Consider the following 70928-nt stretch of genomic DNA (forward strand, 5'->3'; position numbering starts at 1 on the left):
GAAACGATGACCAGTGGGAGTGGTTGCTACAACTAATTTATGTCAGGATTCAGACGAGCACAAAAGGGTTGACCCAAACGCACGATTCACAGATAATAAAGTAATTTGGGAAGGCAGGCAAGACAAAACCCCCAAAAAAGACAAATCTTGAGGCTGAGGGTAACTTGGGTAAGGGTATAAAATATACATTCTGGGAAAATCTGTCTACCACAGAGAGGACAGTGTTACCTTCAGAGGGAGGCAGACCTGTGACAAACTCCAGCGTGATGTTGGAAGAGGGACACCAAGAGAATGGCAGAGGATTGAGAGTTCTAGCAGGACGACAAGAAGAGGAATGCATGCAGGGCAGGCTCCAACAGGCTACAATCTCCTTCTCCTTGGTTGGCCACCAGAAACACTGACTAACAATGAACATAGTCCCCTTTAACCCCAGATAAAGGGGAAAAACGGGAGGCATGGTCCCAGTGGATGACCTATGACCAAACAGTGGGAGGCACAAATAACTTGCTTGGTTGTTTAAATAATCTATTGGGTTAATTTGATGAATTATTTGATGAGCATTCCATTTATACAAAACAATGATCATATTCTAATTTCTAACTCACTAAAATTTACAAATATTTAATATGTTAGGATATAACATAACATGTAATATGTTAGGATAGTAGTGTTAGTTTGGAGAGAGAAAGCTGCCTTACTCTAATTCATTTTGTAGATTAACTCAATTGACTGCTCGAACCTTACTATATCCTACGTCAATATATTTTTTTTTCTAAATGTTGACCTTTTTTTTTAATAAAGAGGCAACGCCACACACTGACATGATGCCAGAATACTTGGATATTGTACATGTAGGGAGACACACAATGCTGGTTAAAAACTGGTGACTGGTGAAATGGGTGAAAACTTACAGTGAGCTCAGATAAGTTTTGGTGCACTCCCTGGTGGACCCCAGGTTGGGAACCACTGGAACAGCGTTGCAACTATTTCCTAGAGGTGGGAATGGGCCAACCCAAGATGGGAGAACACCCAAGGAGAAGCACCTGGGAGCAGATCAAAAGAAAAGTCATATACTCTGTGAGGAGGGAGTGAGGTGACATGGGCCTTGTTGAATATTGAGGTCATGATAGCACTGAGTAACCATAGAGAGATCAGAGTAATCAGGATTAGCCTGCACTACTTGCAAATCTGTAACTTCTGTGGTCTAAGAAAAAGGGGAGATGCTGTGGGGCTTTCAGGCAACTCTGCCCCCAATCCAAAATCTCCCCAGTGGACCAGTCAATTTGGGGATTGTGTTGGAATAACCAGAATGAGTTGGTGGAATGGAGAAGTGCAGTCGGACTGTCTCTTATTCCCTGAAGCAATTGTCAATTTTGATAAGACAATGAATGAATCCAGGTCAGCAGGAGGCTTCGAGGACATCAGCTTGTCCTTAAAAGCACTGGACAGGCCATGGTGGACAGCAGTGAGCAGCTAGGAAACGTACCACCCATAGTCAGCTGATGGTGTGAAACTCATTGATGTTGTCAACAACTGAACATTTTCCTTGACACGGATCCACAAGAGGCAGGGCAGCATCAATTCTGGAGTTGAGTGGTCAAAAATCTTGTACAGTGTGGAGGTGGAGAGGTCCAGCTTGTGACCCATGGGAGAGCCCACTTTGCTGTAGCCCATGCCTTTGCTTGTCGTGAGAGATGTGAGATGATATAAGCCACCTTGGAGCATTCACTAGAAAAAGCTGCTACCTGTAGCTCAAAATGTAGTCCACGCTGAACCAAAGATGCTTGACAATTGTTCTTATTCCCAGAAAAGTACTCAGGATGAGATAATGGAAGAGTGGATGAGGGGGTAACAGGCACTGGTAAAGCAGAAGAGCTGCCATTTGGCTGAGAATTGTTTGGTGGAACCTCTGTTGGTGGATTATAGTTATCCAGGAGCATCTGTATCTGACTGGTAAATGTGCTCACTAGGGCAGTAATAGAAGTTTGAAGCTTGCCATAATGGCCGTTGAGCTCCTGGAGTCCTTGGCCAATGGAACTCAGCTGATCCTCATGGTGAGTAAGAGGTTTGCCTTGAGAACCCAGGGAAGCTTCTAGTGTTACCGAGTCAGTTAGTTCCATAGTGGGGCCAGTTCGTACTGTCAGGATTCGGGACAAGCTCACAAGGGTAGACCCAACCGAAGGTATGTTTTTGCATGTTTATAGTCTTCAAGCCTTACCTTACTCTAGACATCATTAAGTTTATATCATTGCTAAGCCACCTTTTTGAAAACATGCAAACAAGGTTTAAATCTCCTTCCAGCTATCTTAATCACACGTCTTTTCCGTTCTTACTTACTCTCACGCTTATATACTACCTCAGTGACTGGTGTCAATAATTTGATGGATTCTATAATGTGCGCAATGGCAGAGAGGCAAGAGGCAAAAACGCAATGCAGCACAGTTTGGTTATCCTAATGTCGAAATGGTGGAACATGTGAGCTTTTTGGTATTTCTATAAACATTTTGTTATTTCTATAAACTCTCCCAGTTCTAGTCAAGGGTTTGCATGAATGAGTTTAGAAAATTTAAAAAATTGTCTTGTTACCAGATTTTGACCTCCAGCACTATAGAGACTCAGTGGCTGGTGTGCCTTGCTTCCTCTCATTCTCAGCTCTACGTTTGACTTTGTGCTAATAAGTATACTGCAATTCTAATAAATCACAAACCAACGTGGAGGACATTAAACAAACATCAGAGTTGCAGTGAAGGCAGATTCAGTCTGCGTTCACTCTTTGCACCACCCACTGATATTTATCTTAAACACTGAGGCTATTTCCACCATGTGTGACTCGCAGAAATCTGCCACACAGGAAGAGATCACTTCTCACTTTACACTTTCAGTCAGTCACCATCAAGACAACATGGAGGGCAGAGCTTTCTTCATCGCACTGTGTGAGTACTGACTCATTTTAGGTTAAAACCTAATGATAAAGACTTTATTCACAATCAAAAATCACATGAACATGAAAATGTGCGTTATTTGGTGAGTGAGCTAAAATATTATTCTTGACCAGCAATGTCACTTCATAGAAATTAAACATTGTCAGCAACTGGTCTATTTTCTTTGTATTTTCAGTGACTGTGATGATTCTGTTGTGTGCACAGGATCAGGAAGTTGGTGAGCAGATTTTTGGGGGGGCAGTGGTCAAAAAAAAAAAAAAATGTCTTGAGATTGATGTGTTTAATCATCACAGAAGTTTCTCTATTTCTTTTCTACTTTTAATAGTTGTAGACATCCATCAGTTCACATGAGTAAATGTCTAAACTGAATTTCTTTGTTTTTTTTTTTTTGTGTCAGATGCAGCTTTTCTTCGTATCTCTCCAAACAGACTGCAGTTCTTTGAATATGAGTCGGTCACTTTGTACTGTGATGGAGTCTTTTACTGTGATGTTGAACATAAAACGACTGGGGGGAAGCCCTCGTGTTGCACCACTGATGACACAACATCAAGAGGACCTACCTGCACCATTAAAAATGTTTATCGAGATGACCCTAGAAAGTACTGGTGTGAGGAAGGAGGAGAGAGAAGTAACATCATCAACATCAATGTTGCTTGTATGTTTGCAGTGAGACAGTGATATTTTGTGATTATCTCAATTTGATTTGAAGATAAATTAAATATGACTGTCTTCTTCAGCTGGTTCTGTGATCCTGGAGAGTCCTGCTCTTCCTGTGATGGAGGGAGAAGTTGTGACTCTGAGCTGCAGAACCAAAATATCTTCCTCCAACATCCAAGCTGATTTCTATAAAGATGGAGTCCACAAGTGGAGAAGCCCAACAGGAAATATGAGCCTCAAAACAGTCTCCATGTCTGAGCAAGGATTCTACAAATGTCAAATCTCTGGAGTTGGAGAATCACCTCAGAGCTGGCTGACTGTTGGGGGTGAGACACGTTTTTTTCTTTTCAAAAATCATTGATATTTTATGTGTTTACATTCTCAAACAATTCCTATCTACTTAAATTTCAGAGTTTTCTACCATCAATAGAAAAGATCAAGAAAACTCTAATCCTGCCTCGTTTTCCTTCGCAAGTATACCATGGATCATCATCGCCGTCTTTTTGATACTTGTCTTGCTGGTTGTGGGACTGTGTTGCTCTTGCAGATTTGCCTGTAGCAGAGGTGAAGAACACAACATGAACTTTACTTAATGGTCTTGCTTTGCTGCATCGTGGTACATCCACTGAAGTCACAGTGGAGGTCCTAAGGGTTCGGTGCTAGGGCCGAAGCTTTTCACATTATAAATGCTTCTGTTGTGTTTTAGGAAACACTGCACAATTTTCCAACTTAAATGAACTTTCTCGTGTTACTTTGGTTTTATCACCATAATGAAGATACTTTTATGTTTTTTACAGATGACCACTCAGAATCACAGGCAGTTCCTGATTCAAGGCCATCAGAGCATCAGACAGGTAGGTTTAATGTTAAGCGAAAATACATTTAGCAGAAAGGATATCAATACATATCTTTCTTGTTTTTTTTTTCCAGTCTCTGTACAGACCAGTGCACCTGCAGCAAACCAACCTATGTATGCTACTGTAACAAAGAAGAGGAAGAAGAATGGTATTTCCTCTAACCATATAGACCACAGTTATCATGATACTGAACATTTACACGGTTTGATATGATGGTGCTGGTGAGAAAAGTCTTGGTGCTGGTGTTAACTTTAGCTTCATCCACAATGAAATCCACATGTTCATCTTGGACAAGTTACACACTTGTACAACTTAAGACTTATATTCAGTTATTTAAGTTTCTGTATCCGTTTATGTTTATTTCTATTTCAAAGTTGCATTTTTGACTTCAAGCACAAGTTATTGACCCAAACTGAAAAAAATACAAAATGTGGAGCAAGCCAAAACTCCAAAGAGCCTTGGTTACACTTTGGCAAATATGGTCATTCTTTATTCAAGCCAAGAATCAGATATTAACTGAAGACTGGTGGTGGTTAGCTTAGCATAAATATCAATGAATGCAAGTTAAAAATGACAAGTTGTGTTTTTGAAAAAATGGTGAGTGTACCGTTTCTCTCTGTCAGGTGAAAATGGAGCGTCGCCCGTTTATTACGCTTTGGGCCAGAGTGGCACTCCACAGCTGGGTCAGAAATTAAAATCTTTCATAACATTGTTCATCCCTGTATATGTACTTGAGGTATTGTTTTAACAAAGAGGACACACATGTAGCAAGGAATATTTCATTTGTCTTCAAAGCAGCAGAGTCCAGTGTTCCCTTAGCGACCCGAGGCCCCATTGACAGTGACGTCTACTATTCTACAATTCAGGATGTAAGTCAGATACAATCTTTTATCTCCTCGTTGTTAAACAGGTGTCTTTCTATGAGCACATTTTCACTGTTCCCTCATAGTTGCTGAAAGAAAACACAGTATTATATATGTGAACCTCTAAGACGGTGTCATTTAAATGGTTGAAGTGCTTTAGTTAGTAAAGTCAATGTGTGCAATGACTTCTACTTCTATAATTATAACTTGCATGATATTTGTCTTCTGTGTCCTGTGTGTTGCAGGTTGCTAAGCGCTGACTGAAAGGAGGAGCTTCATAATCTACATGAAAACCACAAAGTGACAGTTAAAGCCAGTATCGTCGTTGTTATTAGCAAAAAAACAAAAAAAAACTGTTTGCTGTTTCAAATTTAAAATAGTTTATGTGTAAAAACAAATGCATGGAGCTTGAAAGCGTGTGCGCTTTGATCAACATATCAGAGAGGTTTTGGTTTAACCAACTTGTTCCATCAGCTTCATCTGTTCACACAGTTTCTCACCAGATGAGCGCTGCTGTTGCTTCTTAATGCGCCGCGGTTAGCTGCATATCTGAAGGGGTTGTATTGCTTTTTTAGGCTGTGGTCAGCAATAAGACAAGAGTTTCTTGTGAGAGTTCCACCAGTGAGAATAAAAGTCATGTGCTGCACACCTGAACCTCTGTTTGTCTTTGTGCTGTGACATTTCAACGTTTTCTTATGTGTGTCATGATAATCAGAACTACACCAGAACGTTCCTCAGTTTTATGAGTGAAATTCATAAACTTCCTCATGAAATAGCCTGTAGTACAGTCACTTTCACATTGACAATGTTCGTCAGGGTTGTCTTTTGAAAGCTCAGTAAGTTGATCTTCCCACGCTATGACAGGACATTCAGAGAGATCCGCTACTCTTTATTTACTTTAAATTTCTTGGGTCATCAGTAGTTACTCTCTATATATGTAATCCTGTCTTATCCCTTGCCACTCAGTCCAGTTAGTGTGGAAGTACCTCTTGGGCTTTCCTGCTATTCCCGTTTTTCATTTGCTTCTTGTGTTTCTGCTGCAGTTACAATAAGTCCTATTGAACTTTCTCCATAAACCCACGAGAGAAGTTCTTGACTTCTCTGACTTTTCCAACTGGATTTGTCAGTTTTAAAGGTTTTGGATGGCAACCAGACTGGACTGAACTCATTAGTTCCTGCTATGGGCAATAAAGCGGATTATATTTTAGGCACGCTGTGCTTAAGTGAAGCTCATAAAAAGAGATACAAGGCCATACAAAGCTTTTCATAAGCAGTTCATATACAAATATAATGTGATCTGTGAGAGGGCTTGTTTCAATAAAAGAAGTCAAGAGTCGCCTCAGCTGAGGCATTCATCTCTGCGGTTTATGAACTAGCATAGCACTGTCACTATGGCCCTTATTATTATTATTACTAACTTATCTCTGATCATTTCATCGATCAGAGATAAGTTAGTAATTATAATACATTTTATTTATAGAGCGCTTTTAAAAGGTACTCAGACACTTTACATTTACAAAAATCATAGTTAAAAACAGCAGAGACAGTATTAAAAAACAAACAAAAAAAACAGTATAAAACATATAAAAAACACAGAAGAACAGTATAAAACACACAGAAATTATATCTTAAAAGCTAATTTAACAAGGTGTGTTTTTAGCATTGATTTGAATGTTGGGAAGTGTGTGCATGTATGGATGTGTGTGAGTTTGGGTAGTAGTGGAGATAAGGCATTGCAGCTTGTCTGAAAATTTTAAAACAGACAGTGAATCAATGCTGGAAAAAACAGTTCGTAAATAATACATTAAATGGGTGTAGTGTAGAATCCAAATGCAGCACAAAACAGCATGGAATGATTGATAATAAACTTTGAGTCTTTAGCAGGAATAGGGTTGAGTAGAGGACTTGCAGAATTATTAAGCAGGAGCAGGAGGTTAACAGTCTCTGAGGTTCTTGAGATGAGCAGAGGAAAAAAACTTTGCACTAACAGAGTCCAGAGAGTCAATGTTACCAATAGGGGGCAGGTGGTCAGGTCTGTGTATTGTGTACACATTCCCACACAAACTGGTGCTACAGTTGACAGGACCTGCTTGACATCGGGTTTCAATACAAAATACCCATATCGAGCGTCTTTTATCGTGAACACAGCATACCGGTGGAAGCAGCCAGACCCCCAGGCTCCATGTGGATTGATGTCGGGCCTGGCAAGCGATGCAGACAGCGGAGGGAGCGTAAACAGAAGTGAGGCTATAGGGCTGGTCTACTGTGTAAGCTCAGGAAGAACCCCCACAAGCCCTCTCTCCCGAGCCTGCTCCTCACCAATGCCAGATCCATGGTCAACAAAACGGACGATCTGAAACTACTTTTCGCTGGGAACCGCTACATCCACAATTGCTGTGTCTTGGTCATTACAGAAAGCTGGCTTCACCCGCAAATCCCAGACACTGCGTGGCAACAGGGGAACCGCACGCTTCACCGCTGCGAAAGGAACAGGGACTTGGAATCTGTGCTCCCAACTTTGTACCAGCATGTGAAGTGTCCCACCCGAGGTATCAACATCCTGGACCACGTCTACACTAACATCAAGCACGCATACAGAGCCATCCCCCTCCCTCACCTGGGACAGTCAGATCACCTCTCCTTGCTGCTTGCTCCAGCATACACCCCCCTCAGACACAGATCACCACCGGTCACAAAGACTATCACGACCTGGCCTCAGCATGCACTCTCTCAATTACAGGACTGCTTAGATCACACTATGTGGGACGCATTCGAACATGAGGACCTAGCAACATATAGGGAGTCAGTCCTGTCCTACATCAGGTTCTGTATTGAAATTGTCACTGCGGATAAATGCATATGTGTCTTCCCCAATAACAAACCCTGGATGACTGGCCATATGCGTATGCTCCTTCGAGCCCGAGACTCTGCTTTCAGATCAGGGGATAGAGAGCTCTACAGTGCTGCCCGGGCTGACCTGAAGAGAGGAATAAGGGAGGCTAAGGTGGCTCACAAGAAGATCGAGAACCACTTCTCAGACAATAACCCATGGCAGGTGTGGCAGGGCATACAGGTGTAGCATCACCAACTACAGAGGTCATGTAGCAACACCTGGAAGCTCAGACATGTCGCAAGCGGAGGAGCTGAACACCTTCTTTGTTCGATTTGAGGCAACCCAGCACACAACCATTCCTCCATCACCTGCACCAGCACCCACTCCCCCTCTTTTCACCTTCGAACAGCATGAAGTGAGCGCTCAGCATGGGTGCTCAGTGTATTTAACCCCAGAAAAGCTGCCAGCCCTGATGGAGTGCCAGGGAAGGTGCTCAAGGCTTGTGCCTGTGAGCTCTCAAATGTCTTCACCTCCATGTTTAACCTATCCCTGTCACAAGCCGTGGTCCCATTCTGCCTCAAATCATCCACTATCATCCCTGTCCCAAAGAAAACCTCTATGAGAAGCCTCAAGGACTACCGCCCAGTAGCCCTCACACCAGTCATCACAAAATGCCTTGAGAGGCTGGTCCAACAGCACATCAAAGCCCCCCACCCCAGCCTTGACCCACATCAGCACGCCTATAGGGCAAACAGAACCACAGAGGACGCCATAGCCACCGCTCTTCATGCTGCACTAACCCACCTGGAGCAGAAGGGGACATATGTGAGGATGCTCCTTGTGGATTATAGCTCGGCGTTTAACACCATCATTCCTGACATCCTGATCACCAAGCTGTCACACTTAGGCCTCCCCCCACTCACCTGTTCCTGGATAAAAGGCTTCCTGACAAATCGCCCCCAGACAGTGAAACTCGGCTCCTTCCTTTCCTCCTCCCGAACACTCAGCACTGGCTCTCCCCAGGGCTGTGTGCTGAGCCCCCTTCTCTTCTCACACACGACTGCACCCCCACCCACCCAGGTAAGATCATCATTAAATTTGCCGATGACACTACCATGGTGGGTTTGATCTTTGGTGGTGATGAAACAAACTACAGAAAGGTGGTCCTGGATCTGACAGCTTGGTGCTCAACAAACAACCTGGAGCTAAACATTACAAAACCAAAAGAAATAGTCATCGATCACCGGAAGAAAAGAACTGACTTATTGCAATTTCATTTATCTTTTTATATTTTTAACACTGAATAACTGATGTCTGCACTGGTTATTGTTATTGCATATTGTTTGTCTTTTATGTGATGGCACTTTAAGGTTTTAGCTTTAATTTTGTTGTACTGCTGCACAATGACAAATAAATTCTGAGAAACCCAAAAACCCAGAGCTGGGTGTAACAAAGGCAAAGTGGAAAAACAAGAATGAGCAGGCAGGTGCCAGGTCCAAAACAGACGGCGTCGGCAACAGGTGATCAGTCTATAAAAAAGTGGTGGAGAGTCTTGCATAGGAGGCAAAGAGTGAGTGAGGAGCAGGAGCTTAAATACAGAGTTAATTACAGATGGGGAACAGCAGTGACAACAGTTGGAGTGAGCTGGAGGGAGCGGCTGGCAGGTAGACTGAGGTGGAGGTGGGTTGAATGGAAAAGTACTGGGAGAGATCAGCAGATCAGCAGAACTGTGACAGAACCACCACGGTCCCATGCTAGGCAACACTGTGGACTGGGTCCCCGTTGATGAGTCGTGGAGGTGGGGTAGAAGGAGCAGTGGAAGCCAGTGGACTCCCCCAAACCGGTTTGATTTTGGAGATATGGAATGTGGGATGCACCCTCAGACACATCAACATCAAAGCGAAAAACCCTCGGTCGACGGGCATTCCTGTGCACCGAGCTGATTAAATCCCAAGTCGATTGCCGAGTCGGTCATAACTTTAGTCTTTTTTAGAAGGGTCAAATCATTGGCATGCATCAAACAGAGGAAACATCTAAGGAGTTTGAAGAAGGAACCACTGCTATTTGGGTTAAGAATGGTCCAATATAGCATTATTAAATATGTGAAGGATAGTGGGGAACCAACTTCTTCCAGGAAGAAGAAGAAAAAAAATTGATCTAATTGATGGTGATTTGTTATCACTGAAATGTTTGGTCAAATCAAATTGGAGAAAAACATCTATAGAACTCAGTGCTATGTTTAATAGTGGAAGTAAGAGCATTTTCACATGTACACTGTACACGATGGAACTCAAGGGATTGAGACTTAACATCTATGTAGGCTTAACAAAATCGCTAATTAGTGAGACTAACAGAAAAAAGGTATCAAGGTCTACTGGTGCCAGGCACTAGCAGCCCCTGATAGTACTTTAATGCCTGTTTGCGTTCATCTAACCTGACCGCCATATAGGTATTATTATGTGTAGATCATTGCTTGGCCCTTTAAAAGACAGCCAATGCATTTTTAAACTCCTTCAAGCCTTCTTGGTGTGCACTCTTTCAAAGTTGAATGACAGATTCACTCTGCCTTTGCCCTTTGCACCACCCACTGGTCTTGAAGTAAAACACAGCCCCTCTTCATGAACATCATGAGCAGCTGTAGGATATGATAGACCTTCTATTGATTTGTTTATTGTCTTTGCATCTTCAGTGACTGTGATCCTGATGTGTACACAGGAGCAGGAAATTGGTGAGTAGATTCCTTTTGTTGAAAGTTGAATAAAGGATTTTTAGTAGCTGAGATCATGAAGTTGACATTTCATCATGCCTATGCTTTCATTTCATCCAGAATGAAGCCTGCTCCTATAGCTTGTTTCTATACTTCTGGACACAGGGTTTAACGCTGACTGTGTCAGGAAATTATTGTGTTGCTGGGAAACTTGTCTAACGTCTCTGCAAATGTGATTCTCAAACCATTCGCTCTGGCCATAAATAGCCTGACATATGATGTTCAAAATAACGTAAATAACATCTTAGCGCTTCTATCGATTCCGGTTTGTAAAAACGTGTGAGCTCTGACAGTCAGTGCATTTATATGCACGTGAAAAAAATGAATTATTGCCTTAATTGGACTATAACAGGAGAACTTAAGTGCATGTAAACACATTGCTCCGATTAAAATCGGAGTTGTCATTCCGATTGAGACACCCAGATAATGCGATTGGAATCTGAGTTTTCCATCGTGTGCGCATGCTCCACAACAGCTGCTATGGAGTGTGACCCTGAAACAAAAATGTCCAAGAAAGCCGGTCGCAGAAGAAGAGAAACGGAGCGCTAGAAGAACCATCTGAGAGATAGCGTGGATCTTACCTGCACCATAAGTAGCATGAACATTATGTACAAGGTTTTATCCATCTGGTTGTTGTTTGAAATGCCGGTCTGCTGCATGAACGACTCTTGTTTAAATCGGGCCACATTAACGTGGTATTATCCTGCTTAAAAGACACGTATTGCCACCTAGTGTGGAAGAGGAGAACAGTCATTCGATTTTCTCCGCTGCATGTAAACTGGGACAAGGACTGTCGTCAGAAAGTCGAATTTTGAGCATAACTCGATTAAGCTCTGCATGTAAACACACTGAGTGTGTGGTGTCTTCCTCTTTTTTCAGTTTTGTAAAATATAAAGAAAAATAAACTTAGGAATATATTAACACGCTATTTTTGTAATGTGGTGGCATTTATTTTCTTCCCAAATTTCTTTTTTTGCACAGTAGAGAGAGTAACACAGAAAGACAAATGTAAAAAGAATGGATGTAAGAGAAAATTAAAATCATGATAGTCTTGATCAATTTGACACTGTTTGTTAAGGCTGGTGAGTGTGAATCTAGGTGCAAAGAGGAAAGGCAAGGCATAGGTACCAAGTCCAGAATACAAAATCTTTACTCCGAAAGGAAGCAGGTCATACACATAATGGCTAGCAGAGTTAGGTTAATGAACTAGCAAGGAGCAGGCTTAAATACACAATGAAACAAGACTCAGGTGAAACTCTTAAGTTAAGGAACAAAGAGGGGAAGTAAAGCTGACAAATAAAACAGGTAGCACACAAGAAACCCCAACAGGATTGACCACCAAAGAGATGAGAAATGGGCTAATAAACCTGGATGCCAGCTTGTTTCAAGCTTCTGGTTGTATTGCTCTGTCTGACCATTTGAATGGGGATGGAATGCTGAGGAGAGACTAACTGTAGTGCCAAATGAGCCTATAGAATTCCTTCTCTCAGCACAAAGCAAACTAACCACTGACATGAGATCTTATTCTGAGAACAGATGGGGCTGCAATGAAGTCCTGAATGTCATCATTGAGAGTGGACCACCAGAACTGCTATTTTAGGAGGCTAATTAAGTGGGCAGCCCCTGGATGACTTTCCAGAAAGTGCCACCTCCCATACACTGTTCAGCCACACTTTGAATTTTTTCAATCAGTGAGTTACGGTAATTCAAATACAGTAAGCTTCGTTTTATGCGCAGTTCAGGTTTTAAAGCGTTAACAGACAGCAGCTCCCGGTTGCCCACATTCTGATGTGGAAAGTTTCCTAGAAAAGAAAGCACAGGGATGAACCTTGTTGATGAACTTGTGTCACTGACACAAAGATTCACGTAACTGGAGCTAAACCTAAGCTAGTTAGCCTCAGGCAACAGAGAAAACACCAAAACTGGCAAAGTCAATATAGCAGAATTTCTAATTATGTCTCAATATTTACACATATCTGAAAATAACTGGGGCAGTACAGTGGCTTGGTGGTTAGCGCTGATGCAAAAAGGTCCGGGTTTGAGTCCAGCTCAGGCCTTTCTGGTTGGAGTTTGCATGTTTTCTCTGTGTCCGTGTGGGTTTTCTCCATGTACTCTGGCTTTCTCCCACCTCCAAAGACATGCTCGTGAGGCTGATTGGTGCCTCTATATTGACCGTAGGTGTGAGTGTGAGTGCGTATGGTTGTTTGTCTCAGTGTTAGCCCTGCGATAGGCTGGTGACCTGTCCAGGGTGTACCCCACCTCTTTCCCGATGCCAGCAACCATTGCAACCCTACTGAAGATGAGATGGCATGAGATGGTGGCAGAATTTCATGAAATTGTGGGCTAGTGGGCTAATAGTGGTTCTATATATAGTAAACAAAACATAGCCATCTTGCATGCAAAAAGATATTTTCAACAATGTGAAACATCGTTTCAGTAATTTGATGGATTCTAGAACATGCACAATGGCAGAATGATGATGTACAGGGTAAATAAAATGACCAAAGGTTGAATTGTGTGGACATTGCCTCCTGTAGTGAGAACTGTATTTTGTAGCCAGTTTCCCTTTCAAGAGGGCACAGTTTGGGTACCTTTGGTTTTCCAAATGTCCAAACAGATTGTTACGTCCACCTGGTAAAACCAGGTGTCAGACAACACGACAACCAGTAAACAAACAAGTCTTGTGGAAATGAGCAGGCGTGATTTATTGTAACAAAGGAAAACACGCTAAGGTGAGGGAGGATGGGACAAAGAGGTTGTGCCAAATAAAATGAAAGTAATATAACAAAAGACGGCCTAGCTGAGCTACCTCTGGAAAAAGAAAATCAACAAAAATGCCTTACTGGCTTGTCTACCAAGAGACTTTCCCCAAAACAATACAGCGGTGGCACAACCCATAAACCTAGTGGAATAACAATAATCACCTACGTGAGTGCACAAAATGTACAGGGTACCCCGTCTTACCTAGTCCCAAAAACCTCCCACACAAACCTGAACACACAAAAGTCGCTGCAAGAGCACTAAGAGACAAAGACAGCAAAATCATGTGCAGCCAAATCAAGAGGCAGGAGAAAAGAGGCTGAAGGCCTGAGACGTCCTCCATCTTAAGGTTTCTCCTCTGTTGTGATTGGCCAACTGACGAGGTAATCATCCAATAGCCTGTCTACACAGGTGAGCAGCATCTCTGCAGCCATTACCTGAAGAAATAACACAGGAAAGGAGAGGGGAGACACAAACACACAGAGTACCTGGCTGCCTGGCACGTAACACAGATATTGCCCCTGGTTCTATTTTTAAGATATGTGCGATTTGTGATATTTTTATAAACACTCAGTCAACCTAGAAAACATTTAATTTTTTAGGTGAGTTTCACCTATAGCACTCAGTGGTTGGTGTGCATTATTTTATGATGTCTTTCTTCTCAGCCTCAGTTGAACGTTAGACTAGACTAGATTAGACTGATAAGTATACTGCAATGCTAATAAAGCATAAACCAATATGGAAAATATTAAACAAACATTGAACATAGATTCAGTCTGCCTTCACTCTTTGCACCACCCACAGATGTTTAACTAGAACACTGAGGCTATTTCCACCACCTGTGCCTCTCAACAATCGCACAGGAAGATACCACTTCTCACTTTACACTTTCAGTCAGTCAGTGTCAAGACAACATGGAGGTCAGAGCTTTCTGCATCGCACTGTGTGAGTACTGGCTCCCTTTCAGGTTAAAATTAAAGATCTCATGAATCTCATGATATTTGAGCATTATTCACTGAGTGAGCTGAAATATTATTTTTCACCAGCTATGACATTTAATAGAAAATATGCTGAACATCATGATCAGCTATAGAGACAGCAAACCTTTTATTGATTCATCTATTTTCTTTGATATTCAGTGACTGTGACGATCCTGCTGTGTGCACACGATCAGGAAGTTGGTGAGCGGATTGTTTTTGTTGGACAGCAGAATATTTTTTTATTTTGGCTTCTTGGTTCAGATGTCTATGCAATACGTCATGCTTTTGTAAAACTTTGTAGTATGTGGACCCCAGAAAGAGTGGTGGCAGTTAATGGGGATGTGAAAAAAGAATGAGGAATAAAAGAGGCAAAAATGTCTTGAGATTGGAGTGTTTAAGGAGTTCCTCTGTTACTTTTCTACTTTTTAATATTGTAAACGTTGTCCATCAGTTCACAGGAGTAAATGTCTAAACTAAATTTCTCAGTTTTTCTTGGTCTCACATGCAGCTTTTCTTTGTATCTCTCCAAACAGACTACAGTTCTTTGAATATGAGTTGGTCACTTTGTACTGTAATGGAGTCTTTTACTGTGATTTGAACATAAATCAATTAGGGAGACACCTTCTTGTTGCACCACTAATGACGCAACATCAAGACGACCTAACTGCACCACTAAAAACATTTATCAAGATGACTCTGGAAAGTACTGGTGTCAAGAAGGAGGAGAGAGAGGAAGCATCGTCAAAATCAATGTTACTTGTATGTTTGCAGTGAGACAGTGATATTTTGTGATTATCTCAATGTGATTTCATGATAATTACATATGATCATGTTCTTCAGATGGTTCTGTGATCCTGGAGAGTCCTGCTCTTCCTGTGATGGAGGGAGAATATGTGACTCTGAGCTGCAGAACCAAAATACCTTCCTCCAACATCCAAGCAGATTTCTATAAGATGGAGTCCTTAAGTGGAGCAGCTCCACAGGAACTCTGATCTTCAAAACAATCTCTATGTCTGATCAAGGATTGTACAAATGTCACATCTCTGGAGTTGGAGAATCACCACTGAAATGGCTGTCTGTTAGAGATGAGACATGTTTTTTTATGTGTTGTTCTGTCAAAATAAGATTCATAGTGTTCATCTTGTATGTGTTTACACTTTCAAACAATTGACATCTCCTTAAGTTTCAGCGTTTTCTACTGTTGATACAGAAGAACACGAAGAGTCTGAGTCTGTTGGAGGTAAGACATGTCTATTTTAAGATTGAAGTTGAATAAAGTCCATAGGTGTGATGTAAATTCCTGTTATTGTATTTATTTTAATCTTGGTTTGCTGACTTCATCTACACCATATTATCATGATTTCATTGTCAAATCATGGAACAAATAACCTGGGAACCGTCCTGTAGAATACAAGATACTTTGAGAGATGGAATCGATTGCTTCTTTCTTCTTTAACTTCTATTTATTCAGAGCAATTTTATGAACCACCATGTCTCATACTGTATTTACTCTCTGCAGAAACTCTCACAGAACATGGTCCCTCCCCAGATCACAGCTGTCACATTTACTCCATCCTCAGGAATGTGTCCACCATCATCATGGTGGTGCTGTTGCTGCTGCTGCTTGGATGTCTTCACTGTGTATTAGGCAGACCTATAAAACACAACTCGGCTTCAACAGAATAGAGCTTTCTGTTATATTAAGAAAAAATATAGTTTGGATGACAGCCAACAGGTAAAAGCTAGTTAAGTAGCTGAGATCATGAAGTCAACATGTCTATTCTCACATTTCACCCAGAATTAAGCTCACTGCTGTTAAGCTTCTCTTTTTATGCTTCTAGACACAGAGTTAGACGCTATGACTGTATCAGGAAATAATTGCCTTTCTGAGAAACTTGTCTACCTATGTCTGTGTCTGTAAATGTGGTTTTTAAACCATTCGCTCTGCCTGTCACTAGCCTGACATATGTTGTTCAAAATAACCACAACGTCTGAGCACTTCTATTAATTGATGTTGGTTTTTAGAAATGTGTGAGCTCTGGCAGTCTTATTCTGTTTCCAATTTTGTAAAGTCTAAAGAACAATAAACTTAGAGATGTATTACTGACATGCTACTCTTGATTATGGTGTTTTTTTCCCCCCAATTCCCCAAAAGTTTTGAATTTAATGGCAGACAAAGGGAGTACGACAAAAGTGAGGGAAAGGCAGATGTAGATAAAGTGATGTAAGGGAAAAAAAATAAAAATCATGTCATGATCAATATAACCCTTTTACTTCAGAAGAAGCTTTTATAGAAACACCTGGATTGAAGACAGAAGTCTGACGAGTCTGCTGCAGAGACACCCATGAACATACATGTTATTATATCTATGCAAAGTGTTTCAGTCTTTATCCACTCTTGGCAAGAAATCTTGTGATCTATAAACTGCTAGTATGTCAAAAGTATCCAAGACAAGAGGTTGTACATATGGAATTTATTTGCGTATCATATAATGTTCTCGTGTCTCTGCTGTAATTGAAGTTTTTGTACAATCTGCATTTGGATCTTTGACCAGTTGTCAAAGGAAGTACACACATGAAGAGACTAGGAGTGATCTGGGAACTAGAGACCATTAACCAAATTCAATTAGTAGACCTAATCTTAACTTTGTGCAAAACAGTTGAAATGATGACCAGTGGGAGTGGTTGCTACAATTAATTTATGTCAGGATTCAGACCAACACACAAGGGTCGACCCAAACACACGATTCACAGATGATAAAGTTTCTATAAACAGTCCTTTAATCGGAAAGTAGGTCTTTTAGCACATTGTTTACCATTGCCTGAAAGACTGGGGCGTTGGTTAATCTAAAAGGCATCACCAAGTACCTGTATCGTCCACTGAGAGTATTGAAGACAGTCTTCCATTCATCTTCCTTATCCTTACCAAATAATGGGTATTTCTGAGGTCTAGTTTGGTGAATATCTTAGCACCTCACGAGAGTTCAAAAGCTTGTTTTTGATGGTAATCTTATTAAGTCCACAAAAATTGATGCAGGGACAAAGAAACTTGTGCTTTTGGCCATGAAAAAATCCCACTCCACGTAGAGAGAAATGGGGATGAATAATTTTAGCTCTAACATAAAAGATGATGTAAACATCCATGGCATTGCGTTCTGAAGTTGAGAAACAGCAACAACGGAGAAAACCCTCGAGAGGAGAAGCACCTGGGAGCAGATCAATAGAAAAGTCATATACTCTGTGAGGAGGGAATGAGGTGACATGGGCCTTGTTGAATATTGAGGTCATGATAGCACTGAGTAACCATAGAGAGATCAGAGTAATCAGGACTAGCCTGCATTACTTGCAAATCTGTAACTTCTGTGGTCTAAGAAAAAGGGCAGATGCTGTGGGGCTTTCAGGCAACTCTGCCCCCAATCCAAAATCTCCCCAGTGGACCAGTCAATTTGGGGATTGTGTCGGGATAACCAGAATGAGTTGGTGGAATGGAGAAGTGCAGTCGGACTGTCTCTTATTCCCTGAAGCAATTGTCAATTTTGATAGCCAAGACAATGAATGATTCCAGGTCAGCAGGAGGCTCCAAGGACATCAGCTGGTCCTTAAAAGCATTGGACAGGCCATGGTGGACAGCAGTGAGCAGTTAGGAAACATACCACCCATAGTACCACTTAACCAGATGGTGTGAAATTCAGTGGTGTTGTCAACAACTGAACATTTTCCTCGACACGGATCCACAAGAGGCAGGGCAGCATCAGACTCTGGAGTTGAGTGGTCAAAAACCTTGGACAGTGTGGAGGTGGACAGGTCCAGCTTGTGACCCATGGGAGCGCCCACTTTGCTGTAGCCCATGCCTTTGCTTGTTGTGAGAGATGTGAGATGATATAAGTCACCTTGGAGCATTCACTAGGAAAAGCTGCTGCCTGTAGCTCAAAATGTAGTCCACACTGAACCAAAAAAACTTGACAATTGTTCTTATTCCCAGAAAAGTACTCAGGATGAGAAAATGGAAGAGTGTATGAGGGGGGAACAGGCACTGGTAAAGCAGAAGAGCTGCCAGTTGGCTGAGAATTGTTTGGTGGAACCTCTGTTGGTGAATTATAGTGATCCAGGAGCATCTGCATCTGCATTTGCACCACCCACTGATATTTATGTTAGACACTGAGGCTATTACAATAAGAATAACAGTATTACCTTCAGAAAAAGGCAGTCACATAACAAAATCACCACAAAGATGCACCACGGTCGTCAGCGAACAGGCAAGGGGTGGAGAAAACTGGGAGGCCACTGACATGAGGTCTTATTCTGACAACAGATGGGGCTGCAATGAATTCCTGAACCTCGTCATTGAGAGTGGACCACCAGAACTGCTATTTTAGGAGGCTGATTGAGTGGGCGGCCCCTGGATGACTTTCCAGAAAGTGCCGCTTCCCACACACTGTTCAGCTACACTTTAAATTTTGTCCATGAGTGAGTTACAGTAATTCAAATACAGTAAGCTTTGTTTCATGTGCAGTTCAGGTTTTAAAAGGTTAACAGACAGCAGCTCCCGGTTGCCCACATTCTGATGTGGAAAGTTTCCTAGAAACTGACACAACGATTGAGGAGGCTGATTGAGTGGGCTGCTCCTGGATGACAGCTGAGATTGGAAGAGTGCCCCCACTGCTGAACTCTAGAGCAGAGCATGGGCCGAACAAAGAGACAATGTTCTGGGCAGGGTTCCAGGATCTCCATCCCCTACAACGCACATCTGACCTCATTAACAATGCCCCACATCACAACTAAAATGACACAAGAGGCTGGCAAAATAGTAGAAGAGGTCCCAGAGATGTCTTCACCCTCAAACTGGCAGGACAGGGCATAAGGCTTGATGTTTCTGGAACCAGGACGATAGGACAAAATGAATCTCGTAAAAAGCAATGCTCATCTGGCTTGTTGAGAATTCAGTCTTTTGGCTATTCTTGTGATCAGTCCACACCAAAAGTACCAGTACAACCCCCTCCATTCTTCCAATGCAAGTTTAACAGACAGCAGCTCCCGGTTGCCCACTTTCTGATGTGGAAAGTTTCCTAGACAAGAAAGCACAGGGATGAACCTTGTTGATGAACTTGTGCCTCTGTCTAGTAGGATAATGGTGGTAATATATATAGTAAGCAAATCATAGCCATCTTGCACACAATAAAACTTTTTCAACAATGTGAAACATATCCCAGTGACTCGTCTCAATACTTTCATGGATTCTATAATGTTCACAATGGCAGAAATTGACGATGTACAGGGTAAATAAAATGACCAAAGGTTGTATTGTGTGAACATTGCCTCCTGTAGTGAGAATTGTATTTTGTAGCCAGTTTCCCTTTCAAGAGGACACAGTTTGGGTACCTTTGGTTGTCCAAATGTCCAAACAGATATTGCCCCTGGTTCTACTTTTAGGATATGTGTGATTTGTGATATTTCTATGAACACTCAGTCGATTTTTAGGTGAGTTTCACCTTTAGCACATCTAGTGCATTGTTTTATGTCTTTCTTCTCAGCCTCCATTGTATGTTAGAGTAGACTAGATTAGACTAATAAGTATACTGCAATGCTAATAACTCATAAACCAATATGGAAGATATAGATTCTGAACATAGATTCAGTCGGCCTTCACTCTTGGCACCACCCACAGATGTCTAACTAGAACACTGAGGCTATTTCCACCACGTCTGCTTCTCAGCAGTCACACAGGAAGAGACCACTTCTCACTTTACACTTTCAGTCAGTCAGCGTCAAGACAACATGGAGGTCAGAGCTTTCTGCATCGCACTGTGTGAGTACTGGCTCCTTTTCAGGTTAAAACCTGATGATAAAAACTTTACTTAAAATTAAAAATCTCGTGAACGTGAAATGTGTTATTTGAGGATTGTTCACTGAGTGAGCTGAAATATTATTCTTCACCAGCTATGACATTTAATAGAAAATATGCTGATCACCATGTTGAGCAGCCGTAGAGACAGCAAACATTTTATTGATTCATCTATTTTCTTTGCGTGTTCAGTGATTGTGACGATCCTCCTGTGTGCACACGTTGAGGAAGTTGGTGAGCAGATTTTTTTTTTTTTTTGTTGGGCAGTTGTAAAAATTGTTTTGGGTTTTGGCTTCTTGGTTCAGGTGTCTATGTAATATGTCATGCTTTTGTAAAACTTTGTAGTATGTGGACCCCAGAAAGGAGTTCCTCTGTTACTTTTCTACTTTTAAATATTGTAAATGTTGTTCATCAGTTCACATGAGTAAATGTCTAAACTGAATTTCTCTGTTTTTCTTTGTCTCAGATGCAGCTTTTCTTCGTATCTCTCCAAACAGACTGCAGTTCTTTGAATATGAGTTGGTCACTTTTTACTGTGATGGAGTCTTTTACTGTGATGTTGAACATAAATCGATTAAGGAGAAGCCCTCGTGTTGTACCACTACTAACAGACAATCAAGAGGACCTACCTGCACCATTAAAAACATTTATCAAGATGACTCTGGAAAGTACTGGTGTGAAGAAGGAATAGAGAGAAGTAACATCATCAACATCAATGTCACTTGTACGTTTGCAGTGAGGCAGTGATATTTTTTCATTATCTCAACATGATTTCAAGATAATTAAATATGATTGTGTTCTTCAGCTGGTTCTGTGATCCTGGAGAGTCCTGCTCTTCCTGTGATGGAGGGAGAAGATGTGACTCTGAGCTGCAGAATCAAGGAATCTTCATCCAACATCCAAGCTGATTTCTATAAAGATGGAGTCCACAAGTTGAGAAGCAACACAGGAAATCTGAACCTTAAACCAGTTTCTATGTCTGATCAAGGATTCTACAAATGTAACATCTCTGGAGTTGGAGAATCACCACTGAGCGTGCTGGCTGTTAGAGGTGAGACACATTGTCTTTTAAAAATAAGAATCATAAAGTGCTGATCTCGCATGTATTCACACTCTCAAACAATTCACATATACAGAACCTCACAAAGACTCCAATACTGGCTCCTCAAGTACATCATGGATCGTGAGCACCGTCTTGTTGATGCTTGTCTTGTTGGTCGTGGGACTACTTCGATTTGGCAGATTCTCCTTTGTCAGGAATGAGGAACATCGCATGAACTTTGCTCAATTTTGCTTTGCCGCATCACGATTTTTCCACGTATCTAAAAGACATGGTGAGTTCCTCGGGGTTCGGTGCTAGCGCCAAAGCTTTTCACAATATAAATGCTTCTGTTGGGTAATAATTTTACAAAACACTGCACATTTTTCCAAATTACATAAACTGTCTACTTGTATAACTATTATCAGGTATAAAATCACATCACAAGTATACAATCAAATATACAATCACCCCTCTGAGTTCCTTTAGTTTGGTTAAAGTATTCATAATATCTTGTTTGTTTTTTTTTTAACAGATGTTTGTTCACAGTCAATGGCAGTGCCTGATTCAGAGTATCAGACAGGTATGTTTAAGGTTACAAAATAATACATTTAGCAGGAATAATATAAATTATACAGTTTATAAATGTATTGTTTTGTCTTTCCAGTCTCTGTTCAGGCCAGTGCACCTGAAGCAAGCCAACCTATGTATGCTACTGTAACAAAGACCAGGAAGAAGAACGGTATTTCCTCATAACCTCATACACCACAGTTAGCAGTTAGCTACTCAGCATTTACATTGTTTGAGGTGACGGTGCTGGTAAGAAAAGCCTTGTTAATAGTTTAAATTTTAACTTCCTCCACAATGTAATCCACAGGTTCAGCTCAGACAAGTTACACAAGGATATCTGTACGACTTGAGACATGTATTCAGTTGCTTAAGTTTCTGTATCAGTTTATATTTTTTCTATTTGAAACTTTCATTTTTGATCTCAAGCACAAGTTATTGACACAAATTCTGAAAAAAAAAATGAAACGAGTACAAAATAGTGACACTTTGGCAAATATGCTCATTCTTTTATTCAAGCCAATAATCGGATGTTAACTGAAGCCTGGGGGTGCTTAGCTTAGCATAGCATAAATACTGTGGAAATAGGTTTTAAATAATTGCAGAATCAATCCTGTAAAACAAACATTAAGTTGAGCTGACTGTTTCTCTCTATCAGATGAAAATGGAGAGCCGCCCATTTACTATGCTTTGGGCGAGAGTGGCGATCCACAGCTGGGTCAGAACTAAAATCATTGTTCATCCCAATATCCGTACATGAGGTATTGTTCTAACTAAAAAGACATACATGTATCAAGAATATTTCATTTGTCTTCAAACCAGCAGAGTCCAGCGTTCCCTCAGTGACTCCTGTTGACAATGATGCCTACTATTCTACAATTCAGGATGTAAGTCAGATACATTCTTTCATCTTCTCCTTGCTACACAGTTGTCTTTCTATGAGCATGTTCTTGCTGTCCACTCATAGTTGCTGAACAAAACCTCAAAGAGCAGCTCAGAAACCTTGAGCTTGCGAGCTCCTCATCCTCTGTCAGTGCAGCATCTACACATCCTGTCAGAACATCCAACACTCTGATTAGAATCAACCTGTCTCCAAGCACTCATTCTACTATCATATATATGTAGACCTCTAAGATGGTGTCATTTAAGTTGTTGAGGGGTTCTGAATATTTCCTTGTAGAAGGGTATGAGTAGAAATTTTAAGTCACACTTTAGTAAAGTCTGTATGCTGTGTTGCAGGTTGCTAAACACTGACTGAAAGGAGGACCACCGCGATCTACGTAAAAACCAGGAAGTGACACAGTTAAAGTCAGAATTGTTGTTGTACAAGCTAAAAAATGGAGAAAAAAAAACTTTTGACCTCACGTCTGTTCATTATGCTACAAATTTAAAATAATTTCTGTGCAAAAACCAATGCGTGGAGCTTGACAGTGTGTGCACTTTAACCAACGTATCGGAGAGGTTTTGTTTTATTTTCGTCAGGCAGTTTAACCAACTTGTTCCATCAGCTTCGTCTGTTCACACAGTTCTCCCCAGATTAACTCTGCTGCTGCTTCTAAATGCACAACAGTTAGCTGCGTATCTGAATGTGTTGAAAGTATTGCTTTTTTAGGTTGTGGTCACCAAAGAGACGAGTTTCTCATCAGAGAATAAAAGTCATGTGCTAAACGTCAGGGCTTCTGTTTGAGTTTGTTCTGTGGTACAAAATTTTTTCTCACATGTGTCATGATAATTATACCTACAGCAGAATGTTCCTCTGCTTCGTACTGTCACTTTCACACCGACAGTGGTCTTGAGAGTTGTGTCTTTTGAAAACTGAGTGACTTGATCTTCTCACACTCTGACAGGACATTCAGAGACACATATATTACTCTTATTTTTTTTGTTCCTTTGAATTTCTTGTGTCATCAGTAGTTTGAAGATGCTCCAGACTCTAGATTTTATTTCTGCTGGTTCTACTTAACCACCAACACATCTCACCTTTGTCAACTTTTCTTCCTTGTCTGTGGTTCACTTGCTTCTCTGTTATTGGTGTCACTTGTCTGTCATTACTCTATGTATGTATATGTGGCGAATGGAATGGCTAATAATTTGGAAGTGGCTACTTTACTATGAAATCAGTCTACCTGATGCCAGACAATGCCACCTCAGGTATTTCACCCAAGGAAATTTCTATTGCTGAATCTATTACCCTAATACAGCTGTGTTACTCAAAAGCCGGGAGACATGGCCCATAAGGTGGTTCAAAAAACACTTCATTAACACAAATAATATAGGCAAAGAAAAAAACAGCAAACAAAGCTAATCAGGAGCTTCAGCCTACAGCTAGCTGGAGCGAGTGAAAGGAGGAGGAGGGCCCAAACTAAAATAAATTACTCAGACACACATGAAGAAAGCACACTCGTGAAGTAACCACATCCCCGAAAACAGCACAGCACACAGAGGAGGGACACCACCGACCACATGCACAACTACCAGCCTTCATCAACTGCTTGAATAAAAAAAAAAAAAAACACTTAAGTGCCCAATGACAAGACAAAAGCTCTTACCAGTGAGCTCCCCCTCATGGTGAGGAACAGTGTAACATAGACTGGCTGGGCCATTTTTTCACTTTCTGGAACTGATTGTCCTCTGAAGAGTCATATCCCAGCTGTCCAGCCTGGACAGGTCTCCAGTCTATCTCAGGGCTAACGCAGAGAGACAGACAACCATATTTTCTGGGAAAAAAAATTACAGTAACATAACTTTCAAAGAGGATGAAAATGAACCAACAGCACAACAAATGTATACAATCTTAAACATTATTTATGGCTGGTCTAATACATTTCAAATTTGGGACATCCCTGTCAGAGTTACTCCTGAGTTCACAGAGTTGTCATGATTCTGATTTTGTCTGTGTTTTTCCATGGTCTTGTGTTGAGCTTCCTGTTTTATATTGTTAAGTTTCTTGGTTTCCTGTTTTGTATTGCTCCCTGTGTTTTCCTTTGATTGTTTATTGGTTTCACTGTGTGTGCGCTGCCCTAGTTAGCTTCACCTGTGTCTCACCATCCCTCTGCCCATGTGTGTATATATAGCCCTTTCTTTGCCTTTGTTCCCTGTTGGTGTAGTTTTTGTCCCCACATTATGTCACGTTGCCATGTTTTGTCGCCTCCTTAGCAAGGTTTTGCTCCCTGTCTTTTGCCCAGTTTTGTATTTATTACATACTTTTCGTTGTTGTTGATTTTGTGTGTACCGTGGCCTCATGGCTTTTCGTCCTGCATCTGGGTCCACACCTCCACTAAGTCCTGACAGTAGTGAAAGAGGTCATTGACAAGATCAATTCAAAAGAGAAAGGAGAACGGTCCACGAGAATCTTGACTGGACCTATTTCACCCATGAACAATTTCCTCACTGGATGTCCAGAATTTTATCAAGCTACCTGCTATAGTTTAATAAACTCCCCTCTGGAAGGGTTATCAGGACAGGTACGGCGGATACAACTCCAGTCACTTTTATGATTTTATTACATTCACATGTACAACAAGCATCCACACGCTTGGTAGCTGCTGGCCCACGTTAGCCAGCTCGTTAGCGGCGTTAATTAGAAAGTGATATAGTGACGTTGATTAGGTTGTAAACCTGTAATGCAACATAAACACAAAACCCAAAATTAATGAATGAAATATATACTCATTCATATGGTATTTAAACACCAACAATGCTAGTCTGCAGCTACTCACCGGCAAGGCGTACCAGTCCAGACAATTAAGCAAATGATTTGAAACCAAAAAGTGAGACACCTGCTGGCAAGTTCTACACCTCCCACTGTGCCAACTGATTCTAGAATCCAAGTGGGCCACTATAACCAGTTCGAACAGTTAAACTTCTAGTTATGACATTCACCCCATAACTATAAACACAATTTTGCATTCTAGGATATGAATGTATCATGTTACATTATGAATAACTATAACCTCAAAGTGGTTTTAATGTCCATAAATGACACACTTTGTCCTTGATGATGTGACGACATCGCTCACCGAAACACACCACCAGCCTTCAAGATGATGGTGGCGGGGGGGGGGGGTTGAACCTTTACCGAAACACACCATGGTGGGGAAGACTTTTCTTGCTCTTTAACTGGTAGCAGAATCACCAACCTCCTAATGCCCCTGTGGAGGGTGGTGGAGAGACAGTTCTCTGCACCTCGGCTTCTCTTGGCCTGTCCGCCAAAAACTGGAAGGCCTTGGCATGTTCTCACCATCATGTCCTGTACTACGCGGGTTTGGAACTCCAACGCCGTCAGGTTACTTTCCTCACCAACGCTGCTTAACGCTCTCTTGAGTACACGGACAGCTGCCTCAGCTGCCCCATTTCAGTGGGGAGAGTCTGGCAGGTGAAATACCCACGTCCAGTCCATTCCTGCAGTTGCCGCTTTCTTCTGGACCTGATCTTTGTCGATGCTATTTAAGAAGCCATAAAGCTCCTGCAAAACTGGCCTAGCACCCACAAAGTTGGTTCCTTGATCCGACCAGAGCTTCCTCGGGTGACCCCTGAGAGCTATGAAGCACTGGTACAACTTCAGGAATCCTTCTATCGACAGATCCTCGACGATGTCTGCATGCATTGCTCTCGAAGCCATTCAACTGAACACCACACCCCAGACTTTCATCCTTGTTCTTCGTCTCACAGTGTCTTTAACGACGTAGGGACCGAAGAGGTCCAGGGCCGTAAACTCGTGGGGGGGCAGCTGGTTCAGTTCGTTCGAGGGGAAGCTCACTCATCACCTGTTTACACATTTTCGCTCTGGTCTTTCAACAGTGCATTCAAGAGTCAATGACATTTCTGACAATCCTTGGTCCCTGCATCACCCATGCTTTTGACCTCACCTGGAGGAGTGTACCAGCAACACCTTCGTGGTTAGCCTCATGGGCCTCTCGTGTGAGAAGGGTGCTGATCCAAGCGTTGAAGGGGACTAGGGGCACACCGGTCCCTCCCTGGGTAATGGCCTGGACTCTACCATAGCATTGCAGGATTCCTGAAGCTCCATCCCTGCTGACAACGAGCCTATTAAGTGTCGTCACAGGAAACGCAACTCCCTTCTGGGCAGCAAGGCACAGGTCTTGGAATGCAGCTTTGAGTTCCTTTACTGTCAGTACTGCCTCCCACTTTGCTGGCATAGAGGCCCTCCCTACGCAGGCCAACCATTTCTTCACAGCTCTGCGAACATAACCGACTACTCCACAGAGCAAGGCTAGAGAACTGCACCTTTTTGGATCCACTTGGTCTATGAGCGTGGCTCCCCACAGTGACCCTGTCTCCCTGGCTTCGGTTGAGGTCTGTTTTATCTCATTTCCTGAGGACGCCGGAGTCCCACTAACTCCCTCTGTGGCTACTGAGCCTTCCCCACCAGGACTGTCAGGGTTTACCAACTTCTTGGCTCGAGCTCTGGTGAGGACTGCTGAATATGCCTTTCTCTGGAGTTTACCCACCATTTCTCTGGCATCAGCTGCTACTTCAGAAGCGGACTTCATGGGCCAATCCTCAAATGGAACAGACAGGAACTCAGGACCCCTCTGCCACACAGAGTTCTCACCCAGCAGGTCAGGTGAGCACCCCCTCGTGACTAGATCGGCGATGTTGACCTCACCTGGTATCCACCACCAGTCAGCTACGGGCCCAGCCTTCTGTATTTCTCCAACTCGGTTGGCGAAGAATGTCTGGAATCCGTAGCTCTCTCTCTGGATGGCTCCCAGCACCGTCTGGCTGTCAATGAAGTGGAACCACTTCTCCACATCTAATCGCCCATGCTTCAATACGTATCCCTTCAGACGTGTAGCGAAGACAGCCCCGCAGACTTCAGCCTTGACCGCGTCGCCCTTCTGGTCGAGGGGGGTTAACTTGGCCTTTGACTCTACCAGCCGGACAACCACACCATCTGATGTCTCCCATCACAAGTAGAGCACAGCGCCATAGGACTCACAGCTCCCGTCAGAAAACGTGATTCCCCAGGGTTTACCCCTCCAATTGAAGGGCGTGAGGCTCCTGTGGAACTTGACGCTACTCAGACGAACGTACTCCTTAAACAGTGCGATTGCTTGTGCTCTGAGCTCCTCAGACAGGGGTTCATCCCAGGTGTCTTTAGTGAGCTTGCCAGCCTCCTGGAAGGCTTTTCTCACAAGGATCATTCCTTTCTGTTTCAAGGGTGTTGCTAGTCCGATTGGGTCACACAGCCCGGCGATCTGGCTCAGTAGAACACGACGGGTCAGTGGGTTTGGTGTCTTTACTTCCACTTCTTCTTCGATGAGGTCAATCTCAGTCCTTATCTTCTTCCTTCTGGAGAAGTTGATAGAGACCATCACGAAAAGTATGTCCTCTTGCACCAGGTACCCAACCCCCAGGGCTTTGTTGTCTTCCTCCCTTAGTTGGTTAGGCAATATCAGAGTCACTGGCTCGGACTCTGTCCTGTCCCGCCTCCCACTTTGACCGGACCAGACCCAGGAACCGATGTACATGGACCTCTTGTTCCTCCAGCCATACCGAATTATACATCTTGGTGATGTCATGGCTGCGTGTTCTCCTTCCTGGAATCTGAGGAGCACTGCTCTGATGGGATTGAGGACGTCTGGCCCTTTGAGCAAAATGTTCATGCTCACCCCTCTGAACTCCTGGCTGCTATTCCAGACGAGGCGCACCGGCATAGTCACTGAGTGGTGGTTTGGTGCGGTTAGGTGGCTCACCCACCACACGGCGCCATCCCAGCTGTCCATCACATCCTTGGTGAGCTTAACAGCAGCTCCCCTCCTAACCATTTCGTGGACTTGCCTCATGTTAGCTTCTTTCCAGATGGGGTCTTTGATGAGTCGCTTCCCAGCCCTCAGGAACGTTGCCTCCACAGCCTTTCGATTGTTGGGAAGAGAAGCTGGGTTTTCCTTCCAGGGGTACTTCACATCCCAGTGCGGCTGGTCACTCTCCCTGAAGGTCAGACCTGCCCTTATTATCTCCAGGTCTTTCTCATCGGCCAGTGACATCTCCTTTCCTCCCGGTGGGCACTTCCCACAGCGACACCCTCCACAGACAGGATCACAGGCAGCTCTGATGCTATCCCATTTTAGCCAGTCAAGGACCTCTTTATTGCATGCATGCTGCTGTCGTTCAAACCTGCACGCTTGTTCCTTGTTCCGAATGACTTCCCGGCCTTCCCACAAAGTGTTCTTCAACTTTGTTGGCTACCGTCCTCATGGAGTGTGCGAAGTGTGCGAAGTGTGCCATGTGGTTAGCTCCACTTCTTCGAAGATGTCTGGATGCACACCACTCACTATCTTCCCTAGAGGACCATTCCACAACACCAGGTCGCCAACCCTTTGCAGTCTTTGTGGAGCTAATCGGCCTTCGCGAGTACTGATCGGTAGATCGATCTTCTCTGGGCGGGCCAGTTCTCCCGGCTTAACTTCAGGGAAAAACCACTCCAGCCACTCCGATCTCACCACACGATCCACCTCTTTGTATCAACTTTCACCTTCATCGTGCCGACACCATACACGACAAGTGAGATTGGTTCAACGGTCAGTCCAAGTCTTTCCGCAGCTTGGTGCGTAATGTAATTAGTGTCGGAGGCAAGATCGACCAAGGCTCCGAGCCTGTCTCGTCCCTTTGTCGTGACAGGTACGAGCATCACGAGGACTGGATGTTCTTTCAAGCCGCTCTGTTCTATCAGATTCTCGCCGGCACACACTCTCGACAAGCTCTGCGGACAGCTTCCAACTGACGGGGAGTCAGTCCTAACTCGGCGAACACAGCCTCTTGCTCCTCTGTCGGACCACGGGGTCCCCTCTTCTCCTCTGCTTTGGCTTCCCTTTTTGCAGCATCCTTCCTTGTTGGTGGGTGGTGGTCCACCGGAGTATCGCCTTTCTTACACTCCTCCTTACGACAGAGGAACTTTGGAGTTCAGGCACTGTCGACCCCGTGAACATCCAGGCACTTTGTGCATGCTTTTGCCTTTTTCACTTGAGCTTTCTTTTCCGACAGATTGGCCTTCCTGAAAGTTTTGCAGCGAAACAGTTTTCCTCTGTGTTCTTCATCACCACACACAGCACATGGTGTCTGCTGGGTGTCTTCACTTCACTTGCTGTCGTTTTAGTAAACAACTTCTTTTCTCTCCATCTGTCACCTGGCTTCTCCCGGCCGCTTGGTCTCTCAGGAGTGTTAGCAGGCCACGGTTTGCTCAGTAGCAACTGCTCCAACCTCACAAGTAACGACTTTTGGTCTTCCAGGAACAGCAAGAGCCTGTCGAAACAGTTACCTGAGTGGACATTGTTAAGAGGGTTCCTCACATACATGAGCCACTCTCTTTTCATGACATCAGGGAGTTTACTCTCTAAAGACCGAATCACCAGCTGGTTCTGTATAGCGTCTGCGCACCCCAGGTCCGTGAGGTCCGATGCTGCCCTCTCCACAGCCAGGATCAACTCTAACGTCTCTCGTGGTTGGTGGTTCTTTACAGCAGATCATGACTGTAGCTCCAACACGATCTCTTCCGCCGTTTGTGCTTTATCACCATAGTGGTTCTCTAACTCCCTGAAGATATCGCTCGCATTTTTGCAACGCAACAGTCTGAGGTCACCTTTCACAGTCTCATCTATACTGTCTAGCAAGTGAAGTTTCTTACATTCTCGCGACCCAGTAGGTTCTGCCTGTGCCTGGATACTCTCCCATTCAGTCTTCCAGCGCCAATAGTCCCTCCTGTCCCCGGAGAACTTAGGCAAACTTATGGGTGTGAGCCTTATTTTAGGCCTCATTTTAGGAATCTGCATCACCATCAGCTCCCACTGGGAGCTGTTATCCCCCCCGGCGTATGCACCAGTGCCACTATACTGCATGCTACTACCTTGTCCCATGCTGAGATCAACAGATGGAGCAGCACGAACACTCAGCAACTGTGGCGTGCTGGCGAGAGTTGGAGGTAGAGTGAAATTGACATCAAGTCCACCGTCCGACCGCCGTGACTGCAGGGTGGGCTGTAATATCTGTTGGGGAGTACTGTGTGTGGCAGCTGGTACATACCGGCTTGGAGGTTGACCAATGACAGCAGGACCTTGAGCATCGCTGGTGGTGATGTTTGCTCTGTCAGCGGAAATGAACGGAGGAGAGCTTGCAACATGTACAGTTCCCTGCCCATCAATGGGGAGAGTGACAACAGCGGACTGGGTGATAACAGGTGGGGTAACAACAGCAGGGGTTACAGGTTGAGTAGAAGTGATGTTATCCGCAGCTGTAAGGCTGTTACTAGCTGATGTGACACTTCCACCGACTGCGTTATCGACTCCCACATCTTCATCCTCTTCCCCCTCTCCTCTGTCACCGTCGCCATCGTGTTCTTCACTGTCCTTCTTCATGACCTCATTTTCACGTCGGCATGTCCACTCATCCATCAGTTGCTCCTTGTCCTTTTTCAATGATAAAAGGAGCATCCATCTGTCTTTCCCGTATGGCCGATAGTCTCTCCAAGGGTACACAGCCTCACTGAGTCCATGGAGCTTCCTATGAAGTTTACCACTTTCGACCCCTTGCTGCGTCCATGGCACTACTTTATCTTTCCCGAGTGCCTCAGCCCGATCAAAAGCCGACTTGAACTGGGTTACGAGGGGGTCTATGTCTTGTGCTGCATACTTGGACCACAGCATGTCCAAGATCTTGCTCTCAGTTTCAAGGAACCTTTGCTCACTGGCGTCTCTCCTCGCCAGGGCGTCCTTCGACTCACTGTTGTCACCTGTAGGGTCTATCTGCCTCTGTGCGTCGATATATTCATTACTGACATCAAGGAGTTTAGTATAATCATCCTTCAATCGAGCTAACTCATCAGACAACTCAACTTCACGTAAACGGCCAGCACTAACATCAAGGCGGTTGAGTCGTTACGAAGAGGTCCGTTCCAACAACAAAACAAACTCACGTCTCTGCCAAACAAACGGCGCAAGACAGAGTCTTTTGCCGGTAGCTATAGCGTGGTGCGTAAAGTCACTTTATCAGCTCCGCAGCTTTTATACTATCCACACAGCCTTACTCACGGTTCTGGAAGTCATTCAGCTTCTTAACTGCCCCGTTAGCTCTCAGCTTCGGATCCTCCGTTGCAGTGGTGTTGTTGACAGCAACTTCTTTCCCAGACTCCGGGTCACCGCTCTCGGCACCAGCCCTTAACGATGGCTGTTCTCCGCTTGGGGTCCGTGTACCCTCTGGCACGGTTCCGACGACGGTTTACAACTGTCCAGCATTTTATCAAGCTACCTGCTATAGTTTAATAAACTCCCCTCTGGAAGGGTTATCAGGACAGGTATGGCAGATACAACTCCAGTCACTTTTATGATTTTATTACGTTCACATGTACAACAAGCATCCACACGCTTGGTAGCTGCTAGCCCACGTTAGCCAGCTCGTTAGCGGCGTTAATTAGAAAGCAATATAGTGACGATTAGGTTGTAAACCTGTAATGCAACATAAACACAAAACCCAAAATTAATGAATGAAATATATACTCATTCATATGGTATTTAAACACCAACAATGCTAGTATGCAGCTACTTACCGGCAAGGCGTACCTGTCCAGACAATTAAGCAAATGATTTGAAACCAAAAAGGGAGACACCTGCTGGCAAGTTCTACACTGGACGTAGCCATGCCATAAAGACAAGGGACAAAGCGACACAAACAGATCTTGAGCCTTTCCGTGTTTCTATCAGTTTTTTCCTTGTCACAGCTTTTGCTCAAGTTGGAACTTTCGGCTTTCTCTTCCTCTACCTCACAATTAAATATATATATATACATATATACATATATATATATGTATATATATATATATATATACACATATATATATATGTATATATTTTTTTATTATTTATATATATGTATATATTGACAATAAAGTTGACTTGACTTGAAATGGCTCATTTTGTTCTGAAAATAAAACTTATTATATTATCTTTCAACATGTAAAGAAGAAGAGCAGCTCGAGTTTCATTGACTCCTTTATAGTCTAGATGTAACCATTGGCATTCTTGTTCATTGTGGAGACTGCAGGGTCGTCAGCCAGGAGCAGATGTTTCACCCCATTATTCCAAATCATCTTTTGCAAATCCTTCTTTTGTCTGTGCCTTATCCTCGCTCAAGAGCCAGAGCCAGGCCTGTCTGGTGAGTCTCTTTTCTCAAATAATTGCCTCACTTCTCTTATTTGAACCCTAGACTAATTGGCTGCATTGGAAGCTGTAAGGTGTTTCTCCCAAAGAGTTCTGTGGTGGATCGAAGGAAGCATCGAGGAAGGCCTGGGAGGGACTGGTTGATCTTGTGCAGACTCTTTGAGATGGGTTATGACCAGTTGGGCCATGCTCTTGGCCGTGTAGAGTCTGCCTAAGCTTCTCATTGGGCCTTCTACCAGTAGAGGGATTCTTTCGCCACGTCAAGTGAAGAGGATCATGTCGTCCCTCAACCCCTTTTAGTTCGACCGACTGCGAGACTTTGTGGGTTTTGATCCTCATATAGGCCCATGCTAGAAGCTCCTCCAGTTGTTTGAGGTGTCTGGATGTACAGGCTGCTGTCTGGAGATGGGCAGTTACATCATCCATATAGGCTTGGGTCTGTCTACGATCGTATCGTATTTGTCTTCCACCCATCAGGATTACCTCAGACAAGGCTGTGAAGAGGATGGGACAGATAGAGCAACAGAGTAGAGATATCACAGGCTGTGTAGCAGACACATAGATTGTTGTCTGTTTCCTACTAGGTTTTAAAAAAAAAAAAAAACACATGGGTCACACCAGTTGCTTGAGCAAGGATCTCACTGGACCATAGGTAGAACCTATCAGGCTTACAAGTTGACAGAGTGACCTTAACCTGCGAATGCCCATATGGTGCATAAGTATAAGTAGGACCTAATTGATTTTCAGATGAGGCTTATCTGTGTATTTTCATATCAGACCATTGAAGTGCCTGAAGTAGTTGAGTCCTTTCACAGACACTCAGTCTCCTCTTTTAGCCTTCAACTCATTTACAGTCATGATCCACTGGTGTCAGGCACAAGCAGCCGCCTTCCTGATAGTATGTTACTGTCAGTTTACGTTCTTCTCGTCTGACATCCATTTAGGTGTCATTATGTGTAGGTTATTGCTTTGCCCATTCTTTCACTAAACCAGGATAAGTGTTTAAAAATCCTCCAATCTTTCTAAACATTCTTTCAAAGATCACTCACAGATTCTCTCTGCCTTCACTCTTTGCACCACCCACTGATATTTAACTAACACTCGCAAGCTATTTGTATCACCTCCTCTTCTCAACAGTCACACAGGAAGAGATCATTTCTCACTTTATACTTCAGTCAGTCAGCATCAAGACAACATGAAGGTCAGAGCTTTCTGCATCGCACTGTGTGAGTACTGACTCCTTTCCAGATTAAAGCTTACTTTATTTACAATTAAAAATCTCATGAAGAGATACACATGAAGATGCAAATCTATGAACATTATTAAGTGAGTGAATTTAATTTTAATGTCTTTGACTGAAGTCTTCACCAGCTACGACATTTAATTAGAAAATATCCTGAACATCGTGAGCAGCTGAACGAAACGTCAAAACTTTTATTGATTCATCTATTTTCTTTGCATCTTCAGTGACTGTGACAATCCTCCTGTCCTGTGCACAGGATCATGATGTTGGTGAGCAGATTTCATGTTGGGGTGTTGTAGAAAGATAGGCAAAATGTCTAAACTGAATCTCTCTGTTTTTCTTTGTCTCAGATGCAGCTTTTCTTCGTATCTCTCCAAACAGACTGCAGTTCTTTGAATACGAGTCCATCACTTTTTACTGTGACGGAGTCTTTTACTGTCACGTTGAAAGTACATCCAAAGGGAGGAACCCCTCGTGTTGCACAACTGAGGACAAAACATTTAGGGGACCTAACTGCACCATTGAAAGTGTTTATGAAGAGGACTCTGGAAAGTACTGGTATCTAGAAGAAAGAGAGAGAAGAAACATCATCAACATCAATGTCACTTGTATGTTTGCAGTGAGCCAGTGATATTTTGTGATTATCTCAAAGTGATTTCAAAATAAGTTAAATATGACTGTGTTCTTCAGCTGGTTCTGTGATCCTGGAGAGTCCTGCTCTTCCTGTGATGGAGGGAGAAGATGTGACTCTGAGCTGCAGAACTAAAAATTCTTCCTCCAACATCACAGCTGATTTCTATAAAAATGGAGTCCTCAAGTGGAGAAGCTCCACAGGAAATCTGATCCTCAAAACAGTCTCCATGTCTGATCAAGGATTCTACAAATGTCACATCTCTGGAGTTGGAGAATCACCACAGACCTGGCTGACTGTTAGAGGTGAGAGATGGCGATTCTATTTTCAAAGTGCATACGTGTGATGTAAGTTCCTGTTATTTATTTATTTATTTATTTAATCTAGCTTTACTGTCCTCATCAACATCATGTTTTCATGAAGAGATGAATCTTACCTCCTCCTGCAAGTGTAATGGTAAGAAGACTTAATCTAAACTATGCTGTCTAATCGTTAAATCATTAAACAAATAACCTGGGAACCATCATGTTGGAAACAAGGCCCTTTGAGAGATGAAATGGATTGGGTCCATCTTCTTTCACTTCTATTTATCACAACTACTTTATTAACCACTGTGTCTCATAATGTTTTCTCTCTACAAAACCTCCCCAGATAACAACTGTCACATTTACCCCATCCTAAGGACTGTGTTCACCATCATCATGGTGGTGCTGTTGCTGCTGCTGCTCGGATGTCTTCACTGTGTGTTAGACAGAGGTATAAAATATGACTAAACTTCAACAGAATAGAGGATTTTCTGTTATATAAAAGAAAAAGATGGTCTGTATGACCAACAGGTGAATTAAGTTCAGTTTAGTAGCTGAGATTACAAAGTGGATATTTCATGTAGGATTAAGCCCATTGCTATCGAGCTGTTTTCTATGCTTCTAGTCCCAGGGTTAGACACTGTGACTGAATCAGGAAATGAGTGTCTTTCTGAGAAACTTGTGTAACATGTCTGCAAATGTGGTTATTAAAGCATTCGCTCTGACCATAACTAGCCTGACATATGATATTCAAAATAACCACAACGCCTGAGCGCTTCTATTAATTGATGTTGGTTTGTAGAAACGTGTGAGCTCTGACAGTGTGTCACCACCTTCTCGTGTCTTCATCTGTTAGCAATTTTGCAAAGTCTCAAGAAAAATAAACTTAGATATGCATTGTTAACATGCTACTCTTTCATATGTTTGTTTGTTTTTTCCCCCAATTTTTTCAAATATTAAAAAAAAAAAAAAGTTTTCAAATTGAATGTCAGACTAGAGAGTAAGGCAGAAGTGAGCGAAGGGCAGATGTAAAAAGAAGGTATGTTAGAAAATGAAAATCATGATAGTCCTGATCAATTTGATCCTTTTTTTTCAGAAGAAGCTTTTATAGACGAATCAGGATTGAAGACAGAAGTCTCACAAGTCTCCATTACTACAGAGATACACAATAACATACATTTTTATAGTTATGCAAAGCCTTGCAATTCTCATGCAACTCAATTGACTTCTCGAACCTGACAATATCCTTCGTAAACATTTTTCTTTTCTAAATGTTGTTGACCTTTTTTTTTTGTTGTTGTTTGAGAGTGAACGCCACATGCCAGAGGTTCGACATGGTGCCGGAATACTGTAAGCCTTGGGTATTGTACATGTAGGGAGACACACATTATACTCATTAAAAACTGGTGACTCGTGCAATGGTTAAACAATTATGGGGAGCTCAGTTTGGACAAGTTTTGGTGCATCCTTTGTGATGCTTAGGGTCAGGAAGGATGAGGATGGAAGCCATGGTGAAGAAGGTCTTTAGTCTCTGAAACAACTGTTATGCCTGGGGAGTCCACTGGAACTGAAATTTCAGATAAACCGTTTGTGGAAGCTCAACAAATCCTAAGAAATGCTGTAACTATTTCCTAGAGGTGGGAATGGGCCAACCCGAGATAGCGCTAACCTTAGATGGGTCCATTTGAATGTGACCCTGTGAGATGACGTGACTGAGGTGAACACTTCTCATCCTTTACAAGAAGCTGATTATCCAGCAGGTTCTGCAGGACAGGAGGAAAAAGTCAATATGTCGTCCATGTATACAAAAACAAAATGGTTTAACATGTCCTTTAGCCCATTGTTTACCATCGCCTGAAAGACTGGGACATTTGGTTTCATCTAAAAGGCATCACCAAGTACCTGTATCATCCACTGAGAGTATTGAAGGCAGTCTTCCATTCATCTCTCTCCCTTATCCTTACCAAATGATGGAAATTTCTGAGGTCTACTTTCATGAATATCTTAGCTCCTTGCGATAGTTGAAAAGCTTGTTTTTGATGGTGATCTCATTCAGTCCGTAAAAATTGATCCAGGGCCAAAGAATCTTGTCCTTCATGTCCCTGAAAAAAATCCAACGCTAGTTGAGAGATCCTGGAGAATCCTGCTTTTCCTGTGATGGAGCGAGTAAACGTGACTATTAGCTGCAGAACCAAAAAATCTTCCTCCAACATTGCAGCTAATTTCTATAAAGATGGAGTCCTCTAGTGGAGAAGTCCCTTAGGAAATTTCTAGGTCTACTTCATGAATATCTTAGCTCCTTGCGATAGTTGAAAAGCTTGTTTTTGATGGTGATCTCATTCAGTCCGTAAAAATTGATCCAGGGCCAAAGAATCTTGTCCTTCATGTCCCTATTTTTTTCAAAATAAGATTCATAAAGTATTGATATATGTCTCAAACAATTCACAACTCCTTATGTTTCAGCGTTTTCTGCCACTGATGCAGAAGATCATAAAGACTTTAATCCTGACTAATCTTCCCAAGCGTTGTTACACAGTTGTCTTTCTATGAGCACGTTTTAACTGTTCACTCACAGTTACTGAAAGAAAACTTAACAGCAGTTTAAAAACTTAAAAGCTTAAAAAAAGCCAGTGAGCTTCTCATCTTCTGTCTGTGCAGCGTCTACACATAGTATTGTTTCTGTAAAACTCTAAGATGGTGTCATTTAAATGGTTGAAGGGCTTTGCTTAGTAAAGTAAATGTGTACAATGGCTTCTTCTATTTCTATAATTATAATTATCACTTGCATGATATTTGTCTTCTGTGTCCTGTGTGTTACAGGTGTGACGATCCGGTACGGGGAGTGGTTAAGGCGTAGAGTGGGAGGGTTGTATTTCTGCCTGCCCATGCTATCCAGAGAGCATAAAAGATGGCCTTCTGTTTAGCTTCTGTCTCTCTCACAGCTCTCTCCCAACACGCTCTAGACTTGCCGTCGTGGCTTCTTTTGTTTGGTTTGTTGCACCATACAACATACACCTCACCACATTGACCACGCAACCACACACTGCTGACATGACTGACACCTTACTTTCCTACATACCTCATTCATTTGTAAATAAGTTCATTTGGTTATGTTAAATAAAAACTACTTTTGAGCTCAATCTGTCTGTGTGCCTCCCTCCTTGTTGCCACCTCAGAGCCTGGTGGTAACACAGGTTACTAAGCGCTGACTGAAAGGAGGAGCTTCATGATCTACATGAAAACCACAAAATGACAGTTAGAGCCAGTACTGGTGTTGTTATTATACAAGCTCGTCTGTTTGCTGTGTTTCAAATTTAAAATAGTTTATGTGTAAAAACAAATGTGTGGAGCTTGACAGCAGGTACGCTTTAACCAACATATCAGAGAGGTTTCGGTTTAACCAACTTGTTCCATCAGCTTCATCTGTTCACACCAATTCTCACCAGATGAACTCTGCTGCTGTTTCTAAACTCGCTGCGGTTAGCTGCATATCTGAAGGGGTTGTATTACTTTTTTTAGGCTGTAGTCAGCAACGAGACAAGAGTTTCTTGTCAGAGTCCCACAAGAATAAAAGTCATGTGCTGCACACCTGAACCTCTGTTTGAGTTTGTTCCAGCGTTTTCTGATCTGTGTCATGATAATTAGAACTATACCAGAACGTTCCTCAGTTTTATGAGTGAAATTCATAAACTTCCTCATGAAATAGCCTGTAGTACAGTCACTTTCATATTGACAATGTTCGTCAGGGTTGTCTTTTGAAAGCTCAGTAGGTTGATCTTCCCACGCTCTGACAGGATGTTCAGAGACGGACCTATTACTCTTAATTTAGTTATTTTGAATTTCTTGGGTCATCAGTAGTTTGAAGATGACTCACCCTTGGTCAACGAAAAGGTCATTCATTGAGCTCACTCTCAGCTTTATTTCTGGTGGTTGTACACCAAGACACTGTCTTCTTTCCCATCTGTGGCCTGCTTGCTTCTCAATTATATGTATTGCCTCTCTGTCATTACTCTGTCTGTGTATAATCCTGTCTTATCCCTTGCCTTCTAGTCCAGTTTGTGTGGAAGTACCTGTTGGGCTTTCCTGCTATTTCTGGTTTTCCTTTGCTTCTTGTGTTTCTGCTTTTTTTGCTGCTGCAGTTACAGTAAGTCCTGCTGTACTTTAGCTATTGGACTTTCTCTATAAACCCACCGGAAAACTTTGACTTCTTTGACTTTTCCAACTGGATTTGTCGGTTTTAAAGGTTCTGGATGGCGGCCAAACTGGACTGAACTCATTAGTTTATACTATGGATCATAGGCCGTAGGAAGTCTTTTATAAGTAGTTCATATGCAAATATAATGTGATCTGTGAGAGGGCTTGTCTCAATAAGAGAAGTCAAGAGTCAGGGGAATCAACTGAGGCATTCATTTCTGTGGTTTATGAACTAGCAGAGCACTGTCACTATGGTCCTCTGCATGAGGAAATGAACCATCTCATCATCATGAGCATTGATTTGAATGTTGGGAAGTGTGTGCATGTATGGATGGGTTTGAGTTAAGTTAGTAGTGGAGATATGGCATTGCAGCTTGTCTGAAAAGTTTCAAATGGACAGTGAATCAATGCTGGAAAAAACAGTTACCATAATAAGTCGTAAATGTGTGTAGTGTAGAACCCAAATGCAGCAGAAAACAGCATGGAATGATTGATAATAAACTTTGAGTCTTCAACAGGAATAGGGTTGAGCAGAGGACTTGCAGAATTATTGAGCAGGAGCAGGAGGTTAACGGTCTCTGAGATTCTTGAAATGAGCAGAGAGCAAAACTTCACACTAACAGAGTCCAGAGAGTCAAAGTTACCAATGGGGGGCAGGTGGTAAGCATGGTCAGGCAGGCAGGCAGGCAGGCAGGAGGTCCAAAGTCATGTGTAACAAAGGCAAAGTGGAAAAACCAGAACAGAGCAGGCAGGTGGCAGGTCCAAAACAGGTGGAGTCGGCAACAGGTGATCAGACAATAAAAAAGTGATGGAGAATCTTGGTAGAGAGTCTCATCCTCTGACAACCTTTCATTGTCAGAGGAGGAGTCATCCAAGTAGGAAAGGGGGTCCTCTACAACTGGTCACGCAGGGATGGTACCAGCGGGGGTGCTATGGCGGGGATACCTGGACGTGGTGGTTAACTTGGTGGGCTGGTCAGGTCAGTAAACAGGTGGGAGTCAAGAATGTAACTGGCGGGTAGCCATGATCTCTCTTCCGGCTGTCCCCCTCTCAGTAGGCCAGATACTAGAGGCCCCGCCCCCCACACTGGGAGTGGCGGAGATGTCGCACAGACTGGGTCCCCGTTGATGTGTCATGGAGGTGGGGCAGAACTGGTGGGTTCTCCCAAGCTGGTTTGACCTCGGAGATGTAGAATGTGCGACGGACCCTCATGGAATGGGGAAGCTTGAGCCAGACTGCTGTTGGGTTGACAATCTTCTGAATCTCAAATAGGCCGATGAATCTGGGTGCCATCTTCTTGGAGTCCCCCCTCAGTGGGAGGTCTCGGGTTGACAACCATACCTTTTGGCCGACCTTATAGATGGGTGTCTTGGTGCATCTGTGATTAGCAGTCAACGTGTAGCACTTTCCAGACTGTAGAAGAGTGGACCTACTATGGACTTAAGTGTGGCAACACAGGCGAATGAAGGCCTAGACAGAGGCGCAGGAGACATACTTCTCCAGGGCAGGAAATAGAGGAGTCTGGTACCCATGGGCACACTGGAAGGGTGAGAGGCCAGTGGAAGAGCTGGACATGGTGTTGTAGGTGTATTCTACCAATAACAACTGCTGTGATTGGGATGAGGGGTGTTTGGAGACCATGCAGCGGAGGGCCACCTCCATGGCAAGCAATGGGCCCAGCTTGATTCTCCAAGGCAGCCTTAACTCTCTCCTCCACTCCCCAGGTAAAGGCAGCAACCAGGCGGGTGGAAGGCAGGATGGTGTCTGAACCTGAGTCTGACTCCTCCCCCTCCTTCAGAAACTGGCCAGACAGGGCCTTGGGTTTCATGTTCTGATTCCTCAGGTGGTAGGAGAGAGTGAAGTTGGACTGCTTGGAACAGCAGCTTGGTCCCCTCCAACCAGTGGCGCCCCTCCTCCAGTGCCAGTTTGACACCAAGTAGCTCACAGTTCCCAATGTCATCTGGAGCTTCTGGCCCCCATGCTGATGTCTGAGGCACCTCCATGACATACTGTTTTTCAGGGTCAGGCAAATAGACAATGTCTTCCAAGCCCATGACCAGGTGTTCGTAGTGCCCCGTGTGTGTGTTGAAGGATGTTATCCACTCATCCCCCTCTCGGGTGTGGACCGGGAAAGACAAATATTTCAGACAAATACTACAGGACAGAAAGCAAACATAGACTTTGCTTTCTGTCACAAAGAGAACACCAAACAGGGAAGACAAAGGGGCAAAAAGATTTCCAGACAGGACAGAAAAGCTGTCGACAATGAAGAAAAGGACCAGCACTCTCCTGGAACAACTGTGCTGCACAGGAAGCAGAATGCAGAAAATGTTGAAAAAAGGGACACTTTACAGCAGTTTGTAAATCAGGCAGAGTAAGTGGAGTTCCAAAGGAGGACAAACAGTACATGTTGTTCTTGGAAGTGGTTTACACAGGAAAGAAACACGAAAAGTGGGAAAAGGCACTGAAAGTGAATGGTCAAGACATCACGTTCAACAAAACAAAGTCATGGCTCACTCACCAAAGCAACAGTACCACTGTGTGAGCCCAGAAATTAACTTCTAAAGGTAAGAGTTCAGTTTGATGAAGTCATGGTATATAAGGACAGGACAGCCACACAAATAGTGTATGTGGTAGAGAAACTAGCTACTCCTCTGCTAGGTTTTCCAGCAATCTTAGATTGGAACCTACTGCATCTAGTTGACAGTGTTACAGAGCTGGAAGCCAACAAAAATATCACAGGACTAGACTGCCTCAAAGGGGAATACAGAATAAAACTCAATGCTGAAGGAGGATGTTAAGCTCAACACATTGTCACTGCAATGACATGTTTCTCTTCCATTACTCAACAAGGTCAAAGAGGAGCTCCAGAGCATGAAGAAAATGGGGGTCATTAAGCCCACCAAAGAGTCTATAGATTGGTGCACAGGTATGGTTGTGTCACCAAAGACCAGAGAAAATATCAGGATTTGCTCTGATATGACTCAACATAATGAATACATCTCACCGGCTGTCGATGAAACCCTGGGCAAGCTTACAGGGGCAAAAGCTGGATGCCATGGCCAGGCTCTGGTGAATATCCCTACATCCAGAATCAGTCCCGTTGACTGCATTTATCACCCCTTTCCGGAGATATTGCAACAAGAGACTGTTTTCAAAAGCTGCTGACACAGATGCTGACAGGGTTGCAAGGGAATATATGTCATGCTGGTGACATCCTCGTCTTAACACACGAACAACATAACCACAGACTGCACCGGGTGATGGAGCAGCTCCAGGCAGAGGGCCTTACGCTTAACAACAAGTGTTGCTTTGCTATAGACAGTGTCAAGTTCCTGTGATTCATCCACATCCTCTGGCACAACCATGATGGCGCTGATGTCCTTTGAGCATCTGATGGAGTTTTTCAACTACAACATTTACAGTAGCATGTCACGTCACGTCACTGGTGGGGACAGGTGTCAGGGTTACATCTGAGTTCACAGAGTCCATATGGAAAGAGGTCATCAACAAGATTAACTCTTTCCCCCTAACTGTAGACACACAAAGTGAAGGGAGAACAGTCCAAGGGAACCTTGAATGGACCTATTTCAACCATGAATACTTATCTCACTTGACGTGGCTATGCCATAAGGACAAGGGTCAAAGAGACACAAACAGATCTCAAGACTTTCTGTGCCAAGTCAAGATTCTGGCCAAAGCAGAAAGAAAGTGACAGCCAAAACATCTCTGCAGATGATCTCACGGTCTTACCTTGTGAGATATCGATGTATATAAACATAGTCAGACATGAAGTTCCCATACCTGACATACGGCTAATTCATCTATGTACTGCAGTAGACACTGATGCAGTGGACAATGATTGTATAACAACACATTATATTTGCTTGACTGAAAAAAAAATTCACAAAACTCTCCGCCCTTCAGAGATGGATCTTTATGGGAGTAGACCAAAACGTTGCTCTGTTTTGATACAGTTTGTCAGGCCATGAAGTGGCTAAATCACAATGGCAGATTCATCAACATCAGAGCGAAAAACCTAGGTCGAGGTGGCATTCCTGTTCACCTAGCGGCACTGAGAAAATCCTGGATCAATTCTTGGGTCAGTTTTGAATTTAGCCTTTTTGAGAAGGGTCAAATCATTGGCATGCATCAAACAGAGTAAACATCTAAGGAGATGGAAGAAGAAACCACTGCTAATTGGATTAAGAACGGTCCAATGTTGCATTGTGAAATATCTGAAGGACAGTGGGGAACCAACGTCTTCCAGGAAGAAATAAATCCTGATTGATGGTGATTTGTGATCACTGAAATGTTTGGTCAAATCAAATCGAAAAAAAAAAAAAAAAAAAAAAAAAAAACATTTCTAGAACTCAGGGCTATGTTTAATAGCGAAAGTCAGAGCATTTTCACATGTACACTGTGGTGAATAGCAAATCACTAATTAGTGAGGCTAAGCAAAAGAAAAGAAGCCATCAAGGTCTACTGGGGCCAGGCATCAGCAGCTGTCTTCCTGATAGTACATTAATATCTGTTTGCGTTCCTTTAACCTAACCTCCATACAGGTATGATTATATGTAGGTCATTGCTTGGCCCTTTAAAAGACACTTACTGTGTTTTTAAACTTATTTAAGTCTTCTTTATGTGCACTCTTTTGAAGTTGACTTGAAGATTCACTCTGCCTTTGTCCTTTGCACCACCCACTGATATTTAAGTAAAACACAGCCCCTCGTTGTATCACCTCCGCTTCTCAACAGTCACACAGGAAGAGATCGCTTCTCACTTTACACTTCAGTCAGTCAGCATCAAGACAACATGGAGGTCAAAGCTTTCTGCATCGCACTGTGTGAGTACAGGCTCCTTTACAGATTAAAGCTTACTTTATTTACATGAAAAAGCTCATACACATTAAAGTCTTTGAACATTCTTCAGTGGGTGGATTTCATTTTAATGGTTTTGGCTGAGGTATTATTTGTCGCCAGGTATGACATTCAATATAAAATATACTAAACATCGTGAGCAGCTGTAGGATACGACAAAACAGTTGTTGATTTATCTATTTTCTTTGCATTTTCAGTGACTTTGATGATCTTGCTGTGTGCACAGGATCAGGAAGTCGGTGAGTATAATTTTTGATAGATAGTTGTCGAAAACAGACAGGATATCTTAAGATTGTTGTGTTTAATCATCACAGCAGTTCCTCTATTACTTTTATATTACTATGGAGTAAATGTCTAAACTGAATTTCTCTGTTTTTCTTTGTCTCAGATGCAGCTTTTCTTTGTATCTCTCCAAACAGACTGCAGTTCTTTGAATATGAGTCGGTCACTTTTTACTGTGACGGAGTTTTTTACTGTCAGGTTGAAAGTACATCCAAAGGGAGGAACCCCCCATGTTGCACCACTGAGGACAAAACATTTAGAGGACCTAACTGCACCATTGAAAGTGTATTTCGAGATGACTCTGGAAAGTACTGGTGTCAGGAAGGAAGGGAGAGAAGAAACATCATCAACATCAATGTCGCTTGTATGTTTGCAGTGAGACTGTTATTTTGTGATTATCTCAATATGATTTCAAGATAAATTAAATATGACTGTGTTCTTCAGATGGTTCTGTGATCCTGGAGAGTCCTGCTCTTCCTGTGATGGAGAGAGAAGATGTGACTCTGAGCTGCAGAACCAAAATATCTTCCTCCAACATCCAGGTTGATTTTTATAAGGATGGAGTCCTCAAATGGCCAAGCACCACAGGAACTCTGAACATCAAAACAGTCTCAATGTCTGATCAAGGATTCTACAAATGTCACATCTCTGGAGTTGGAGAATCATCACAGAGTTGGCTGGCTGTTGAAGGTAAGAAATGTCAATTTTAAGTTTTTAAGTTGAATAAAGTCCATACATGTGATGTAAGTTTCTGTAATTATGTTTTTTAATATAGCTTTCCTGTCTTCAACTACACCACCATACACCACATACTTTCATGAAGAGATCAATCTTACCTCCTCCTGCAAGTGTAATGGTAAGAAGACTTAATCTGAACTACGCTGTCTAGTTGTTAAATCACGAAACAAATGACCTGGGAACCATCCTGTTGGAGACTAGGATACTTTGATAGATGAAATAGATTGCTCTTTGTTTCTTTTACTTCTATTTAGACACAACCACTTTAATAACCACCATGTCTCATAATGTCTTTTCTCGCTGCAGAAAGTCTCACAGAACACGGTCCCTCCCCAGATCACAGCTGTCACATTTACTCCATCCTAAGGACTGTGTTCACCATCATCATGGTGGCGCTGTTGCTGCTGCTGCTTGGATGTCTTCACTGTGTAAAAGACAGACGTATAAAACATGACTCATCTTCAACAGAAAAGACGGTTCTCCGTTATATTAAAGAAAAAGATGGCCTGGATGACAACCAACTAGTGGACAAAAGCTAGTTTAGTAGTTGAGATTGTGAAGTTAATAATATTTTATCATGTCTACTCTCACATTTTATTAAGCTTGCTGCAGTCAAGCTGCTTTCTATGCTCTAGTACCAGGTTTAGACACTGGGACTGTATCATGTAAATGAGCGTCTTGCAGAGAAACTTGTGTGACGTGTCTCCAAATGTGGTTTTTAAACTTTTCGGCCTGGCTATAACTAGGCGGATATATGATGTTCAAAATAACCACGACGTCTGAGCGTTTCTATTAATTGATGTTGGTTTGTAGAAACGTGTGAACTCTGACAGTGTGTCATAACAATCTAATGTTTTCATCTGTTTGCAATTTTGGTAAAATATAAAGGAAAAATTAACTTAGAAATGTATTAACATGCTACTCTTTATTGTAATGGTATTTATTAGGGCTACGGGGCAAAGCCCCAAGGCCCTATTGTTGTACCTCGTGTTTCCTCTTATTTTTCCTCTTCCTTCCTTTTTTCGTCCCTCTTCGAGCTGTAGGACGAGTTATATATCAAAACATATGGCTTGATTGGGATCGATGTCCTATTACTATTACAAATTTTCCATTGAAAATGAATGGGACGGGTGGAAAAATAAAACTGTTTTTCAAAGGTCTACTGCTCAGGCATACTTTCACCTAGAGACTTCATTTGAACTTTAAAATGTAGACACGAGCCTTGTGTATTGGTGTATAAATCCTTGTTTTGATACGTCTTATGGTTTTTGATCAATCACTGTTCAATGATCCTGAAAATTTCTGTCGAGTGAAGGTACGTGTGTGAAATTGCATGAAACTTTTCTCTTTCCACACTCGTCCCGGCCACAATTTACACTATTACACACATAGTTTTTCCCACAGTTGTAGACAAACTTGTTCTGTCTTTCACAATGTGTTCGGCAAAGCAGTGATAGGAAAAGAATTTAAACTGTGAGCCTTTGTTTGTGGTCAATTCCGGGTCTGCTCTCCATTGACTTTAATGTAAATTTTTGGCCAGAAAAACAAAAGGGACCTCTCTTTTTATCTTGTACGTGTATCCAAAATATTTACTCTAGAAAGACAAGAAACATATAAAAGGACCAGGAAGGTCTTGCATGCCAACGGTCTGCTTGTCTTTCTGATAGGAGCTACCGTTTCATCACAGTAAGCCGAAATGTGAGACCAGTGAAAAGGAAATAAAATCCACCTCTTCTCTGTGTCCCGGCTCTGCGCGCTTCTGTCATCATTGACGACTACCTTGAGTTGCCATGGCAACGCCATGGCATCGCCATGGAAACCCCTGAGCCACAGGCCTGGGCCACAGCTGAGACCATTTCATTAATCAGGGACTCATCCCATCTTCCGTACCGCTTAATCCTGCACTAGGGTCGCAGGGTTTGCTGGAGCCTATCCCAGCTGGCATCAGGCGAGAGGCGGGGTACACCCTGAAGAAGTCACCAGCCTATCGCAGGGCTAACACTGAAACATACAACCATTTGCACTCACATGCACACCTAGGGTCAATTTAGAGTCACCAATTAGCCTAACGAGCATGTCTTTGGAGGTGGGAGGATGCCGGAATACGCGGAGAGAACCCATGTGAACACAGGGAGAACATGTAAACATCACCCAGAAAGGCCCGAGTTGGACTCGAACCCGGACCTTCTCGCTGGGAGGCTAATCAGGGACTCCTCTTTTATTAAAACAATACACAACACATTACGCATCCTCTTTTGTTACAGCAATACACACCAACACACACATTTTCCCAACCACACAGGCAAGCGTGCCACACACATGCACACACAAACACATAGGTAACTTTATGTTACATTTACACACAGAAAGAGTAGTAGATTGCACAGACATGCGCGCATATGCCTGCATTACTCTCTCACACACAGGCTAACTGTGCTAAACATAAGCTAACTGTGCTAACCATTTGCAAACTGTGCTAAATGTGGGTTAAGTGTGACAACTGCACGACATGTGGGTTAACTGTGCGACATGTGGGTTGACTTTACTAAATGTAGGCTAATTGTGCTAAATGTAGGTTAACTATGCTAACCGTAAGGTAATTGTGGCAAATGTGAGTTAAGTGTGCTAACTGTGGGTTAACTGTGCTAACTGTAAGCTAACTGTGCTAACCATAAGCTAATTGTGCTAAATGTAGGAAAAGTGTGCTAACGCCCATGTTGACAGGGACGGTATCCCCAGCAGTAGCCCCCCGTAGCCCTTCCAAAATTTCCCAGAGGGAATTTTGTAGTTTTCTTTCCAATTTTTCCTTTTAGAGTAATTTTAAATGGTTTTTGCACAACAGATGGGTAATGCAGAAATACATGTAAAAAAAAAAAAAAAAAAAAGGTATAATGAAAAAGAGAAGAGAAAATTATTAAAATAAATGATAGTTTTCATCAATTTGACCCTGTTTGCAAAGGCTGATGCAAAAAGGGGCAGGAAAGACAGAGGTACAAAGTCCAGAATACAAAACATTTAATCCAAAGGGAAACATGGAGGTTGTACACATAATGGCTGGAGTCAGGCAAACGAAAACAAACTACACTGGTCATACACTTTGGACAAAAAAAGAGTAATGCTGGAATGCAAAGACATGGAGGTACAAAGACAATCTGTCAAGGAATACACAGTGGGGCAGGCTTTAATACACATGTAAACAGGAACAAAACAGGGGAAGTAAAACTGACCAAAACGCTTAGAAGACTAGGCTTCCAAAGTAAAACAGGAAGCTCACAAGAAAACTTGAGTAACAGATTGTGACACCGGACTGGTTAGAAAAGGATCAATCCTTGAAACTTAGAAGGTAGGACAGACCTTCATTGTCTTGGGGAGCTTGAGCTGGACTGCAATAAGGGTTGACCACCGTAGAGAACAGGACTTGGGAATCAGCTCGTGTGACTTCACTCTCAGAGAAAGATGATGAGTGGGAAGCTAAACCTCCATGTAGTGAGGTGCTTGAGAAAGACACTTATCAGCAACTTGCTTGTAAAGCCTGGAGCTGTGAAGGAGAGCTGTTCGGACTTGATGGTAGCAGCAACGCACCAAGCCTGAGCAGACAGAACAGTATCACCATCCTCTTGTTCAGGAAACAATGGGAATTGAAAGCCATAAACACACTGGAAAGGAGAGAGGTCTATGGCAGAGACAGGGAGAGAATTGTGAGCATATTCTATCAATACCAAGTTTTTGGTTCAAAGGGAAGGGTTCTGTGACACCACACAGTGTAGCCCTTTTTCCAGCTCCTTTTGTATTGCTCCATCTGACCATTGTATTGGGGATGTAACCCTGAGGAGAGGCTGGCTGTAGCACCGATGAGCCTACAGAACTTCCCAGAAGGTCCCCAATCAGAATCAGAATCAGAAAAAACGTCATTTATCCCCAAAGGGCGATTAGGAGAGCGAAGAGCGGTACATAGTATAAGAGCAAGAGAATAAGATAACAAAAGAATAAAAATTACAAAAGTGGACAAAAAAAAACAAGAAACAAAAAACAAACAAAACAGCATATTATGTACAATGGCAGGCCTGCTTCCAGTAACAGAAGAGAGATGGATTGTGGAAAATAATATCAAGACCAATATGTAAAAAACATGGAAAGAGCAGAGTAGGAGACGAAAATAATTAGTGAGGCATATTAATAAACAAATAATTAAAGTACTTGGTTAAAAGTGTCTTAATAAGTATTGTAAGTTATTATCCAGCTAACTTGATTGATCATACCATTGTACTTATGTAGACGTACTTGAGGCAAGAGGACTGCTGTACATCTTGGAAAATCTTCAGAATAGAGTAAATATTATTTTAGAAATACAGTTCCTTACAAATCCAAAGGCGCGATTAGGTACGAGCGAAGAGCTGTACCATATGTATAGAGCAAGAGAAAAGATACACAGAATTCAAAATTTACAACAAGTGTGACTGTAAATTAAAAAAAGGAACAAAAACACAGAACATACACACATACAAAAGCAGATATTATGTCAATGCAGCCTCTACCAGTAACAAAGAGAGGTTGTGGAAAATCTAATATCAAGACCAATATGGTAAGAAACAACCTGTAAAACACCGATGAAGTTATGAGCTAAATAAATAATGTGAGGTGGTTAACAATAAGCAATTAAAAATAAATGAAAGTAACATTGTTGTTGATAGAGGATCCAAAGTACCATTGCAAAACCCTTCATCAGCTGAAAAAATGAGTACCTGTTTTGTCAACCTTAGCAATGAGCGATTTAGCTGGGCAGGGACATAATGGACCATTGGAAAATCTATCAGATGAGTCTTCGAATCTACTTGATAATGCCAGCCTATCACATAATCATGATGCGGAGGCCGCTGATGATGCTATCTGAGCACTAATGCTCATATGTGACAGCTAGCTGAAATGCCCATGCCCTTGCCCATTCATCATGATCTGCCTTGCTTGTGGTATGCGTTACGACATATAGTAAGTGATCATTTCATAGTTCATGATTCTGTACAGGAATTCATAGCAACTCAGAAGGCAGATGATGATCATCTCATCTTTACGTCATAGGGTAGGGTTGTGAGCCTTCAGCTGTCATTGGCGGAGGTACACAGGGTAACCCTGACTGGGATCTTGCAGCTAAGTATAATAGAGATTCCTCACACTGGCCAATTAGAATCCAGACTACGACATGTCTTTGAGGTGAGAGGAACCAATACAGAGAAACCTTTCGAATCATGCGAAAACTGGGTCGACGTGTTTCAACAACCCAGACAAGAGTGGCTCGGCAGCTAAAGGAGCCTCGACTGAGCTTTATCTAGCTTGACTTTCTGAATTGATAAATATTGTTAATGTTGTCCATCAGTTATAATAAATGTCTTTAAACTGAACTTCTCTGTCTTTCTTTGTCTCAGATGCAGCTTTTCTTCGTATCTCTCCAAACAGACTGCAGTTCATGATGTTACGTGCCATGCAGCCAGGTACTCTGTATGTTTGTGTCTCCCCTCCCCTTTCCTGTGTTATTTCTTCAGGTAATGGCTGCAGAGATGCTGCTCACCTGTGTAGACAGGCTATTGGATGATTACCTATTGGAGAAACCTTAAGATGGAGGATGTCTCAGGCCTTCAGCCTCTTTTCTCCTGCCTCTTGATTTGGCTGCACATTATTTTGCTGTCTTTGTCTCTTAGTGCTCTTGCAGCGACTTGTTCAGGTTTGTCTGGGAGGTTTTTGGGACTAGGTAAGACAGGGTACCCTGTACATTTTGTGCACTCACGTAGGTGATTATTGTTATTCCACTAGGTTTATGGGTTTTGCCACTGCTGTATTGTTTTGGGAAAAGTCTCTTGGTAGACAAGCCAGTTAGGCATTTTTGTTGATTTTCTTTTTCCAGAGGTAGCTCAGATAGGCCGTCTTTTGTTATATTACTTTCATTTTGTTTGGCACAACCTCTTTGTCCCATCCTCCCTCACCTTAGCGTGTTTTCCTTTGTTACAATAAATCACGCTTGCTCATTTCCACAAGACTTGTTTGTTTACTGGTTGTCGTGTTGTCTGACACCTGGTTTTACCAGGTGGACGTAACAATGAATACGAGTCGGTCACTTTTTACTGTGATGGAGTCTTTTACTGTGATGTTGAACATGTATCGATTGGGGCGAAGCCCTCAAGTTGCATCACTAGTAACAGAACATCAACAGGACCGACCTGCACAATTAGAAGTGTTTATTGACATAACTCTGGAAAGTACTGGTGTGAGGAAGGAGTCGAGAGAAAAAACATCATCAACATCAATGGCACTTGTATGTTTGCAGTGAGGCAGTGGTATTTTGTGATTATCTCAACTTGATTTCGAGATAAATTAAATATGATTGTGTTCTTCAGATGGTTCTGTGATCCTGGAGAGTCCTGCTCTTCCTGTGATGGAGGGAGAAAATGTGACTCTGAGCTGTAGAACCAAAAAATCTTCCTCCAACATCACCGTTGATTTCTATAAAGATGGAGTCCTCAAGTGGAGAAGCTCCGCGGGAAATCTGCCAAGCCGAGCTGATAAAGTCCCGGATCGATTGCCGGGTCAGTCTTAACTTTAGTCTTTTTGAGAATAGCCAAATATTCATTAATACACAGGACGAGATGTTACAATCCCTTGTGCCATGATCTAAGGCAAAACTCCCTTAGAAGCCAGGTCCAACTGGACAACCAACCAGCAGACCAGTGGTCAGCTACTCACTATGTCAGAAACGAGATAAAATTAGCCTAGCCACAGAAATAAAAAACACCAGCTAATTAGCCTAGACACCAGCAGTAGGTAATAGAGATGATGGGAATGCACCTACACTGAGACCAGGACATCTCATCCTTCTGCCTAAGTCAGAAACGAGGTACAATTAGTGTAGCCACGGAAACGAAACACTCGAAAGCACCAGCTAATTAGCCTTACCACCAATAGTAAGTAAAAAATGAGGGCATGCAAGTATGCTTCAAACAACATTCCTCTCCTCTGCTAAGATCAGAAGTTACACACAAAAAAAAAAAAAAACAGCAAACAAGCCTGGCTTGCCACATTAGGCAGTGTGACGCACATCATTAGGGTTTTCAAGTGGGCACCTCCCTTCACTGATGTTTCATTAAGTTAGGCCCACGACACCTCAAGAAGGCTTAACAGTGAGCTCCAGCGTCCCGCAGTCACCCCCCTCAATGCAGCCACCGCGGCACCATGTGCCTTTCAACCGACAGATACGATTAATCTAACTACAACTGCTACCTATTGTTAGCACATAGGTAGCCTTACCTTTAGCATGCTCCCCAGTTAGCATGCTTCCTCTGTAGCCACAACCACTGGCTCACTCGCTCCACTGCCAGGGATATATTCTTTACGGCAACCCTCTGTTCTTTTCCGCGAATGATCAACTCACACAGGAGAGCAATAGAGGATTTCACCACAAATCCACGGCAGCCAACCTCCACTGGGCGCACATGGGCGGTCCAGCCTCGTTGTTCCGCTTCCGATACCAACTCTGTGTATCTGTCTCTCTTGCGCTCATTCGCCTCCTCAACTCTGTCTTCCCATGAGACAGTTAACTCCACAAAATACACTATAATTTCTTTCTCAGACAACAACAGCACGTCCGGTCTTTTAAGGGTCATGGCTATCTGTTGTGGAATTCTCAGGGCACCATCTAGGTAGGTCCTCAGCTCCCAGGCTCCGACCACACATAGCTGCCCTACATTATGCCTGCGCCTCCCTGATCTGGCTTTATCTCCCTCCTGAACAAACATGATATGCTTATTCTCCTTTCTAGCAACTGAGGAATTTGCTTCAATCCGTTTTTCCTCAATTGCAGCTGCTAAGCATTTCAGAACCTGGTTGTGGTGCCAGGTGTATCTACCTTGGGAGAGACTAACCCTACAACCAGACAAAATGTGGCTGAGCGTACCTGCACAAGAACAAAGTGGGCAGGCAGCATCCTCCCCTAACCACTGGTTTAGGTTCTGGGGAGATGGCAGCACATCATAAACTGCCCCTATCATAAATCTAATCCTACTAGCCTCCATGCTCCACAGCTCTCTCCACGACACCTTCCTTTTCTCTACACTCTCCCAGTTCACCCACTGTCTTCGTGCACCTCATTACTTCGTCTTGCCTACAAATTTCCTCCACTACCATCTTCCTCTTTTCCGCTGCGGACGCCTTGCTCCACAGAGATTTTTCTTGCACACAGTCCCAGGCCTCCACGCCCTTGCTGCACATGCCCCATGATATCCCTGAGCCTGAGGGCAGTCTGCGCCTCCTGAACCCCTTCTTTTGGGTTCCACTTCCTCCCTGTTTTGACCGTGGGGGCTGTCCACCTGACTACTGGATCTTTTGACTGAGTAAGACGTCATTTCCAGTCTAGCCTTAGCACACTTAAACTCCTCCATTATACTAGTTACTGGGAGCTCCAGTTTGCCTTTCCCATACAAGGCTGCACTGCTTAAGCAGCGTTCGACACCAAGCCATCTCCTAATTGATGAGTTAATCATCTTTTCAAGCTTCTCAACCTCTGTCAGAGGAGCCTCGTACACTGTTAGTGGCCACATTAGTCGTGGCAATAACCCAAATTGCATGCTCCATAATCTCAGCTTTCCCGGGAGCCCTGACCGGTCTATGCTTGAAATGCCTTGGAATATATCTTGTCTCAATCTCTCAAACTCTGCTCCATCGCTGAGACTTGCGTCATACCACCAACCCAGACTCTTCACTGGCTTCTCTATCACTGTGGGAATCACCTCCTCATTTATAACAAATTTCTTATCTACTACCTTTCGTTTAACAACTGAGATACTCCTAGACTTACTCAGCTTCACCTTCATCCTAGCCCACTGCAAGTTGCTGTGTAACTTATCCAGCAGTCTGCTAGTACATGGAGCAGTAGACATCACAGTCATCATGTTATCCATGTAGGCCCTAATTGGGGGGAGACTTTTCTCCACCTACCACCCATTTTGAGGCCCTAATAATCACCTCCATTGCCATTGTAAAGGCTAGTGGAGAGATTGTACACCCTGCCTTGATGCCTACCTCCAGCTGCTGCCATGCTGTAGTACACTCTGCTGCAGTAAAGCAGAGCTGTATATCTGCTAAGTATGCTTTGACTAGGCCTTTAATACTGCCTGGAACTCTAAAAAAAATCAAAAGATTCCCATAACAAACTGTGAGGAACTGGACCAAACGCATTAGCCAGGTCTAGAAATAGGCAGGTCTCTCTTTCTCGATTTGCTAACTGGATTTGGTGCCAAATCATACTGGTGTGCTCTAAGCATCCAGAAAAGTTGGGGATTCCAGCCTTTTGCACCAAAGTATCAATCAAGCCATTTTCTTCCAAGTAACTAGACAGCCTCTGTGCCACAACACTGAAGAACACCTTCCCCTCAACATTAAGCAAACTGATTGGTCTAAACTGACTTATCTCTACTGAGTCCTTCTCTATGGGAATGAAAATGCCCCAGCTCTATGCCATGCCTTGGGGATGATCTGTATCTACCAAACTACCTTCATCAATTTCCACAGAAATCTCAATACATCTGGTGCACTTTTATACAGCTGATAGGGGACTCCATTAGGTCCCGGGGCTGAAGATGCTTTTGCGTGCCTCCTGAACCTCTTTCCACCTTGGTGGGCTAACATCACACTGATTGCATATTTCTCCAATTGGTGTAATATCAGAGGGGAGTGCCATCTTCCTAAGCCTTTCCTTATCTTTATGTACCTCCACCAAGTACTCCTCAGGTTCCTGCTTTGGCACCATCAGGCTGCCATTCTTCTCTTTACTAAATAGTGACTTCACAAACCTAAATGGGTCCCTATAGAATGCTATTCTGGCCTGCTCTTTCCTTCTCCTATTTTTCCTAATGGTCTCCGACCTTCTTAGTGCTGTCAGTCATTCCTTCACACCAGCCTGTAAGCAATTAATGCCTTTCTTCTCCTCCTCTGTGGCCTTCTTCCACTGCTTCTGAAGCAATCTCCTCTCCTGTATAAGTCTATCAATTTCCTGCTGACGCCTAGACCTAATTACCTCTCCTTCTGGTTTCTTCCGCTTCTGGCAAATCTTTCCTTACCATAATCGTAGATTATATCTCCCATCCTCTCCAACTTATTCTCTATCGTCCCTTTAAGTTCACCTAACACACTGGCCGAATTGAATTGAATTGATTGACTTGATATTGTTCTTAAAAGGTAGCTATCAATGCACGTTCCCTGCATTCCCTCTACCAAGCATTTTTTCCTTCCTTGATGGATTCTGAGGCCCTTTACTGTTGTTACTTTCTGCCAGCCACACACACAAACCTGCTGCCTCTTTCCATTTCTATCTGAACCACTAGGTCCTATTAGAAAGTTTTGCCTATCCATAGTCAATTCCGTTCCAGAGTCAATAACCGTAAAAAATGGCATGCATCAAACAGAGTCAACATCTGAGGAAATTGAAGAAGAAACCACTGCTAACTGGGTTAAGAATGGCCCAGTGTTGCATTATTAAACCTGTAAAACCTGAATGGATCGCTAGCGATCCGTTAAAGCATGCCTATTCTGAATTACTGTGACTCACGTTGATTTGCACTACTGATAATATCCAAAGTGTAGCTGAACACTGGGAAGTTGTGCTTTGCCTGGAAGACCTTTGTGACATCTCAAGGGTATAACTAACTTTGTTTTACCAACAAATTCCTCCAAACAACTCTCTATTGCTGGGGCTCCACAACCTGGAGCTGCCAGCAGCGGTGCGTCATCATTACCGTAATGGCAGCTTTCCTTTTCAGAAAGCACAACCTCCCAGTATTCGACCACATTTTGAATTTTGTCTGTCGGTGAATTGCGGTAATTCCAATACCACAAGATTCTTTTTGTGCGCAGACGAATGTTCAGGTCTTAAAGGGTTAAATACCTGAAGGATAGTGGGGAACCATTGTCTTCCAGGAAGAAATAAAACCTGATTGATGGTGATTTATGGTCATTGAAATGCATTGAAATGAAATCAAAGTCTACTAGTGCCAGGAACTAGGAGCTGCCTTCCCAATAGTACATTAATGTCTGCTTGCGTTCCTCTAACCTGACCTCCACATAAGTATCATTACATGTAGGTCATTGTATGGCCCTTTAAATGATAGGCAAAGTATTTTTAAACTCCTTCAAGCCTTCTTAATGTGCACTGTTAATGTTCTTGCCCGTTGCACCACCCACTGATATTTAACTAAAACTCAGAGGCTATTTGTATCACTTCCGCTTCTCATCAGTCACACAGGAAGAGATCACTTCTCACTTTACTCTTTCAGTCAGTCAGCGTCAAGACAACATGAAGGTCAGAGCTTTCTGCATCGCAGTGTGTGAGTACTGACTCCTCTCTAGATTAAAACTTTATTTACAATGAAAAAGGTCATGTACATTAAAGTCTTTGACATTATTTAATCACCAGGTATGACATTCAATAGAAAATATGCAGAACATCCTGATCAAGTGTAGGATACAACAAACAATTTATTGATTTGTCTATTTTCTCTGCATCTTCAGGGACTATGATGATCCTGCTGTGTGCACAGGATCAGAACGTTGGTGCGTGGTATTTTGTTGGGCAGTTGTAGAAATGAGGCACACACATCTTGTGATTGGTGTGTCACAGGAGTTCCTCTATTATTTTTGTACTATACATTGTCCAACAAGAGAAAATTTCTAAACTGAATTTCTCTGTTTTTCTTTGTCTCAGATGCAGCTTTTCTTCATATCTCTCCAAACAGACTGCAGTTCTTTGAATATGAGTTGTTGACTTTTTACTGTGATGGAGTCTTTTATTGTCGTGTTGAAAGTACATCCAAAGGAAGTAACCCCTCATGTTGCACCACTGATGACAGAACATTGAGAGGACCTACCTGCACCATTAAAAGTGTTTATAGAGATGACTCTGGAAAGTACTGGTGTCAGCAAGGAAGGGAGAGAAGAAACATCGTCAACATCAATGTTGCTTGTATGTTTGCAGTGAGGCCGTGATATTTTGTCATTATCTTAACATGATTTCAAAATAAACTAAATATGATGTTCTTCAGCTGGTTCCGTGATCCTGGAGAGTCCTGCTCTTCCTGTGATGGACGGAGAAGATGTGACTTTGAGCTGCAGAACCAACAAATCTTCCTCCAACATCACAGCTCATTTCTATAAAGATGGAGTCCTCAAATGGACAAGCTCCACAGGAAATATGATCATCAAAAGAGTCTCTATGTCTGATCAAGGATTCTACAAATGTTACATCTCTGGAGTTGGAGAATCACCACAGAGTTGGATGGCTGTTAGAGGTGAGACATGTCAATGTTAATATTTTAAGTTGAATAAAGTCCAAAAATGTGATGTAACTTCCTGTTATCGTATATTTTAATCTAGCTTTCCAGTCTTCAACTACACCACCAGAAACCACAGATTTTCACGAGAAAATATGTGATGACATATTTCGAGAGATGAATCTTACCTCTTCCTGCAAGTGTAAGGGTAAGAAGACTTAATCTGAAATATGCTATTAAATCATGAAACAAATAACCTAGGAACCATCCTGTAGGATACAAGGCCCTTTGAGAGATGAAATAGATTGCTCTTTATTTCTTTTACTTCTATGTAGACACAACCACTTTAATAACCACCATGTCTCATAATGTCTTTTCTCGCTGCAGAAAGTCTCACAGAACATGGTCCCTCCCCAGATCACAGCTGTCACATTTACTCCATCTTGAGGACCGTGTTCACCATCATCATGGTGGTGCTGTTGCTGCTGCTGCTCGGATGTCTTCACTGTGTATTAAACAGACGTATAAAACATGACTCGACTTCAACAAAATAGAGCTTTCTGTTACATTGAAGAGAAAACCTAAAGAGAAAACATGGCTTGGATGACAACCAACTAGAAAACAAAAGCTAGTTTAGTAGATGAGATTGTGAAGTTAATAATATTTTATCATGTCTACTCTCACATTTTAATAAGCTTGCTGCAGTCAAGCTGCTTTCTGTGCTCTGGTACCAGGTTTAGATACTGTGACTGTATCATGTAAATGAGCATCTTGCTGAGAAACTTGTGTGACGTGTCTCCAAATGTGGTTTTTAAACTTTTCGGCCTGGCTATAACTAGCCTGACATATGATGTTCAAAATAACCACGTCTGAGCGCTTCTATTAATTGATGTTGGTTTGTAGAAACGTGTGAACTCTGACAGTGTGTCATAACAATCTAAAGTCATAATCAATCTAATCTGTTTGCAATTTTTGTAAAATATAAAGGAAAAATGAACTTAGAAATGTATTAACATGCTACTTTTTAATGTAATGGTATTTATTAGGGCTATGGGGCAAAGCCCCAAGGCCCTATTGTTATACCTCATGTTTCCTCTTATTTTTCCTCTTCCTTCCTTTTTTCCTCCCTCTTCGAGCTGTAGGATGAGTTATATATCAAAACATATGACTTGATTGGAATCGTTGTGCTATTACTTTTCTTTAAGAAATACGAATTTTCCATTGAAAATGAATGGGACGGGTGGGAAAAAAATACAGTATGCGCTCATTACTCTCTCATTCACAGGCTAACTGTGCTAAACATAAGTTAACTGTGCTAACCGTATGCTAACTATGCTAAATGTGGGTTGAGGGTGCTAACTGCACGACATGTGGTTTAACTGTGCGACATGTGGGTTGACTGTACTTAATGTAGGCTAATTGCGTTAAATGTAGGCTAACTATGCTAACCGTAAGCTAACTGTGCTAAATGTGAGTTAAGTGTGCTAACTGTGGGTTAACTGTGCTGACTGTAAGCTAACTGTGCTAAATGTGAGTTAAGTGTGCTAACTGTGGGTTAACTGTGCTAACCGTAAGCTAACTGTGCTAAATGTGAGTTAAGTGTGCTAACTGTGGGTTAACTGTGCTAACTGTAAGCTAACTGTGCTAATCGTAATCTAATTGTGCCAAATGTAGGCAAAGTATGCTAACTCCCATGTTGACAGAGACGGTATCCCCAGCAGTAGCCCCCTGTAGCCCTTTCAAAATTTCCCAGAGGGAATTTTCTAGTTTTCTCTGATCAATTTGACCCTGTTTGCGATGGCTGGTGCAAAAAGGGAAGGCAAGACAGAGGTACAAAGTCCAGAATACGAAATATTTAACCCAAAAGGAAGCAGGAGGTCATACACATAATGACTGGAGTCAGGCAAATGAAAACAAACTACACTGGTCATACATTTTGGACAAAAAAGAGTAATGCTGGAATGCAAAGACATTGAGGTACAAGGACAATCTGTCAAGGAATACACAGTGGGACAAGCTTTAATACACATGTAAAGAAGACTCAGGTGAAACATGAAGATAATCATATCATAAACCTGAAGTTAATCATCTAACGCGGGAAACAGGAACAAAAAGGGGAAGTAAAACTGACAAAAGACTAGGCTTCCAAAGTAAAACAGGAAGCTCACAAGAAAACTTAAGTAACAGATTGTGACACCGGACTGGTTAGAACAGTATCAATCCTTGAAACTTGGAAGGTAGGACAGACCTTCATTGTCTTGGGGAGCTTGAGCTGGACTGCAACAGGGTTGACCACCGTAGAGATGGGGAACAGGACCTGGGAATCAGAGTGGGAAGCTAAACCTCCATGTAGTGAGGTGCTTGAGAACGATGCTTATCAGCAACTTGCTTGTAAAGCCTGGAGCTGTTTGGACTTGATGGTAGCAGCAACGCACCAAGGCCTGAGCAGACAGAACAGTATCACCATCCTCTTGTTCAGGAAACAACGGGAGTTGAAAGTCATGAACACACTGGAAAGGAGAGAGAATTGTCAGCATATTCTATCAATACCAAGTTTTTGGTTCAAAGGGGAGGGTTCTGTGACACCACGCAGTGTAGCCCTTTTTCCAGCTCCTTTTTGTATTGCTCCATCTGACCATTGTATTGGGGATGTAACCCTGAGGAGAGGCTGGCTGTAGCACCAATGAGCCTACAGAACTCCCCAGAAGGTCCCCAATCAGAATCAGAAAAAAACTTTATTTATCCCCAAAGGGCAATTAGGAGGGCGAAGAGCGGTACATCATATAAGAGCAAGAGGATAAGATAACAAAAGAATAGAAATTACAAAAGTGGACAAAAAAAAAAAAAAGAAACAAAAAACAAACAAAGCAGCATATTATGTACAATGGCAGGCCTGCTGCAAGTAACAGAAGAGAGTTTGTGGAAAATAATATCAAGACCACTATGTAAAAAAACCTGTAAAACAGCAGATAAGGTATGATGAAATAAATAAATAAATAATGTGAGGCGTGGTTAAAATAAAACAAAAATTAAATTAAAGTAACATTGTAGTTAAAGTGTCAAAGTAGTATTGCAAGATACTTCATGCAGCTGAAAAACATGAGATAACCTGACCTCTGTTGTCTCCTTAGTAGAGCGTAGCTTGGGCAGAGGAACAAATGGGCCATTTTGGAAAATCTTTCGGTTATAGAGTGACAGTCTTATCTTTAGAAAAGGGCAGTTATATCACAAAATCAACAGAAATGCGGGACCATCATTATTGAAAAATAGGCAAGGGGTGAAGCAAACTGGGAGGCCGCTGTGTGAGGCCTTACTCTGAGCACAAATGCTTCCATATGGATGACAGCTAAGATTGGAAGAGTGCCCCCACTGCTGGAGTGGAAAACGGCAGGACAAAGAAACAATGGGCAGGCCAACGGGATCTCCACCCCTTACAAAGTATGTTTGACCTCATCAACAATCCTCCACGTCACAACTCCAATGATACAAGGTGCTGTCAAAAAAATGAAACAGGACAGGGCATCAGGCTTTATGTTTCTGGAACCATGACGATAGGACAGAGTGAAATTCAATCTTGTAAAAAAACAATGCCCATCTGTCTTGTTGAGAATTCAGTCTTTTGGCCATTCTTATGTACTTTTTGGTGTGATCACTCCACACCAAAAGTGGCAGTACAACCCCCTCCAGTCAGTGCCTCCATTCTTCCAAGGCAAGTTTAACAGAAAGCAGCTCCCAATTGCCCACATCACTGGTGGGCAAAGATTCCTAAAAAAGGAAGCACAGGGATGAACCTTGTTGTCCCGACAACCAAGTGGTATTTTAAACAAGATAAACTACTCGTTCCATTGACAGAAAGTTTCACGTAATTGAGCTAAATCTAAGCTAACTGACCTCGGCCGACAGAGAAAACACCAAAACTTTGACTGGCAAAGTCAACATGAACAGGAATATCGCATTGACCCGTGTTTTTCGATCTGACAATGATATATTTGCCTGTTATATTCTGATCGACGGCCTGACAGACTGTATCATTGTAGAAGCTGCAACTCAAAAACAAGTTTTGGTCTACTCCCATAAAGACTGATCTCTGAAGGGCAGAGATTTTTGTTAATTTCTTTTTTTCAATCAAACAAATCAAATATCTTGTTTCTTGATCGTTAATGAAAGCGCATTGGTGACCAGAGACTGTGATTATATACAGCTTGTATAGTAATCTTCCACACATTTTTAACGATCATGGGAGTGCTTTACATCCGAGGAAAAGGGGAGATTTGGCGGCAGATATCAGGTCTGTGCAGGACACAGCCATTTATTGTAATATTAACAGAGTTTTTCCAACCTTTGAACCCAGACCTTCTTGCTGGGAGGCATCAGTACTAACCACCAAGCCGCTGTCCAATAAAATGACCAGAGGTTGAATTGTGTGTAGATGGCCTCCTTTGGTGGGAATCAATAGTATTTTGTAGAATACAAACCAAATACAATACATTCCCAAGAGGGAATAAAACAATTTGGCACAATTTGGGTACCTTTGGTTGTCCTAATGTGCAAATAGATATTGGGCCTAGTTGTATTTTTAGGATTTGTGTAATATGTGATATTTCTGTAAACACTCAAGAGGTTGTTAAAGGAGTTCAAAATGATATAATTTAATCTACAAAACGTTATAACTTTTTTTTTTTTTTTTTTTTTTTTTTTTGTTTTAGGTGAGTTTCACCTCTAGCACTATTGAAACTCAGTGGTTGGTGTGCATTATTTTATGTTGTCTTTCCTCTCAGTCTTTACGTTAGACTAGTATAATGCAATGCTAATAACTCATAAACCAACATGGAAAATATTAAGCAAACATTGAACATAGATTCAGTCTGCCTTCACTCTTTGCACCACCCACATATGTTTAACTAGAACACTGAGGCTATTTCCACCACCTGTACGTCTCAACAATCAAACAGGAAGAGACCACTTCTCACTTACACTTTCAGTCAGTCAGTGTCAAGACAACATGGAGGTCAGAGCTTTCTGCATTGTACTGTGTGAGTACTGGCTCCTTTTCAGTTTAAAACCTTGTGATAAAGACTTTACTTACAATTAAAAATCTCATGAACGTGAAAATCTTTGAGCATTATTCATTGAGTGAGCTGAAATATTATTCTTGACCAGCTATGACATTTAACAGAAAATATGCTGAACATCAAGATCAGCTTCAGAGACAACAAACCTCTTATTGATTCATCTATTTTCTTTACGTATTCAGTGACTGTGATGATCCTGCTGGTTGCACAGTATCAGGAAGTTGGTGAGTGCTGTTTTAATTTTGGCTTCTTGGTTCAGATGTCTATGCAATACATCATGCTGTTGTAAAACTTTGTAGAATGCGGACCCCAGAAAGAGTGGTGGCAGCTAATGGGGATGTGAAAAAAGAATGAAGAATAAAAGAGACTAAAATGCCTTGAGATTAGAGCTCACAGGAGTTACTCTATTACTTTTCTAATTTTAAATATTGTTAATGTTGTCCATCAGTTCTAATGAATGTCTTTAAACTGAACTTCTCTGTCTTTCTTGGTCTCAGATGCAGCTTTTCTTCGTGTCTTTCCAAACAGACCGCAGTTCTTTGAATATGAGTCGGTCACTTTGTACTGTGATGGAGTCTTTTACTGTGATGTTGAACATAAATCAATTAGGGAGACACCTTCGTGTTGCACCACTAATGGCAGAACATCAAGAGGACCTACCTGCACCATTAAACGTGTTTATCAAGTTGACTCTGGAAAGTACTGGTGTGAGGAAGGAGGAGAGAGGAGTAACATCATCAACATCAATGTCACTTGTATGTTTGCAGTGAGCCAGTGATATTTTCTAATTATCTCAACTTGATTTCAAGATAAATTAAATATGATTGTGTTCTTCAGATGGTTCTGTGATCCTGGAGAGTCCTGCTCTTTCTGTGATGGAGAGGGAAGACGTGACTCTGAGCTGCAGTGCAAAAAAGTCTTCTTCCATCATCCAAGCAGATTTCTATAAAGATGGAGTCCACAAGTGGAGAAGCACCACAGGAAATCTGAGCCTCAAAACAGTCTCCATGTCTGATCAAGGATTCTACAAATGTAACATCTCTGGAGTTGGAGAATCACCACTGAGCTGGCTGTCTGTTAGAGGTGAGACACATTGTCTTTTAAAAATAAGAATAATGTGCTGATCTCATATCTATTTACACTCTCAAACAATTCACATCTACCGTTGATACAGAAGCTCACAAAGACTCTAATACTGGCTCCACAAGTACACCATGGATCGTCAGCACCGTCTTGTTGATGCTTGTCTTGTTGGTCGTGGGACTACTTCAATTTGTCAGATTTTCTTGTGTCAGAGGTGAAGAACATCGCATGAACATTGCTCAATTTTGTTTTGCGGCAACGCAATTCTTCCACGTGTCTAAAAGACATGGTGAGTTCCTCAGGGTTCGGCGCCAAAGTTTTTCACATCATAAATGCTTCTATTGGGTAATAATTTTTGGAAACACTGTACATTTTGCCAAATTGCATAAACAGTCTACTTGTATAAATATTATTAGGTATAAAATCACTCCCCTGAGTTCCTTTACTTTGGTTATTGAGAATACTTTCAGAATACTTCAGAATACCTTGTTTTTTTTAACAGATGTTTGTTCACAGTCGATGGCAGGGCCTGATTCAGAGCATCAGACAGGTATGTTTAAGGTTACAAAATAATATATTTAGCAGAAAGAACATCAAATATATATATATATATATATACATACACATGTATTGTTTTGTCTTTACAGTCTCTGTACAGGCCAGTGCACCTGCGGCAAGCCAACCAATGTATGCTACTGTAACAAAGAACAGAAAAATGAATGGTATTTCCTCTAATCTTATTGACCACAGTTATCATGCAACTCAGTATTTACATTGTTTGACAAGATGAAACTAGTGAGAAAAGTCTTGATGCTGGTGTTAACTTTAGCTTCCTGCACGATGTAATCCACAGGTTCAGCTTTAACGAGTTACACATGGGTGTCCGTACGACTTGAGACATGTATTCAGTTGTTTAAGTTTCTGTATCAGTTCATATTTTTTCTATTTGAAACTTTAATTTTTTAACTCAAGTACAAGTTATTGACCCAATGTGGACCAAATGTGGAACAAGACAGTTAGTGTTATTTTGGCAAACATGCTCATTCTTTATTCAAGCCAAGAACCGGATGTTAACTGAAGCCTGGTGGTGGTTAGCTTAGCTCAGCATAAATACAGAGGAACACAACCCAAAAATTAGAAGTTGTGGTTTCAAATTTTAATTTTTAAATAATTGCTGCTTCTATCTGTTAGATAAAGATGGAGCACCACCCATTTACTATGCTTGGGGCGAGAGTAGCGTTCCACAGCTGGGTTAGAATTAAAATCATTCATAACATTGTTCATTCCAATATCTGTACATGAGGTATTGTTCTAACTAATAAGGCACACATGTATGAAGAATATTTTATTTGTCTTCAAAGCAGCAGAGTCCAGTGTTCCCTCATCGACCCCTGTCGACAATGATGCCTACTATTCTACAATTCAGTTTGTAAGTCATTTAAGTTGTTGAGGGGTTCAGAATATTTCCCAGTAGAGGGGTATGGGTAGTGGCTTCTTTTCTTTCTATAATCTACAACTTGCATGATATTTGTCTTCTCTATGCTGTGTTGCAGGTTGGTAAGCACTGACTGAAAGGAGGACCTCCATGATCTACATCAACAGCCAGAATTGTTGTTATTGTACAAGCTAAAAAAGAGAGAGAAAAAAAAACCTTTGACCTCACATCTGTTTGCTGTGTTACAAATTTAAAATAGTTTCTGCGCAAAAACAAATGTGTGGAGCTTCGGAGAGGTTTCGGTTTGTTTTCGTCAGGCAGTTTAACCAACTTGTTCCATCAGCTTCATCTCTTCACACAGTTTCTCCCCAGATGAACTCTGCTGCTGCTTCTAAATGCACCACAGTTACCTATGTATCTGAAGTGGTTGTATTGCTTTTTTAGGTTGTGGTCAGTGAAGAGAAGAGTTTCTCATCAGAGAATAAAAGTCATGTGCTAAACATCAGAGCGTCTGTTTGAGTTTGTTCTGTGGTACAAAATGTTTTCTCACATGTGTCATGATAATTATAACTATAGCAGAACGTTCCTCTGATTCGTACAGTCACTTTCACACAGACAATGGTCTTGAGGGTTGTGTCTTTTGGAAGTTCAATGAGTCGATCTTCTCACACTCTGACAAGACATTCAGAGACAGATCCATTACTCTGATTTTTTTTTATTTTTGTTCCTTTGAATTTCTTGGGTCATCAGTAGTTTGGAGATGCTCCATCCTCAGAACATGATAAGTTCATTCCTTGAGCTCACCCCTTGTTTTATTTCACCACCAAGACGCCTCACTTGTGTCAACTCTTCTTCCTTGTCTGTGGTTAGCTTGCAGACACACGTGAAGTCACCATGTCCTTGAAAACAGTACAGCACACAGAAGAGGGACACCCCCGACCACGTGCACCACTACCGGCCTTCAGCGTCTGAAACACAGCAAGAAAATCAATCAGACACCAAATATAAATAACACACGCACAACTACTAAACAAAGGTAGAATATAACACAAGATGAAACACAATAACTACCAGCTGTGGAGTAGTGGTTAAAGGCGCAGCTTGGGGGCTGAAGGGTCCCAGGTTCGCCTTCCACCACAGGCTTCAGCTCACTGCTCCAACTGTACATTCTACTGTGTGGTAGCCCATGGGGACTATGAACTTGACCTTACTTGAATAAAAAAAAAACCTTAAGTGACACAATGACACAACCTTAGTAGCAACTCAAAAGCTCTTATCAGTGAGCTCACCATCATGGAGCCTATCCCAGCTGTCCAGCCAAGGTCTTCAGCCTATCTCAGGACGAACACAGAGAGACAGACAACCATTCAAACTCACACTTAAGGCCAATTTAGAATCAATCAATTCAATGACCCTAATGAGTGTGTCTTTGGATGCCTTTGAAAGCGAGACGTTTGGTGATCATGTTTTGTGTTTCCTGTTTTATTTTGTTAAGTTTCTTGGTTTCCTGTTTTGTGTTACTCCCTGTGCTCAAGTTCGAACTGTTTTCTCTTCCTCTGTCCCCCTATTTAAACATAAAGAGGAGAAAGGTAAGTCACAATTGACAATAAAGTTGGCCTAACTGAAACTGCTCCTTTTGATCAAAAAATAAATCTTACTATATCATCTTTAAAAATGTAGACAAGAAGAGCAGCTCAAGTCACATTGGCTCCATTGTAGTCTAGATGTAAGCACAGGTGAATCCGTCTACGTGGGATTCATATCTACTGTGGATGCTGCATGGTCGTCAGCCAAGAACAACCTTTCTCAGATGTTTCGCCCGGTTATTCATAAAATATCTCCTGCAGATCCTTCTTTTCTCCATAGGTTTTACTCAATCCAGAGCCAGAGCCAAAAGCTCTCTTGCTACGCCTCCTCCGCCTGGCCTTGCTTCCTTTTGTGGCCTGTCATTCCAGTGAAGCCCCTGCACTACCTCTTCTTCCCATGTGATGTGAGGTTCTACTGTGATAACTGTTCTGACAGAAACAGACCAGAGGACAGTGTCTTGGGGCAGGGATGCGCTTGTAATTTGTTTAAGGAATTTCAGTTAGCGGAAGAGGTTGGACGCTAACTGCCACATGGCCTGGTGTACTACTTGGGTTGCTTCTCTTGCAGCTGAGTCTCTCAGCTTGAATAAGAGCCTCAGCTTCTCTTTTGTGTACCCTAGACTGATTCTGCATTGGAAGTTATAAGGCGTTTCTCCCATAGAGTGCTGTGGTGGAGAAATATCAAGAAAGGCCAAGCCATTTCTGTATGAGGCTGTTGGCTTTTGTCTCCACTTTCAGGATGGTTGTCCAGGTGATATCAGACAGTTTCAGAGGCCACATAAGGTGTTGGTGTGATGTAAACTGGTAACAACAGACCTTGAATTTCCCTCGTAGGAGGGACTGGTTGATCTTCTGCAGATCATGTTGGAGTTGGGGTATGATAAGTTGGGCCATGCTCTTGGCCGTGTAGAGTCTGCCTAAGCTTCTCATTGGTTCCTCTACCAGTAGAGGGATTCTGTTGCCATCTCTAGTGAAGAGGATCTTGTCGTCCCTCAACCCCTTTCAGTTCGATCGGCTGTGAGACTTGGGTTGTGTGAGTTTTGATCTTTATATGGGCCCATGCTGGAAGCTCCTCCAGTTGTTCGAGGAGAAGGGTAGTCACATCATCCATACAGGCCCATAAGGCAGGGAGTCTTGGGTCTGTCTACGATCTTATCCCGTTTGTCTTCCACCCATCAGGATTACCTTGAATGAGGGTGTGAAGAGGGTGGGACAGATGGAGCAATGGAGTAGAGATATCACAGGCTGTGTAGCAGACACGCAGATTGTTGTCTGTTTCCCACTAGGTTTAAATGAAACCTCCGTGGGTCACACCAGTAGCTTGATCAAGGATCTTACTGGACTACAGGTGTTAGTTTAAGTTCTTCTCGCCTGACCTCCATTTAGGTATCATTATTTGTAGGTTATTACTTAGCCCATGTTTTCACCAAACCAGGAAAAGTGTTTTTAAACTCCTCCAAACTTTCTTAATGTCCTTTCAAAAATCACTCACAGATTCTCTCTGCCGTCATTCTTTGCACCACCCACTGATATTTAACTAACACTTGGAGGCTATTTCTATGACCTTCCCTTCTCAACAGTAAGATGGGTAGAGATCACTTCTCACTTTATACTTTAGTCAGTCAGCGTCAAGACAACATGGAGGTCAGAGCTTTCTGCATCGCACTGTGTGAGTACTGACTCCTTTCCAGATTAAAGCTTACTTTATTTACAATTAAAAAGCTCATGCACATGAAAGTCTTTGAACATTATTTAGTGAGTGAAAGTAAATTTAACCATTTTGACTAAAGTATTACTCTTCACCATCTACAACATTTAATTAGGAAATTGTCAGGCCGGGACTCGAAGCAGAACTCAGGACTCAGTATGCAGAGATGACAAAGGGACTTTAATTGGAATGCTCAGAGATCCCTTACAGAGGGACAAACAAATGGCCACAAAAATTCCTGGACGTAAATCTAATCAGGGAAAACAAAAAAACTCTCCAAAGGGAGGAAATTCAAATTGAAGAAACAAATCACAAAATAAACACAAAACACTCCGAATGGAGGAAACCTCAGAACTGAGGAAATAACTAAGAAAAGACTAAACAAACCAAAACTATCTCTCCGAGAGGATTCACAGGCTTACTTGAAAATACTTGGGTAAAAAACATGAAGCGAAGCACGAGAAGGTTGACGAAGACAACACTCTGGCACGAGACAAGGGGAACACAGACTACTTAAACACATGGAGGGAAATAGGGACAGGTGGACACAATCAGGAATCAGGGAAGACAATCAGACTGGTGACACATGAGGAAGGGCAAGTGACCTGAAACAAGAGGAGAGTTACTTTTCAAAATAAAACAGGAAATGACATGACAAAACAACCCCAAGACAAGACACCCTCACCACGGTGTGACAGGAAATATGCTGAACATCGTGAGCAGCTGGAGGAGCTGACAAAACTTTTATTGATTCATCTATTTTCTTTGCATCTTTGTATCTCTCCAAACAGACTGTAGTTCTTTGAATATGAGTCAGTGACTTTGTACTGTGATGGAGTCTTTTACTGTCACGTTGAAAGTACATCCAAAGGGAGGAACCCCTTGTGTTGTACCAGTGATGACAGAACATCAAGAGGACCTACCTGCACCATTGAAACTGTTTATCGAGATGACTCTGGAAAGTACTGGTGTGAGAAAGGAGGAGAGAGAAGAAACATCATCAACATCAATGTTACTTGTACGTTTGCATTAAGACAGTGATATTTTGCCATTGTCTCAACATGATTTCAAGATAAGATAAATATGACTGTGTTGTTCAGCTGGTTCTGTGATCCTGGAGAGTCCTGCTTGTCCTGCGATGGAGGGAGAAGATGTGACTCTGAGTTGTAAAACCAAAAATTCTTCCTCCAACGTCACAGCTAATTTCTATAAAGATGGAGTCCTCAAGTGGAGAAGCTCCACAGGAAATTGGAACCTCAAAACAGTCTCCATGTCTGATCAAGGATTTTTCAAATGTCACATCTCTGGAGTTGGAGAATCACCACAGAGCTGGCTGACTGTTGGAGGTGAGAGACTGCAATTTTATTTTCAAAGTACATACCTGTGATGTAAGTTCCTGTTATTTGTTTATTTTGTTTTAATCTAACTTTACTGTCTTCATCTACAGCATGTTTTCATGAAGAGATAAATCTTACCTCCTCCTGCAAGTGTAATGGCAAGATGACTTAATCTGAATTGTTAAATCACTAAACAAATAACCTGGGAACCATCCTGTTGGATACAAGGCCCTTTGAGAGATGAAATAGATTGCTTCTTTCTTCATTAACTTCTATTTATTCAGAGCCATTTTATTAACCACTGTGTCTCATACTGTATTTACTCTCTGCAGAAACTCTCACAGAACATCGTCCCTCCCCAGATCACAGCTGTCACATTTACTCCATCCTAAGGACTGTGTTCACCATCATCATGGTGGCGTTGTTGCTGCTGCTGCTTGGATATCTTCACTGTTTGTTAGTCAGAGCTATAAAACATGACTAATCTTCATCAGCTTTCTGTTAAAGAAAAAGATGGCCTGGATGACAACCAACTGGTGAACAAAAGTTAATTTAGTAGCTGAGATCATGAAGTTAATATTTCATCATATCTGCATCTAGAATTACGCTTGTTGCTGTCAAGCTGCTTTCTATGCTTCTAGTCCTAACCGTGTCCTTTTGCACGTTATTTGTCTGTATCAGATACTGGATGGGAGGAGTGTGAAACATGCCTTGAGAAGTTGTCAGGGGTCATGTGCTATTGTCAGTGCTTTGTGGGTTATGGCAGTGTTGACTAAAGTTGGTAGTAGGAGTGGGGAGGCCAATTATTTTGGAGCATGTGTGGGTGATTTTAAGTAGTCTGTTTCTCTTGG

General features: G+C 42.3%; 4 protein-coding genes and 1 long non-coding RNA gene across 8 annotated transcripts; all 5 read left to right on the plus strand.

The window, feature by feature from the left end:
* Positions 1–3353: 3353 nt before the first annotated feature.
* On the plus strand, positions 3354–4308 carry LOC125021422. Its single transcript, XR_007114343.1, has 3 exons — positions 3354–3597; positions 3680–3925; positions 4011–4308. It is a non-coding gene; the product is annotated as an uncharacterized LOC125021422 (long non-coding RNA).
* A 16121-nt stretch (positions 4309–20429) lies between these two features.
* LOC125019859 (low affinity immunoglobulin gamma Fc region receptor II-like) lies at positions 20430–23768 on the plus strand. 3 transcript variants are annotated; one of them, XM_047604867.1, is made up of 10 exons: positions 20430–20465; positions 20694–20735; positions 20968–21225; positions 21307–21552; positions 21638–21835; positions 22076–22123; positions 22208–22282; positions 22766–22825; positions 22930–22994; positions 23347–23768. In XM_047604867.1, the coding sequence occupies exons 1-10, from the start codon at positions 20435–20437 to the stop codon at positions 23359–23361; spliced, it is 1038 nt and encodes a 345-aa protein (XP_047460823.1). In that variant the 5' UTR covers positions 20430–20434; the 3' UTR covers positions 23362–23768. The 3 variants fall into 3 exon arrangements, with proteins under 3 accessions (XP_047460823.1, XP_047460833.1, XP_047460815.1); XM_047604877.1 differs by having other exon boundaries at positions 22933–22994; XM_047604859.1 differs by having other exon boundaries at positions 22930–23768.
* Positions 23769–34372: 10604 nt separating this feature from the next.
* On the plus strand, positions 34373–36355 carry LOC125021706 (low affinity immunoglobulin gamma Fc region receptor II-like). Its single transcript, XM_047607857.1, has 6 exons — positions 34373–34504; positions 34746–34790; positions 34872–35129; positions 35212–35457; positions 35540–35608; positions 35804–36355. Exons 1-6 carry the CDS (start codon positions 34474–34476, stop codon positions 35923–35925), a joined length of 771 nt encoding a protein of 256 aa, XP_047463813.1. The 5' UTR covers positions 34373–34473; the 3' UTR covers positions 35926–36355.
* A 20750-nt stretch (positions 36356–57105) lies between these two features.
* LOC125022070 (Fc receptor-like protein 1) lies at positions 57106–58855 on the plus strand. Its single transcript, XM_047608368.1, has 5 exons — positions 57106–57140; positions 57292–57549; positions 57629–57874; positions 57960–58064; positions 58244–58855. The coding sequence occupies exons 1-5, from the start codon at positions 57107–57109 to the stop codon at positions 58408–58410; spliced, it is 810 nt and encodes a 269-aa protein (XP_047464324.1). The 5' UTR covers position 57106; the 3' UTR covers positions 58411–58855.
* A 3958-nt stretch (positions 58856–62813) lies between these two features.
* Positions 62814–65649, plus strand: LOC125021122 (high affinity immunoglobulin gamma Fc receptor I-like). 2 transcript variants are annotated; one of them, XM_047607016.1, is made up of 9 exons: positions 62814–62889; positions 63111–63152; positions 63426–63683; positions 63766–64011; positions 64103–64300; positions 64514–64561; positions 64659–64733; positions 65373–65440; positions 65565–65649. In XM_047607016.1, exons 1-9 carry the CDS (start codon positions 62859–62861, stop codon positions 65577–65579), a joined length of 981 nt encoding a protein of 326 aa, XP_047462972.1. In that variant the 5' UTR covers positions 62814–62858; the 3' UTR covers positions 65580–65649. The 2 variants fall into 2 exon arrangements, with proteins under 2 accessions (XP_047462972.1, XP_047462981.1); XM_047607025.1 differs by having other exon boundaries at positions 65376–65440.
* The last annotated feature ends 5279 nt before the right edge of the window (positions 65650–70928 follow it).

The sequence above is a fragment of the Mugil cephalus genome, chromosome 1 (genome assembly GCF_022458985.1).
Source record: "Mugil cephalus isolate CIBA_MC_2020 chromosome 1, CIBA_Mcephalus_1.1, whole genome shotgun sequence".
Taxonomy (NCBI): Eukaryota; Metazoa; Chordata; class Actinopteri; order Mugiliformes; family Mugilidae; genus Mugil; species Mugil cephalus.

Excerpts from the sequence above, each read along its gene's own strand:
- LOC125019859 (XM_047604859.1), top strand. The coding sequence starts at position 20,435 with ATGGAGGTCAGAGCTTTCTGCATCGCACTGT. Across the intron at positions 21,226-21,306 it reads CATCAACATCAATGTCACTT|CTGGTTCTGTGATCCTGGAG; the intron begins GTACGTTTGCAG and ends TGTGTTCTTCAG. Across the intron at positions 21,553-21,637 it reads GAGCGTGCTGGCTGTTAGAG|AACCTCACAAAGACTCCAAT; the intron begins GTGAGACACATT and ends TCACATATACAG.
- LOC125021706 (XM_047607857.1), top strand. The coding sequence starts at position 34,474 with ATGAAGGTCAGAGCTTTCTGCATCGCACTGT. Across the intron at positions 34,505-34,745 it reads AGCTTTCTGCATCGCACTGT|TGACTGTGACAATCCTCCTG; the intron begins GTGAGTACTGAC and ends TTGCATCTTCAG. Across the intron at positions 34,791-34,871 it reads TGCACAGGATCATGATGTTG|ATGCAGCTTTTCTTCGTATC; the intron begins GTGAGCAGATTT and ends TCTTTGTCTCAG.
- LOC125022070 (XM_047608368.1), top strand. The coding sequence starts at position 57,107 with ATGATCCTGCTGTGTGCACAGGATCAGAACGTTG. Across the intron at positions 57,141-57,291 it reads TGCACAGGATCAGAACGTTG|ATGCAGCTTTTCTTCATATC; the intron begins GTGCGTGGTATT and ends TCTTTGTCTCAG. Across the intron at positions 57,875-57,959 it reads GAGTTGGATGGCTGTTAGAG|CTTTCCAGTCTTCAACTACA; the intron begins GTGAGACATGTC and ends ATTTTAATCTAG.
- LOC125021122 (XM_047607016.1), top strand. The coding sequence starts at position 62,859 with ATGGAGGTCAGAGCTTTCTGCATTGTACTGT. Across the intron at positions 64,012-64,102 it reads GAGCTGGCTGTCTGTTAGAG|AAGCTCACAAAGACTCTAAT; the intron begins GTGAGACACATT and ends CCGTTGATACAG. Across the intron at positions 64,301-64,513 it reads CCACGTGTCTAAAAGACATG|ATGTTTGTTCACAGTCGATG; the intron begins GTGAGTTCCTCA and ends TTTTTTTAACAG.